At 46.2% G+C, this 72,089-nt stretch overlaps 1 protein-coding gene across 1 annotated transcript; it reads right to left on the reverse strand.

Moving 5' to 3' along the window:
* Positions 1-11,770: 11,770 nt before the first annotated feature.
* LOC121269169 (1-phosphatidylinositol 4,5-bisphosphate phosphodiesterase delta-3-like) lies at positions 11,771-47,884 on the reverse strand. Its single transcript, XM_041173687.1, has 12 exons — positions 47,844-47,884; positions 45,884-46,109; positions 44,820-45,021; positions 41,387-41,531; positions 36,943-37,095; positions 34,332-34,460; positions 31,458-31,602; positions 29,547-29,663; positions 21,788-21,966; positions 16,229-16,364; positions 15,529-15,678; positions 11,771-14,589 (listed from the first exon to the last, which is right to left on the reverse strand). Exons 1-12 carry the CDS (start codon positions 47,865-47,867, stop codon positions 14,501-14,503), a joined length of 1,695 nt encoding a protein of 564 aa, XP_041029621.1. The 5' UTR covers positions 47,868-47,884; the 3' UTR covers positions 11,771-14,500.
* Positions 47,885-72,089: the final 24,205 nt, after the last annotated feature.

The raw sequence follows: 72,089 nt of genomic DNA on the forward strand, positions 1-72,089 counted from the left end.
ATAATATCACCACTTTCAACACCTCTTTGTCCTTTTGTCTATGCATCTTTTGGTTATCTCCACCTGTCACTGGCCTTCTATCCAGCTCTCTTGTCCCAACTACAGCCCCCCCACCCCCAACCTTAAACCAGCTTATATTTCACCCCTTTTCTATTTTTCCTTAGTTCTGTCATGCGGACTCGAAACGTTAACTGTGCTCCCTTCCACAGATGCTGCCAGACCTACTGAGTTTTTCCAGGTATTTTTGTTTTGGTTTTCCATTTCCAGCATCCGCAGTTTTTTGCGTTCAACTTTTATTTTCTCAGTTAAGTCCCAGCTGAACTCAAAAACACAAGTCCAAAACTTAAAGCTCACCCCTGTCATATGATTTCCAGTGACCCACTAGCTTTTTGCCTTTAAACCAGTTTTTTCCCCCAAAATTAAAGTCATTGCAATGCAAACAAGCACACAGCTCATCCTCCCTCAAGTACCATGCTGATCAGGTGATTTCTTGGAAAAGGCATTGTTGCTTCCAGTCCAAAGAAGAACTTATGACATTTAAGTAAAAACAATCCATGTGTCCAAATAATGCAACTTCCTTCCAAATTTTAAAAGAAAATTCCAGTTTGTGAAGATATGATTTTCCCAAAAATAATTATTCACAATTAATAGTTTAGTTATGAGTAGTAATCAAGTAATCAAAGTATATTAATCCAATATGATATTATGTCTAAGTGTGGGGCACTAGTACATCACATGACTTGGCCTTTGTTAGCATCGCACTTACACATGATAAGTAGAAAAAACACACGGCCTCAAGGCACTGATGCCAAGATGTCAAGATTGAACAGTTCTGAACATCTAGCAATTCAAACCTATCAGTTTGTATTCTCTAAATTCAAAAGCCTATTATACAAAGAAAAACAAGTGTTAAAACATTCAGCCTTGTGCCTTAAAATAGTGTAGTTTAACTTGTGATATTTTTAAAAAAGCAGCCACTTCCCTTCACAATATTTAATCATCTTTGATCCTGTAAGTTTATATTTAAGACCTGCAATTATTTTTTGTAGCTATGTAGTTCTCTTGACTTTTATTACTTAGGAATATGTATTAGTTGAATGTGTCAATTGTTATATTTTTAAGTGAATCTTGCTGCCTTAGCTTTAGCGTACCAATCACTTTTAAGCACTGGTTTTATATGTATTTTATATAGACTTATTGCAATTTCTGTAACTGTAATTTTTGTAAGGCTATGCACCACTCTGTATTTTTCATTCACTCCTTATACCAAGCACTGGCCAATACAACAACAAAAATACAATGACAAAGCAGTTCTCTCCACCAAAACACCCTGACATGTGCCTGTCTTAATGAGAGTTCTGCAGGACGTATGATTTTGATACCTACACACCATTAAGACATCTGGAACTATGAGTCTGGTGGTACTAAACATTACCTGCTCTCTTATCTCAATGAGCAGACATCGAAACTATGCTAAAGCCCTCACTATCTTAGATGAAAATTGTAAAATTTAATGAAATTACAGAAAAAGCTATAATAAGGAGGACAGTTTCATGAGTGATTGACACCTTAGAGGGCCAATCAGGAGACAACAGGAAATTATATCAGTAGATGACCATCACCATCAAGCAACCAATCAGAGACTGATCATGCACCCCTTAAACTATTCAGGGCCTGATCATATACCACAAGAGCCAATCAGGAATCAGTAACACCACTGATCATGCACATGACATGTGGTTTAGAAAGAGTTAAAAAGCACCTGCTTTGAGCTACAGGCACTCACTGAATTTGAAACTGAAGAAGGCTTGTCAGCTGAATGCAGAACACCAGAGGACTCTAGAGATAGATAGATAGATAGAGAGAGAGAGAGAGCGAGAGAGAGAGAGAGAGTGAGAGAGAGAGCGAGAACACGAGTGAGTGAGCGAGAGAGAGAGAGTGTGCAGACCCCCTGTTGCCTCACACCTCAGCTAAATCAGGAAGCAAGAACTGCATTGAGCCAGCAAAATTGCTGCCTAGCTTTGTTAAGTATAACTTCTGTTGCTTAATAAATGTTTCCAGAGGCACATAACTAAATTGTCTCCTATTGCCTGAATGGTTAAAGTGTCAAAAGGACAAATTAATATTGAGTAAGTGAATTTGGAGGTTAAATACTCTCAAAAAACGAACAAACTTTTGAGGTAGGGAAGAACTCAGCAGGGTCTATGATGGGAAGATGTTGTCATTGGCTGTTGTGCCAATACTGACTGGGCCATGTTTCTCCCTAATGCAATGGTCTTCCAGCACAGAGATTTGTCAGGTTACACCTATACCGGGGTCCTGAGTGTTTGGTACTCATCAAATAATTGTCCTGGTGAGGCATTCCCTGTGAAGACAATGCCAACAAACCTTGCAGATTTGGGTGTATGTTGTTAAATGTCACTGTGTCCTGATATGTGAAGCAATGGGGTCAGTAGCAAGATGATCCTTCTGCATTATGCATTCACGAGAGCTGGCAATGGGAAAAATGGCATTCTTCGGAATCCTGCTCCGTCTTGAGATGTCCAAGCACAAACCATTGAAGAATGTTATTTGTGTTGGGCTGTTGCACTAAGCTGGTGTCCCACTGACACAAATGCATCCCTGTGTGATTTGATTTTTCAGCTGCTTAGAAGCTGCCATGCACATTGACTTGATGATGCCATGGGTGAAAGGACTGTACTGTGTAGCGTTTCTTAAACATGCATGCACACATGTTACCAAGGCTACTCTCCCTTCCAAGGATGACCCCATCATTAGGACAGAAGATGACGTATGCTATGCCCATGATCATTGTGAGATTTCGGACCTTTAAGCTGAGAATGAATGTGTTGGTGTATCCCATGCGTTGAAGGCTGAAGGAAACTTCCATGGTGACAGTTGTACTCATCTTAATCTTTCTGAAATCTTGTAGCTATGAGGTTGTCACTGTCATGCCTGCTGCGCCATGCCCGTACAATGACATCTTCATTTGGCTCGTTTAAATCCTCACCCTCTTCAGAGCCATCTCCTTCAATGTCCTGTTCATCCAAGGAGATGCCTCACTCCTCAATGTCTTCCTCAAGCAACACAGCCCTCCTTTACAGCACAAGGTTGTGCAGGGTACAGCAAACAACAATGATGTGGGACACTTTTTGTGATGAGCCGGGGCTGACTGGTCCAAACATCGGAAATGCATTTTAGAAAGCCAATCTTTTGCTGCTCTATTAAGGACCTTGTGATGGAACATGCTGCATTGTGTCTCGTTTCAGATGCACTCTGTGGGTGGCGAACAGGCGTCATTAGCCATTAGTTTTCTGGGGGTACCCTTATCAGCGAGGAGCCAAAACTCTAACCGCTGAGGTCCCGCAAAGGTCTGTGGGTCCTGTCAGTGAGTCAAGGTGTAAGAGCCATGTAAGCTCCCTGGGTACCTAGCACAAACATGCAGGATCTGCTTTCTGTAATCACAAATTAGCTGGATGTTCAAAAAGTGAAACCCTTTTCCATATATGAATCTCACAGGCTGCTGCCAGGAAGCTCTCAAGGCCACGTGTGCAGTCAATGGTGCCCCGTACTTTCAGGAAACCAGAGATCACAATGAATCCCACAGCTCTGGCAGCTTGGCTTGCTTCATCCATGCGGAACTGCACAAGGTGGTGAGCTTTATTGAAAAGGGCATCTGTCACCTCCCTTATGCATTTGTGTGTCACCGATTATGAGATTCTGCAAAGGGTCCACCAGTAAAAAAGTTCAGTGTGGCAGACACCTCCAAAGCAACCGGCATGCAACGACCTTCATGTCCTTACGGCATGAAGTACTCACAGAGGAGGTGGCAAATGTGAGCTACCACATCCCTAGACAAGCAAAGGCATCTGGGGCACTGCCTTCCATTTATCTCCATGTATGAGCTGCATCTTCTGTAGGCCTTGATCACACCACACATCTTCATTGATTTCACTCCTCCTCTTGGATTTCCTGGAGCCCGACTGGCTCTTGCTTTTCAGGCCAATGGTCATCCAAAGTTGTATCAATCAGTAACGTGCCCGCATCCTAATCACAGCTATCAACAAGACAACATTGCCTGCAGCCTGTATTTTCTACACCTCTTTGTAACCAGGAACGAATACAATTGAGAAATCATTGCTACTTCCCCTTGAATGGTCTTCCTCTGTCTCCAAGCCAGGAATCTAGTCTCAAGCCTTTTACTTGTCCTCAGTCAAGACATGGCAACCCCAGGCCATCCCTTGCAGGTGAAGCACATCCTGCAGGTCCACAGGTGGCTGAGCATCCCCCTGACATGACTGCACATTTACAACAAGGGTCTTGATTAGGTTGAACACAGCCATGTGCTATAACCTTCAGTTAAGCTCTTGTCAGCTCACCTCCAAAAGCTTTGACACTATCGATACCATAGCCTTGTACTTATGTCATGTATGTATGTAAGCATGCATGGTGTCTTGTATGTCATGAACATTGAGGCTTGTAGGCTCCATTTAGCTTCTGTGGAGCAGCCATGGCCCTTGATTATTTTATCCTTCTTCCCTTTTCACGTGTCTCTGTGAGGATCAGAGGCATTAAGCCCAATTACTCTGCAGCACCAAAACTTAATGGATTCACGCCTGAGTGTGCACCATTAGTTAAGAAGCAAAGCTCGTTCATTGTGCATTTGACCCCTGAGTCTAGCACTCATCTTAGCCATGTCGTCCATGGCTTTGGCAGGAATTTAATAGGGTGCCCCTTCAATCAGCCTAAAATAGTGTGCTGACCTCCTCCCACACACCTTAGCCCCTCTCCATATCGTTTCTCAAGCTTGTTTTTGTGTCATTGCTCAGAGTGCCAACATGGTGCTGATTACATGCATGAGTGTGACCAGCTTCCAACCCCCCCCATCATCCACCAAGTTCCTCCCATCCTCCTCCATCGTCACCGCCTTCTCATTCTCATTCTTCCTGTAACTACCCCAGCTTCCTCCTCTTACTATAGACCCCATCATTGTACGTATGGATATTCCCATTCTCCCCCGATCCCTTCAATGTTGAGGTCCCCACGCTCTTCGTCGATCTGACCTCTCCCCTTCTCGAGGCCACATACACCCTTACTTTTTGAGACCCTCCCATGTGACTATCCAATGCCCACCCAGTGACTTTTCAGCTACTGCCAGAGTCCAGATGCCTCCCCTGAATGGTATCGTGCCCTCTGTCTCCCAATACCATTTGACCACTTGACTTCCCAGGACCAAATGCCTTAGTTGACTGACCGCACCCTGTGCACCATTCTGTGCATGACTGTCACTGCCCAGAGAGGCATCTCCCACCCAAGACCAGGACCAAGACGTGCGCCAAGGAGTACTCTCTAAAATGGCCCAGGACAGTCACTTAAACATGCCCAAACAGCGCGACCTCAGCCCCAGCACACTCTCTGAGCCTTTCCCAGATTGTCTTTTAACTTTTACCATCAGACAGGTTTTCACTCTTCCCCTCTGTTTCTTGCCCACCCCCAGTCCCTGCCTCCATCTCGCACTTCCCCTCTGGCCGTGCCTCCATTGCCCAGCCTTGGCACAGCTTGTGCTATAGGCACCCAATATCTCTCAATAACAGTGTGAAAGGAAGGTGAAAGCAGCATTTACTGACCTCCAAGTCATGGATGAAGTGAAGCTCGCCAGGTGAGCGCCGCATATATACAAGTCATAAAACAGACCATTCTAATTGTCCACTGGTGGTGCACTTAGTTAGGAGAGGGAACGTAGTTCTGGTGAGTTGGCCTTTTAATGAGCATTCATGAGATGCTAATGAACGCAAATGAGGTTCCTGACATTGTTCAGTGGGAAATCCGACCCACCTTGAAAGTTGGGAGAACAAAATTCCAAACCATTCTTTCGCCGGCGGGAAACTGATTTTTGCATTCACGCCAAATTAATTGCCCCCACCCGCTATGATCCCGCCACTGCCGGGAGGGGAGCATTCTGCCCATTGACCCTGTTTCTCTCTCCACAGGTACTGCAAGTCCCGCTGAGCATTTAGCATCTGCAGTATTTTGCTTTTGTTAAGGATTCTGGTTTGTGGCAATCCCTCCCACAAACTCTGCTCCCTCACCCACCACCTCACCCCTCTTCCTGACAATTGTCTGACGTTGAACCAGTCTCTACACAACCTCAGTGTCATATTTGACCCTGATATAAGTTTTTAATCACATACCCATGCCGTCACTAAAGCCACCTTTTTCTACCTCTATGACATCACCCAACTTTGCCCTAGTCCCAGCTCATCTGCTGCTGAAACCCTCAATCGTGCCTTTGTTACCTCCAGAATTGATTATTCCAACACAGGCCTAGCTGGTCTCCCAAATTCGTCACTAAATTTGAGGTCATCAAAAACTCTGCTGTCCCTACTCCCATCAAAAGTCATTCTTCTTTCGTCTCTAGACTCATAGAGCTACATTGGCTCACAGTTAAGTAACACTTCAATTTAAAAGCTCTTATTCTTGTTTTCAAATCCATCCATGGCCTCCCCTCAAATCCCACTCTTCCCCAGAGATACCTGTACTTCTCTAATTCCAGTTTCTACAGCATTCCCAACTTTAATCATTCCCCAGAGATACCTGTACTTCGCTAATTCCAGTTTCTACAGCATTCCCAACTTTAATCTTCCCCAGAGATACCTGTACTTCTCTAATTCCAGTTTCTACAGCATTCCCAACTTTAATCTTCCCCAGAGATACCTGTACTTCTCTAATTCCAGTTTCTACAGCATTCCCAACTTTAATCTTCCCCAGAGATACCTGTACTTCTCTAATTCCAGTTTCTATAGCATTCCCAACTTTAATTTTCCCCAGAGATACCTGTACTTCTCTAATTCCAGTTTCTACAGCATTCCCAACTTTAATCATTCCACCTTTACATTTAAGGCTGGGATAGACAGATTTTCCATCTCTTGGAGAATTAAGGGATATGAGGAGCGGGTGGGAAAGTGGAGTTGAAGCCCAAGATCAACATGATCGTATTGAATGATGGAGCAGGCTCGATGGGCTGAGTGGCCAATTCCTGCTCCTATTTCTTATGTTCTTACCATTGGTGGCCACATCTTCAGCTGCCTAAACCCGAAGATCTGGAATTCCCTCCCTACACCTCTCTGACTCTTTACATCACTCTCCTCTGTTAAGACTCTCTAAAACCTACCTCTTTGACCAAGTGTTTGCCCATCATCCCTAACATCTGCTTTTGTGGCTCAGTGTCATATTTTGATTTATAATGTCCCTATGAAGAGCTTTGGGATATTTTTTTACTTTAAAGGTGCTATATAGACACAACTTCTTGTTGTGGTTGTTGGTACCTTTTGATTAATATCATTTGCAAGGTTTATTAGGAAAAGATTCTAATGTCCTTGAAATATGATGAGGTCTGAGACCAAGACACAGAGAATTCAGTGTAACTCCATGTAATATTCTTAACACTCAAAGTGGAGGAACCCCTTGTTGCAGGAGAGAAATTGGCACCAGTTACTTAAAAATCGAATCAAAGCACTCAAAAGGATTAGTGGAGGTGATGTGGGCCCATATGGATCAAAGGAACTATTGTCTTTGACATGATATTTTTTGCATAAACAGGCATCAAAGAGAATGATTGCACTATATGATGACAGACTTGGGTGACCGCTGAGTTCTCAGAGCATTGTAGGGCTGGATGAAGTTACAGAGACAGGGAAGGGTGGGGCGATGGTGGGATCCAAACACGAGGATGATTATTTTAATGAGCGAATGATTTGTGTAAGTTTGGAAAAAGACAGCAGAATTCTGGATCGGAACACATTTACACAGTGTGGAAGTTGGGATGCTGGCTAGGAGAGTATTGGAATAGGGTAAATTCTCACTTAATGCTGATTTGGCCAAAGTTGTTTCATTATAACATTGCCGATGTAAAATAGGATTTTTTAATTCATTCACGGGATGTGGGCTTCGCTGGCTGGTCCAGCATTTATTGCCTATCCCTAGTTGCCCTTGAAAAGGTGGTGGTGAGCTGCCTTCTTGAACCGCTGCAGTCCATGTGGTATAGGTACACCCACAGTGCTGTCAGGGTGGGAGCTCCAGGATTTTGACCCAGCGACAGTGAAGGAACAGCGATATATTTCCAAGTCAGGATGGTGAGTGACTTGGAGGGAAACTTCCAGGTGGTGGTGTTCCCATCTATCTGCTGCCCTCGTCCTTCTAGATGGTAGTGGTCTTGGGTTTGGAAGATGCTAAGGAGTCTTGGTGAATTCCTGCAGTGCATTTTGTAGATGATACACACTGCTGCTACTGTACGTCAGTGGTGGAGGGAATGAATGTTTGTGGATAAGGTGCCACTCAAAAGGGCTGCTTTGTCCTGGATGGTGTAATGCTTCTTGAGTGTTGTAGGAGCTGCACTCATCCAGGCAACTGGAGAGTATTCCATCACATTCCTGACTTGTGCCTTGTAGATGGTGGACAGGCTTTGGGGAGTCAGGAGGTGCCTCTGACCTGCTCTTGTAGCTACAGTATTTATGTGGCTAGTCCAGTTCAGTTTCTGGTCAATGGTAACCCCAGGATGTTGATAGTGGGGGATTCAGTGATGGTAATGCCGTTGTATGTCAAGGAGCATTGGTTGGATTCTCTCCTGTTGGAGATGGTCATTGCCTGACACTGTGTGGCATGAATGTTACTTGCCACTTGTCAGCCCAAGCCTGGATATTGTCCAATCTTGCAGCATTTGGACATGGACTGCTTCAGTATTTGAGGAGTCATGAATGGTGCTGAACATTGTGCAATCATCAGCAAACATCCCCACTTCTGACCTTATGATGGAAGGAAGGTCATTGATGAAGCAGCTGAAGATGGTTGGGCCCAGGACACTACCCTGAGGAACTCCTGCAGTGATGTCCTGGAGCTGAGATGACTGACCTCCAACAACCACAACCATCTTCCTTTGTGCTAGGTATGACTCCAACCAGCGGAGAATATTCCCCCTGATTTCCATTGACTCCAGTTTTGCTAGGGATCCATGATGCCACACTCAATCAAATACGGCCTTGATGTCAAAGGCAGTCACCCTCACCTCACCTTGGGAGTTCAGCTCTTTTGTCCACATTTGAACCTAGACTGTAATGAGGTCAGGAGCTGAATGGCCCTCGCAGAACCCAAACTGGGCATCAGTGAGCAGGTTATTTCTAAGCAAGTTCCCCTTGTTAGCATTGTTGACTACCCCTTCCATTACTTTACTGATGATCAAGAGTAGATTGATGAGGCAGTAGTTGGCCAGGTTGTATTTGTCCTGCTTTTTGTGGACAGGACATACCTGGGCAATTTTCCACATAGCTGGGTAGACGCCAGTGTTGTAGCTGTACCGGAACGGCTTGGCTAGGGGCACAGCAAGTTCTGGAGCACAAGTCTTCGGTACTATTGCCGGAATATTGTCAGGGCCCATAGCCTTTGCAATATCCAGTGCCTTCAGCTGTTTTTTGATATCACGTGGAGTGAATTGAATTGGCTGAACACAACATAGGGCAGAATCTTGTGCTGTCCCCATAGTGAGTTTGCTGGAGGGGGCATTTAATCAGGCAGAAGGGTAGTGGGTGGGGACACCGCCACCTTCCCACTTCCAGCCTGTTTAAGCCTATGGTGGGAAGGCCCATGGATGGCCTAGCTGTCCAGCCGCCAATTGAGACCATTAAGTGGGCAATTAATGCCCACTTAAGTTCTTCATCCTGCCACTGTTGGTATTAATGCAGTGGCTCAGTGAGTGGTTGATTCCCAACTGTCAGTCAAACAGACTTTTCAGCGTCCTGTAGTAAAAGTGAAGATAGTTGTTAAACGAAGTGAATGTGAGCTATCAGCAGCAGGTGAGAGAGAGAGAGATTGCAACAAAGCCCAGCAGGATAAATGGAAGTTATGTCAAGAAAGAGAACAGAACTTTCTCTTGGAAGGTGTTCCTGAAAGAGAAAAGTCACTAAATAAAGTTCCACAGATTCTAGAAATATGGAAATGAACCCACAGGAAAAGCTACCAGTCAATAGATTAGGTACATTCTGTAAAGGAGGCAAATATTAACGTTTCTTCTGTAGCCCAGAATCAGAAGCTTTCTAATGTGTTTCCAATATATATGTTTAAAACAGAACAAGTGCAGGTTAAGAAACAAATCATCAGTCTGGCAATAGGAACATAAGAGATTGCTAAACTAAAGAAGGTCAATATTCACCTTCTACCATCCTGGTAGTTACATGATATACTATGACTAATTAAGGCAATAAATCTCTTATCGGGTTAGTCTACAACAGAGCCAGACATGAGATAAGGAGAGTGCTATAGGAACAAAGTCACCTGTTCCTCCCAAACATGCTTCACTCACTCACCATATGACATGTCTCAAATAACTCATTTACTGTATCGTAAAATGTTACTTTTGGAAAGAAATCTACCCAATTGGTCTTAGATCCACAACTGCAACTTCACTTTGGAAATTCAAATAAGGCAGTGTCTTTGCTGGCCTCACTTGATGAGCTGCCTCTAATCTGCAGTTCACTTCCTGGGCATTTCATCAAAAACTTAATCTCAAGATAAAGGTAAGGATCTTGAAAATATGAGGAGTTGGGATTCACCAAGATGCAAGAAGCAAAATCATCGAGTGTAAGAACAATTCAGAAGAAAGCAAGACTCAATTAAATCACTGTCAGAAAACAAAAGTTGGTTTTAGCCACACCCAGGTGATTTCTGCGCTCACCTGAGCTTGAGATAATCTGATGTCTTTGCAATATTTTTCATCGGGTCAGACAAACACTTCTCGATAGGAGGTGGGGCACAGAGTTCAACTCGAATGTGCTTAAAACTCATCTTCGACGCTTCCAGGCACACCCCGATCCTGCACTCCACCTCACACCTGCTCAGGTGTGACCCCAACTGTAAGGGGTGCTGGAATAATTTTGTTTTTTAACAAATCTATGTCACTGACTGACATCAAGCAGTTATTGTTCTTGTTAATAATTTATTCTATAAATTACAGTGCTTTACATTCCAGGACTGTCACACAGTCAAGCATATTTATATTAAGCTCAATCTTATTTTAATCAATTTCTTTGTTCTACTCAACTCATTCACTTAATGTTCATCTGTGTTCTCCCTTTTCTTTGTGTTTCTCTTCTGCCTTTCCATTGGATACAATGACACAGCCAGTAACTACCCACTGGTACGTTGACAACTCTTCAAGAATGATCCTCAGTATTTGACCACAGAGGGCATCACAAGCGAACTCTGCCCTGACATCCACACCAATTGCAACACCGTCTGGAACCACCTAATGTAGCCTAGACCAAGACTCCAACCTTCAGGGCCAGATGGCACTTGTACCCATTAGGCCAGTAAGGTAGCTCGGCTCTCTGTAGGATGCTCCAGCTCTCTATCACGACTTTATCTGCACTGTCCTCAGTTGTACATGGGCTCACAACAAATGTACTATAGGGATAGGAGGAGGCCATTCAGCCCTTTTGAGTTTGTTCCACCATTTGGTTAGAGCATGGCTGATCTGTAACCTAATCCCATTTCCTGTGTTGTTTTTGTAACCTCAGATATCCTTGCCTAACTAAAATCTATCAATGTTCTGATGAAAGGTGACTGCCTTAAAACATTAACTCTGTTTCTCCCTCCACAGGTGCTGCCTGACCTGCTGAGTATTTCCAGAATTTTCTGTTTTTATTTCAAAAATCAATAGTTGAATACCGCCCCTCCCGGCCACCTTCCCCCCCTCACCTCCTCCCCACCCTCAACAGCTCTCAGCTCTAAGGAGGAGAGACTCCCAGATTTCTGCTACCCTTTGAGCAAAGCAGTGGTTTCTGACTTCACTCCTAAAAGGCCAAGTTCCAGCTGCTTGTTCTGCAATCCCCAGACAGGGGAATAGTTAGTCTCCAAGATGAATAAATGATTTGATAAGGTACATAAACACATTCTTTAGATAACACTTAATATTCTACATGTAAGTAAACACAAGTCGAGTCTGCGAAACCTGTCCTCATGTTTTCAAAGAATCGTAGAACTCTCTGGTCTAGAAAGGGACTGCACAGCCCATCTTGCCTGATTTAGCTTAAAAAGTACTACCCTAACCTAATCCCAATTTACCTTTTCCACTTTAACCCTTTCCATCCCTGTTTCATTCTGATGAGGTATAATAGTTACTGGTCCCAAGGTACAGACAGGGCAGGCTTTAAGCTGGTATAGTAGGAATCCGCACTCTGCACTATAACCTTATGTATGTGTCAGCTTGGTTTTAGTCTGGGGCCAGTGAGGTGTGGGCTCCATTTGCAGTACAACTCCAAGCTGCTACTGTTGCTGCATTAGGTTTCCTCTCTGGGAACAGGAAGTAAAACACTGCCCTGTGGGAAAAGGAGGCAACTTTGGTGAATCCAAGTATCAGGAGTCTACATCCCAAGGAATGTTCAAAGAAGATAAAATTGTGCTCTCTTTGCAGAATCAGAGACATTGAGGAGATCTAGTTGGAGTTATTTTAGATTCGGAAGTGAACCTGACAAAACTGTTCCCTGAGGCAAACAGTTCAAATCCCATGGGACACCAATTAAAATGAGAAAATTAGGAGCAAAAAGGGGAGTCATAAAAACTTACATATAGAGGGGCAATCTGGTGCATCACAAGGCCGAGTAGGAATTGAGGAGGTGAGAAGGTGGGGTCAAGGGATCTGGTTAGAGGTGGCTGAACAGAGAGAGCCAGCATGGATTTGTAAAGGGTAGATCATGCCTGATGAATCTGATTGAAGAGGCGAATAAAGCAATGGATAGGGAAATGTCTATGGATAGACTTGCAAAAGGCACTTGATAAAGTCCCTGATTAAAGACTGTTTGCTAAAGTTGGAGCACATGAGATTGAAGGCAAAGTATTGAACCTGGTTAGGTAATTGGCTGATTAGCAGGAGACAGAGTAGGGATAATGGGCAGATACTCTAAAGGTAGAGTATGACTAGTGATGTCCTACAAGAATCTGGGTGGGGGCCTCAATTATTCACTATATTTAATAGATGATGGGATACAAAACCACATAACTAAGTTTGCCAATGGCACAAATGGGAGTGGCATTGTGAGCAGTGTAGATGAAAGCATAAAATTCCAAAGAGATATTGATAGATTAAGTGAATGAACAAAACTGTGGCAAATGAATTTTAATACAGGAAAATGTACTTTGGGCCTAAAAAGGATTGAGCAGGGCACTTACTAAATGATGAAAAGCTAGAAACAGTGGAGGTTCAAAGCGACTTGGGCCTTCCATGTACACAGATCATTAAAATACCATGAACAGGTACAGAAAATAATCCAAACAATTAATGGAATGCTAGCCTCGCTAATTCGAGGACTAGAATACAACGGGGTAGAAGATTGGTTCAGCTACACAAATCCCTGGTTAGGCCACACCTGGAGGCACTGGAAGCAGTTGTGGACATCTCATTTTAGGAAGGATATACTGGCTTTTGTAAGAGCGGGGATTAAATTTACCAGAATGATATTTGGATTGCAAAGATTAAACTATGAGCAGGGATTATGCAAAGCAGGGTTAGATTCCTTGGAATTTGGAGGGTTAAGGGGGGAATTTCATTGACGTTTTAAAGATATTAACGGGACTGATAGGGTAGTTACAGAGAAACTATTTCTGCTGGTTGGGGAGCCTAGGACTAGGGGTCAGAGTTTAAAAATGATAGCCAGACCTTTTAGGACTGAAATTTGGAAACACTCCTCAACACACACAGAATGGTAGAAGTTTAGAATTTTGTTCCAAAACTGGCAATTGATGCTAGATCAATCGTTAATTTTAAACCTGAGCTTGGTAGGTTTTTGTTAACCAAAGATATTTAGGGATATGGAGCTCAGGTGGGTATATGGAGTTAGACCACTCTCAGACATGACCACACTGAATGACAGAATAGGCTCGAGGGGCTAAATGGCCTCCTCCTGTTCCTATGTTCCCTCTACATTTCATGCCCTTCCCTCTACTCCACACTCAATGCCATGTCCTCCAACTTCACAGTTCAATGTTTGCTGATTAGCCTATGGTCTTGCCTTCTGCTCTCTCTGTGCTCAACCTTAAAATATACCATCCTAATCCTCCCTAACCCCTTCCTTTGATGTTCAGTGGCATACTAAAGGTGTTATATAACCCTATGTTTCAAGTTCCTGAACAAAGACAAAAATGTTATTGTAGAAAATCAGGGGAGATTTCAAGCTCTGCATCATCAATGTAAAAATAATTCTGTAAAAATACACTACCCAATATTCTAATCTACCAATGTGCACCGAATTTAAAACATGGAGCTCAGTCGTGTTAACCTTTTAAAAAACCGAAACAGTATTACTGGACACAGGGCCCATTGATAGGAAGGCAACAATAACATTTCTATTCCAGTCTCCAGTCTTCAGCTGCACTTCCCCCTGTCTTGCTGTGGTTGGCACTGGTTATAGTTCATGTCACACAGTCAGAACGTGAGTGTGTCCCTGCTCACTCTGCACTATACACTCTTAATCCTGATCTGGACAAAGAGAGTTGCTGGTGAGAGAGGGGCCGCATCCCTGGACAGTAAGTGGATGTGTCGATAGCCTGTGGGTACAAACAGAAACATGAATTAAATGGGCCACACAGTGTGAGGCAGGGGTGTGGGGGTACTGGAGTACAATCTGGGGGTTGGGAAAGGGCTGATGATGTGCCTGTATATCACATTAGCCCACTCTACATGGCCCGTTGTATTGCCACCTCATTAATCTCAGAGGTAACGTCACACAGTATCAGCTGCATGTTAATTATTTGTGACAATGAAGATAAAGCTATTACATTGGGTGCCAAGTGGAATTTGATCAATGTCTAATGGGTAGGGATCCCAAAGTCCCCACAGAAGTCTCTCGGAATGGACAATTGGTCTCCAGGGAGTCACTGGTGACTCAGTGGAAATAGTCTATGTTTGCATGGCTTGCATATATGCAGTACCCCGACTATCATGGTTTGTGTATATACAGTACCCCCGACTGTCGTGGTTTGTGTATATACAGTACCCCAGCTGTCATGGTTTGTGTATATACAGTACCCCAACTGTCGTGGTTTGTGTATATACACTAGAATCTAGGGACAGAGAGAGAGAAAAGTATAAATGGGAGAGAGGGTGAGAGAGGGCGAGCCCTGGGCATGAGAGAGAGAGAAAACACAAACCCGGAGGAGATAGAGAAAAGAGAGAAATGCAAACTATGGATGGAGAGAGAGAGAGAAAAAAAAACAAACTGATGGAGAGAGAAACTCAAACTCTCAAACTAGGGATGGATGGAGAGATCACAACACAAACTGGGGGAGGGAGAGTTCCTGTGCTGTACGCTGTTGTGTTTTGTTCTGGGAGTCAGGCGGCTTCAGTGTTTCTCCCTGAAGTTGCTCTTCACTGGGCAGGAAGGGGATAGTCAAATTGTCGGAGGGGGAGGGGCAGTGTCGGAGGGGGAGGGGCAGTGTCAGGGGGGGAGGGGCAGTGTTGGGCTGCATGGGTAAAATGATGATTACCTTCTTTCACACTAGTGAACGGGAGCGTAAACTGCCCAATGAAGTCATTGCTGCTGGTTGCATCATAATCTTCAACCACAAATCGGATAAGAGCGAGCTCGGGAACACTGATTGTAAACCGGAGCACTTCATTCCACACCGGATTAAATCCTACAATTCAACAAAAATATACAGAAACTGTTAACCTGTCCGATAGAGTTTCAGCAACCAATTGTGCACCAGAATTCTGAAATGTCTGGGAAATTCTTGGAACTCTCTGGAAGATTTACAAGGGAACCCTCCTATTTGTGGTTGAAAATTCAAGTGTGTGCAGCACAGAAATGAGCCCTCCCAGCATATTTTTCCTCCTCTGGATCTAACAATTCATCACAATTCATGGCAAATCCAGGCATGTCATGGCCAACGGCAACAGTCTCTTTCTCCCTCCAGTCATGTTTAATTGAGGCAGTGCTGACCATGGGTTGGACTGGGGTGCAGATGGTCTGCACGGCTCATGCAGATACAATCCTGGAGATAATATTACCGAAACGCATCGTAAACTCCTTGAAGATTTTTCCATAAATCACTGAGTATGGCCCATCAGCTACCCAGGGCTTCAGTATGGAATAGGTAATAGCCACAACAGTATAGAGATCCCCAGACACACCACTGACAGTATAACTGCCATCGGACAGGCATTGCAGACATATCAGTACCTTACCGTTATTCTCAACATGGCTGGTCTTTTGTGTGGCATTATCATCAGGAACACCGTAAACCTCCACACGCACCAGGGGGTCCACAATGGAATTCTTTTTATCCTTATTCACTTTAGGGAGCTGCTGTGCTGTAATAATCTGAAAAAGAGACACCAGTCTGAGAACCACAAGGAGTATTTCACCAGAGATAGGAACTGAGAGAGAGCGAGAGAGCAAAAGACAGACACTCCACTGGAGACAATGAGAGGAGAAACAGATAACGGGCTGAAATTTTCACTCGGTGGGCAAGTGCACGTCTGACCCGCTCGAGCATGAAATGACACGTGTTGATGTCAGCCGAGCATGTCGATGTACGCACGCAGTCGCACAATAGTTCAGTTGGCAGGCCCGCACTGGAGTTGGCAACGCGCCCACCAACAGTTAAAAGGCCTTTTGAGGCCATTAAATAATCAATTAAGGTAAATTTTTTACTGGCCTTCGCATTTTTTGGAAACCTCATCCACGGACGGGATGAGGTTTCCAAAAGCAAATAAAAATTAAATTAAAATATTGCAATTGAATTAATAACATGTCCCTGCTCATATGACAAAGTCACACACATGAGAGGACATGTTTTATTACATTTTTATTTTCTTTATTATTTTTTGTTACAGCTCTTCATCTCCCTGAGGCCTCAGGGAGATTATGCAGCACTCACTCGCACAAAGTTTGTGCTAGACCCGCTGGTCCTCCTCCACCCCAACACAGACAGTACTCAGCACTGCTGCTTGTCTTTCATGCTGAACAGGCCTTAACTGGCTCACCAGCATGAAATCGCAGCACGGTGCCGATTGCGGGTGGCAGCTGACTTCCCAACCGCCCTGCCTGCCCCCACCATGCCCAGCAAAATTGTGCCCAGTGTGTGCCCTGTGGAAAGTGGGGTGGTGGTGGGGGGAGAAGACAGCGTACAACTTCTCCTGCAACAAAAGAAAGCAGAGAAGTGAACTCGTAATGGCTTCTGTGCACAGGAGGAAAAGATGCCATTTGTGGAGGGTGACTGAGACTTGAGAGGGAGTGGGCAATAGGCTAGGGGTGGCTGAGAATGGTTGGTTGTCCAGATGGCGATGAGGAGGTGGCTGGAGAGAGAGGAATGAGTAGAGAATGCTGGGAAAGTCAGAGGACAGAATCTTGTGGAGGTGACAGGGATCTCACATGCTCGCTGCAGTGCTGGCAAGAGACCTGTGTTGCCTCATTTGGGGAATGCCTGCTGAACCATGAGCCAATCAGGCAATGCAGAGGCTAGTGGTGGGCCTTTCCCTGGGATCAGGGCCAAACAGATCTTTTGCCCAACAGCACCATAGGGGAGGTGGTGGCAGCAGCTGCAGGACACCCACTGGAGGCCCAGGATCGAGGAATGACCCAGGCCACAGATAAGTAATATTGGGAGGTGTTTCATGGGGTGGGGATCAGCAACAAGGGTAGGGATGTGTTGTGATATGGCGATACATATACTTTTAAGGATACATATCTTAAACTGCTGTCAATCACTACCACCTCAACAGAGTATGTGATGTAGCAGTCCCGTGACTTGCATTCCTTCTGCAGCAGCAGATGGTAGGAGGAGTCAGACATGTATATTTAGCCTCCCTGTTAATATTTTTTGTTTATACTCTTTTCTTCAAACAAAGAGTCCACATTATTGTTTCATCAAGCCTTGTTGTGTGATTGGTACATTTTGTCAAATAGAAGAATGTAACATGGTGGCAGCATGGTTTTTGAAGATTTGACTGCACCGTATACAAGCATCAACCTTTCCACGTCCAGCAGAAGAACTGGTGTGGAAGTGAAGCAACAATAAGAAACTCCCCCTGTGTAAGTGAGTTTACAGCTCTTTACATCCTCAACATTGACAAAAAGTTCGAGAACAACACCCAACTGGTGGAACCTGGAATCCATCAGAAATTGTCAGCGTATGCCCAGAACCAAGATCGTATGACGTAAAGATATCAAATTGTATGACAGTTTGATGAAACAAATGCCAAATCAGAACATTACCACAACCAGAAACACTGAATCCTATTGCGAATAGGACACAGGCTAAGACCCAACACAAACAAAGCACCCTAACTAGCATTCTGAAACCATACCACAACCTCCAGCGAAGATCATCATAATGAAGTCTGGATGGATAAGCAAACCACCAATACGTTTCAGAGACTTGTAAATTTGTTCTTTATTTATTCATGGGATGTGGGTGTTGCTGGCTAGGCCAGCATTTGTGTTGCCTGTCCCTAATTTCCCGTGGTGAGCTGCCTTCTTGAATCGCTGCAGTCCATGTGGTGTAGGTACACCCACAGTGCTGTTAGGAAGGGAGTTCCAGGGTTTTGACCCAGCGACCGTGAAGGAGCGGTGATATATTTCCAAATCAGGATGGTGGGTGGCTTGGAGGGAACTTCCAGCTTGTGATCTCCCTATGTGTCTGCTGCCCTTGTCCTTCTAGATGGTAGAGGTCGCAGGTTTGGAAGGTGCTACCTAAGGAGCTTTGATGAGTTTCTGCAGTGCATCTTGTAGATGGTACACACTGCTGCTACTGTGCATCAGTGGTGGAGAAAGTGGATGTTGAAGTTAGTGAATGGGATGCAAATCAAGTGGGCTGCTTTGTCTTGGATGGTGTTGAGCTTATTTAGTGTTGTTGGAGCTGCACTCATCCAGGCAAGTTTACAGTATTCCATCAGATTTCTGACTTGTGCCTTGTAGATGGTGGACAGGCTTTGGGGAGTCAGGAGGTGAGTTATTTTCTGCAGAATTTCCAACCTCTGACCTGCTCTTGTAGCCACAGCATTTATATGGCTAGTCCAGTTCAGTTTCTGGTCAACGGTAACCCCCAGGATGTTGATAGTGGGGGATTCAGTGATGGTAATGCCATTGAATGTCAAGGGTCAATGGTTAGATTCTCTCTTGTTGGAGATGGTCACTGACTGGCACTTATGTGGTGTAAATGTTACTTGCCACTTATCAGCCCAAGGCAGAACGCTGTTCAGGTCTTGCAGCATATTGACATGGACTTCTTCTATATCTAAGGAGTCACGAATGGTGCTAACCTCTGACCTGTTCTTGTATTCACAGTATTTATATGGCTAGTCTAATTATGTTTCTGGTCAATGATAATCCGCAGGATGTTTATAGTCGTGGATTCAGCAATGGTAATGCCATTGAATGCCAAGAGGAGATGGGGTTAGGATCTTTGTTGAAGATGATCATTGCCTGATATTTATGCGTAACAAATGTTAATTGATACTTATCAGCCCAAACCTTAATATTGACCAGGCCTGGTTGCAAGTGGGAAGGCCTACTTCATTATCGTAAGAGTTACAAATGGAACTAACCATTGTGCAGTCATCAGCAAACATCCCGACTTCTGACCTTATGATGGAGGGAAGGTCATTGATGAAGTAGCTGATGATGGTTGGCTTTAGGACACTACCCTGAGGGACTCCTGCAGTGATGCCCTGGAACTGAGATGACTGACCTCCAACAACTACAACCATCTTCCTTTGCGCTAGGTGTGACTCCAACCAATTCCACCCTCCTCCTCATTCCCCAATGACTTCAGTTTTGCTAGGATTCCTTGATGCCACACTTGGTCAAATACTGCCTTTATGTCAAGGGCAGTCACTTCACCTCTGGAATTCAGCTCTTTTGTCAACGCTTGGGCTAAAGCTGTAATGAAATCATGAGCGGATTGGCTCTGGAGATCCCAAACTGAGCATCAGTGAGCAGGTTATTTCTGAGTAAGTGCTGTTTGATAGCACTGCTGATGATTGAGAAGAATGATGGGGCAACAATTGGTGGGGTTGGATTTGTCCTGCATTTCATGGGCAGGACATATCTGGGCAATTTTTCACATTGCCGGGTAGATACCAGCATTGTAGCTGTACTGGAACAGCTTGGCTAGAGATGTGGCTAGTTCAATAGCACAAATCTTCAGTGCTACAATTGGGATGTTGTCAGGGCCTTTGCAGTGCCGAGTGTCTTCAACCATTTCTTGATTTCATGGGGAGAGACTCAAATTGGTTGAATTGGCATCTGTGATGCTGGGGACCTCCAGGGGAGGCTGAGATGGATCATCCACTCGGCACTTCTGGCTAAAGATTGTTGTGAATGCTTCAGCCTTGTCTTTTACACTGATGTGCTGGGCTCCCTCATCGCTGAGGACGAGGATATCTTTGGAGCCTCCTCCAGCTGGTGAGAGAGGACATGCGTAGGGTTGGCGATGGAGGAGCCTGGAACATTGGCTATTATGATTCAATGAAAATGATAATGTCAGGTTGTTGTTTGACTAACCTGTGGAATAGCTCTCCCAATTTTAACAGAAGGGCCCAGATATTAATAAGGAGTGCTTTGCAGAGTTGACTTGGCTAGGCATTTCCACTGTTTATGTTGGTGGTGTATCATCCGGCTTTATTCCCATTAGACTTTTTCGTAGCGGTTTGGCCCAACTGAATGGCTTGCAAGGCCATTTTAGAGGGCTTTTAACAGTCAACCACCTGCTGTGCATCTCGAGTCATATGTAGGCCAGGCTGAGTAATGATGGCAAATTTCCTTCCCTAAAGGGTATTAGTGAACCAGATGAGTTTTTACAACAATCTGGTAGTTTCATGGTCACCATTACTGACAGTAGCTTTTTTTTGTTTCAGGTTTATTTAATTAACTGAATTTATATTCCCCAAAAGCCGTGATGGAATTTCAACTTGTGTCTCCAGATTATTTAGGCTTCTGGATGACCAGTTCAGTAACATAACCACTTTGCTCCAGTGCCCAGAGTATGTTACTGTTCCAGGTACCTGATTGAGGGCCAGTATGTCAGCTACAGGCTGACTAGTATCCAAATCCTTGAGTAAGTGTATGGGCCTTTTTAAGAAACTTCCCCTTTAAAGATTAGGGTATGGCCCCTTTAAAAGAGGATTGCAAATGGGATGGGGCGGGGTGGGGGGGTGGGGGTTGGGGGGGGGGGTGGTGGGGACACTTTCTCCAGCCAGACAAGCAGGTTTCAACAAAATGCTGAAAGAGGTTGGGAATTGTAATGTTTTCTAGGAGCATTACTTGTAGGAAAAATACTGTGAGAGGGTAGGGCAGTGTAACGTGCTATACTGGAGTGAAGGGTCCATTGTTCTTACACTAGAACAAAGGGTTCCATTGTTCTGTTATACTAGAATGAAATACTTGAATGAAAGTAGGTTAGTTGTTATGCTGGAGTAAAGAGTATTATTATCCTGGAGTGAAGAGCCATTTGTTGTGTTACACTGGAATGATGGCCCAATTATCGTGTTGTACTGGAGTGAAGCGATCTAATCTCATTATGTGCGGCAGTGAAATGTCCCTTATTTGATGATGGAGTCAAGGGGCAATTAGATCCTTCACTCTGAATAGAAATCAATACTTATTCTTTCTACATAATCCGTCAAGAAGAAATCTCATGTATTCAGTCTGAACTGATTGGAGTTGGATTTTATCCCTGATTTTCACTTGTCCCAAACACACACAGCTCAGGGTTTAAGGAAACTTGTTTGAAATAAGCTTACATTGATGGTCAGCTGCTTCCTGCTGAGACCTGATCCTGGGACAGGCCGTGAAGGGTCAAACTGAAGGGACCTGTCCCTCATGAAACCGGGTTTCAGGATGTATCCTGAGCGGCCATTCTGTCGAAACTTCCCTTTGTTTAGATCCATCTCCATTCCGGGCTTCTGGAAATTCAAGGCCACTGCAAGAAATAAACATATAGTCACTTGGTAGAACAGAATTTAAACATTGCTGAAAAAAAAAAGACATCTTGGTGAAGCTTTTCATCTTGCACTCATCCGGACAGATGCAAGAATGCCAAATTTCAAAGGGAACAGCCATTTCTAGTGCATAAGAAAAGAGTGCTGATTGGCTGGCAAGTCAGCTCTGATTGGTTGAGATGTTGCCATGGAGAACTCACCAGCGACCTATGCTTTTGTTTAATTCAAAAGAGGCGAAATGCCTGGACATATTCCTTTTGCCTGCAAAGGACAGGTCTCTGGATATGAATATATGTAGTTTCTAGCAAGCGTAAGTAAGCTACATTGTGCGCCTGACTGATAATGTTAATTTGGGTGTTTTAGTATAATTGTTAGCACACTTGGGATCATTCAGTAAGTGCTGTCCAATCATGGAATTGCATCTAACATTAGACATTCTGTTTTGAGTTTGGCCAGCACAGGTTGGTTGAGGACGGTTAGTACTCTGCTAATGTGAACAGCTGAAGGAACGTGCTGTTTAATACGATCTGCGAGTCATTGGCATGTATGACCTACCACACAAATGAGTGACATTGTATATGAACTTCGGTGCAGATGTGATACCAGGCATATAGACCTGAAGAATTCCTTCACACTGTACTAGAATTAGTAAAGCTCCTATTTCACTGCAGCAGAACTGATCACCACAAATACAGGTTTTCTTTGAATGAAGCACTGAGAGTAATACCCCAATTACAGCTCCCGTGGTGCAACCAGTTATCATGTAGTAATTAAACAGAAGTATGGGCTCGGGAAATGCTGGGGTCATGAGTTCAGCCTCACCAAATGCAGCTAATGCTAGGGAAAAATGAGAGGCATGACTGTGGATAAAATAAGGCCTAGGAGTGAACCTGCAGGAGGTCAAGGGGGTGAGAGGGATCGAGCCACAGGGGTGTGGAGCCGTGGGAGAGCAGGAGGAGCCACAGGGAAAGCAGGGGAAGTGGGGGTGGGGGTGTTGGGGAGGAGCGGGGATGGGCAGGGGCCACAGGAGAGCATAATCTAGAGCTGTAGTTCAAATTCAACAAAAAAAAATCTGAGGGACATCAGAGGTCAGCGTGTAAGTAATTCGCTGGCGAGTAGTGCCGTTTCATTTTTACTCTTTAAGCTAGGAAGTTGTGTAAAATTCATAGCTAAGGATTTGTAACTGACTATTACTCCTGAAATGAATAAAATAGATAAACTAATAAATCTATAAAAAAATATTAATTGAGCAATAATTTTTAATAATTAAGAGAATAATCAAGGGTGAATAACAAGAGACGAAATCAATCACAAATGACATCACAGCACAAGGAGAGATGGTGAGGTAAAATTTACAGGTAAACATTTAAGTCAACTGACCTATAAATTCAACTAGATTGAGAATTTAGCTTAAACTAAAAATAAGTTGAACTGAATCAGAGAATCTGGGGGTAAAGGAGCAGGAGCATTGGGGCAATACAAAACAACAGCCCCAGGGAGAAAACTGATTGGTGAGTAACTGGCGAGCTTTTTTTTTAAGTTTTAAGGTTATTTATTTGACTTAGTTAATAATCTAATAAATAGAATCACAGAGCAGAAGAGGCCCTTCGGCCCATCAAGTCTGCACCGACACGTGAGAAACACCTGACCTACCTACCTAATCCCATTTACCAGCACTCGGTCCATAGCCTTGAATGTTATGATGTGCCAAGTGCTCATCCAGGTACTTTTTAAAGGATGTGAGGCAACCCTCCACCACCCGCCCAGGCAGCGCATTCCAGACCATCACCACCCTCTGGGTAAAAAAGTTTTTCCTCACATCCCCCCCTAAACCTCCTGGTCCTCACCTTGAACTTATGCCCCCTTGTGACTGACCCTTCAACTAAGGGGAACAGCTGCTCCCTATTCACCCAGGCCATGCCCCTCATAATCTTGTACACCTCGATCAGGTCGCCCCTCAGTCTTCTCTGCTCCAACAAAAGCAACCCAAGTCTATCCAACCTCTCTTCATAACTTAAATGTTTCATCCCAGGCAACATCCTGGTGAATCTCCTCTGCACCCCCTCCAGTGCAATCACATCCTTCCTATAATGTGGTGACCAGAACTGCACTCAGTACTCCAGCTGTGGCCTCACCAAGGTTCTATACAACTCCAACATGACCTCCCTATTTTTGTAATCTATGCCTCGATTGATAAAGGTAAGTGTCCCATATGCCTTTTTCACCACCCCACTAAAATGCCCCTCTGCCTTCAGAGATCTATGGACACACATGCCAAGGTCCTTTTGTTTCTCAGAACTTCCTAGTGTCATGCCGTTCATTGAAAACTTCCTTGTCAAATTACTCCTTCCGAAGTGTATCAGCTCACGCTTTTCAGGGTTAAATTCCATCTGCCACTTATCTGCCCATTCGACCATCCCATCTATATCTTCCTGTAGCCCAAGACACTTAGTCCTGTGGGATGCACATCCTGCTCCATGCAGGAACTCCAGGATGTTTCTCTTGTATTGGACAACCACATATGCAGGTGGTGGAATCAGCTGAAGGAGCTCTAGCCCCAGCTTTCAAAGCTTGAGCAGCAGCTGGTTTCACTGTAGTGCATCTGTGAGGCTGAGTGCTATGTAGATAGCACAGTTTTAGAGGTGATCATCCCATAGCTTTAGCCTGTATAGGCAGAGAGAGACTGGGTGACTTCCATGGGGTCAAGGAAGACCAGGTAGACAATGCAGGAGTCCCTGGCATGCATCTCACTCTCCAGCCAGTATTTCATTCTCAAGACTGATGAAAGTGCTGATTCCTCTGCCGAGTGCAGTCAGAGCCAACTCCATGGCACCACAACTGGCTCAACTGTACAGGTGGCAGGAGGAAGATTGGAAATTGATAGTGATAGGGAATTCTATAGGTTAGGGAAATAGTCAGGAGTTTCTGTGGCCGCAGATGTGATTCCAAGGTGGCATGTTACCTCCCTGGTACCAGGGTCAAGGATATCACTGAGCGGCTACAGAATACTCTGAGGCGGGGAGGGTGATCAGCCAGAGATCGCGGCCCACATCAGTATCAATGACATAGGGAGAAAGGGGGATGAAGTCCTGCAGGTACGTACATTCATACAAATTTGGAGCAGGAGTAGGCCACTCAGCCCCTCGAGCCTGCTCCGCCATTCAATAATATCATGGCTAATCTGAATATAACCTTAACCCCACATTCTTGCCTCACCCCTGTGTTAATCAAGGATCTATCTAGCTCTGCCTTAAAAATATTCAAAGACTCTGCTTCCGCCACCTTTTCAGGAAATGAGCTCCAAAGACTCTCAACCCTCTGAGAGAAAAGAAATTCTCCTCATCTCTCTCTTAAATGAGCAACCCCTTATTTTTAAACAAGACCCCTAGTTCTAGATTCTCCCACAAGAGGAAACATCCTCCCCACATCCCCCCTGTCAACTCCCCTCAGAATCTTAAAGGCTTCAATTAAGTCGCCTCTTACACCTCTAAATTCCAGTAGATACAAGCCCAACCTGTTCAGCCTTCCCTCATAAGACAACCTGCCCATTCCTGGTATTAGTCTAGTAAACCTTCTCTGAACTGCTTCTTACACATTTAGATCTTTCTTTAAATAAGAAGATCAGTATGTTACAAAATACTCCAGATGTGGTGTCACCCATGCCTTGTATAACTGAAGCATAATCTTCCTGCTTTTGTATTCAATTCACCTCACAATAAATGATAACATTCAATTAGCTTTCCTAATTACTTGCTGTACCTGCGTACTAGCCTTTTATGATTCATGCACTAGGACACCCAGAACCCTCTGAATCTCAGAGCAATAAATGTTAGGGAGTTAGGAAGGAGATGAGAAGGCAAGACCCTAAAGGTAGTAATCTCCAGATTATCCCTGGTGCCATGTGCTGGTGAGTATAGAATAGGAGGATAAAGCAGATGAATGTGTGGCTGGAGAGATGGTGCAGGGGAAGGGTTTGGATTCCTGGGATATTGGGACCAGTTGTGCGAGAGGTGAGAACCTATACAGGCTGTACAGATTGCACCTCAACAAAACCGGGACCAATGTCCTTGCGAGGAGGTTTAAAACAAGCTTGACAGGTGGATGGGAACCAGGGTGTAACATCAGAAAGGAGAAACAAGGTGCGCAAGGGATTGGGAAAAGCAGATAGTATCAGAACAAGAAATAATAAGGTATTAGGTGGGGTCAAATTGAGAAGGAATGTAACAGGAGGCTGCTCAGTAAGATAAGAGCCCATGGTGTTAGAGGCAAGGTACTAGCATGGATAGAAGATTGGCTGTCTGGCAGGAGGCAGAGAGTGGGGATAAGGGGGTCCTTCTCAGGATGGTGGCCGGTAACTAGTGGAGTTCCGCAGGGGTCAGTGTTGGGACCACAACTTTTCACTTTATACATTAATGATCTAGATGAAGGAACTGAGGACATCCTGGCTAAGTTTGCAGATGATACAAAGATAGGTGGAGGGACAGGTAGTATTGAGGAGGCTGCAGAAGGATTTAGACAGGTTAGGAGAATGGGCAAAGTGGCAGATGGAATACAACGTGGGGAAATGTGAGGTCATGCACTTTGGTAGGAAGAATAGAGGTATAGACTATTTTCTAAATGGGGAGAGAATTCAGAAATTTGGAGTGCAAAGGGACTTGGGAGTCCTAGTCCAGGATTCTCTTAAGGTTAACTTGCAGGTTGAGTCGGTAGTTAGGAAGGCAAACGCAATGTTGGCATTTATTTCGAGCGGACTAGAATATAAAAAGAGATGTGCTGCTGAGGCTTTATAAGGCTCTGGTCAGACCACATTTAGAATATTGTGAGCAATTTTGGGCCCTGTATCTCAGGAAGGATGTTCTGACCCTGGAGAGGGTCCAGAGGAGGTTCACAAGAATGATCCCAGGAATGAAAGGCTTAACATATGAGGAACGTTTGAGGACTCTGGGTCTATACTCGATGGAGTTTAGAAGGACGAGGGGGGATCTGATTGAACCTTACAGAATACTGAAACGCCTGGATAGAGTGGACGTGGGGAAGATGTTTCCATTAGTAGGAGAGACTAGGACCCGAGGGCACAGCCTCAGAGTAACGGGAAGACCTTTTAGAACAGGGATGAGGAGAAACTTCTTTAGCCAGAGAGTGGTGAATCTATGGAATCCATTGCCCCAGAAGGCTGTGGAGGCTAGTGGAGAGTAGGATGAAGCAGAAAATGTGGGTGTATGACAGATGTCAGGTTGATAATACAAGTTTGAATGTTATATATTCAGCCTGGTTCTAAGGGAAAGTGAATAAGGAAATGAAAGAAGCAAAGAGAGAGAGAGTATGAGAAGAGACTGGTAGCTAACAAAGGGTCTTCTATAGGCATATAAATAGTAAAAGGGTAGTAAGGGGAGGGGTGGAGCCAGTTAGAGGCCAAAATGGGGGCATAGTTGAGTTATTAAATGAACACACTGTATCTGTCTTATCAGGGAAGAAGATGCTACCAAACCCATATTGAAAGAGGAAGTGGTTGAGACACTTGATGGGATAAAACATTGGTAAAGATAGTTTTTGAAATAATAACCTGGGGAAAAATTGAGAGTCACTTGGGGAAGTGTGGATTAATTAAATGTGGATTAATTAAGGAATGCCAGCATGGATTTGTTAAAGGCAAACCAGGTCCAACTAATTTGATAAGAGCAAAATACTGCAGATGCTGGAAATCTGAAACAAAAACAGAACATGCTAGAAAAGTTCAGCAGGTCCAGCAACACCTGTGGAGAGAGAAACAGAGTTAACGTTTCGAGTCCATATGACTCTTCTTCATGTGTTTCTCTTTAGCTCTGAAGAAGGGTCATTTGGACTCGAAACGTTAACTCTGTTTCTCTCTCCACATGTGCTGCTGGACCTGCCGAGCTTTTCCAGCATTTTCTGTTTTTGTTTCAACTAATTTGAGTTTTTTTTGATGCGATAACAGAGAGAGTTGACGAGAGTAAAGCAGTTGATGGGGTGTACATGGACTTACTAACTTCCAAAAAGGGTTTGATAAAGCGTCACAGAAAAGGCTTCAACTTTTCTGAAAAGCCTATAGAATAAAAGGGACAGTGGCATCATGGATATGAAGCTGACTGATTCACAGGAAGCAGAGGACTGGTGAATGGTTGTTTTTCAGGTTGGAGGAAGGTGGCATTTGCCACTGTTTGCCAATCGAACCAGTGCCTTTCTTGATATATATTAATGGCCTAGATTTGGGTGCAGAGGCTACAAGTTCAAAATTTGTGGATGACAAAATAAGGAATGTGAACTGTGAGGATGATAATGATAGACACCACCTTAAACATTCACTCCCCCCACCACATACGGCACAGTAGCAGCAGTGTGTACCATCTACAAGATGCACTGTAGCAACTCACCAAGGCTCTTTAGACAGCATCTTCCAAACCCACGACCACTACCACCAAGAAGGACAAGGACAGCAGATAGATGGGGGAACACCAGCACCTGGAAGTTCCTCTCCAAGTCACTCACCATCCTGACTTGGAAATATATCACTGTTCCTTCACCGTCACTGGGTCAAAATCCTGGAAATCCCTCCCTAACAGCACTGTGGGTGTACCTACACCACATGGACTGCAGCAGTTCAAGAAGGCAGCTCACCAACACCTTCTCATGGGGAATTAGGAATGGCTTAGCCAGTGACACCCACATCTCATGAGTGAATGAATTAAAAAAAATCTTCAAAAGAACCTAGACAGGCTGGTGGATTGGGAGAACAGGTTGACAGTTTAAATTTAACACAGAGAAATGTGAAGTGATGCATTTTGGTAGGAAGAATGGGGATGGGCAATATAAAATAAAAGATGTAATTCTAAAGGGATTGCAGGAACAGTGGGTATATGTGTAATCGTTGAAAGTGGCAGGGCAGGTTGAGAAGGTAGTTAAAAAGGCATACAGGATCCTGGGTTTTATAAACAGTATGATAGACTACAAAGTAAGGATGTTAAGATGAACCTTTATGAAACATTGATTCAGCCTCAGCTGGATTATTGTACCTAGTTCTGGGTACCACACTGTAGGAAGGATGTGAAGGCATTAAAGAAGTTGCAGAAAAGATTTAAGTGAATGGCTCCAGGGATGGGGGACTTCAATTACTTGGATAGATTGAAAAGCTGGGACTGTTTTCCCTGGAGAAGAGAAGAGATATTCAAAGTAATGAGGGGTCTGGGCAATTAAGTAGATGAAGAGAAACTGTCACCGTCGGTGGAAGGATCGAGAACCAGAGAACACCAGTTAAGTTGATTGGCGCAAGAACCAAAGGCAACATGAGGAAAATCTTTTTCCTCTGAGTGGTTAGGATCTGGAATGCACCAGCTGAGAGTGTGGTGGGAGCAGGTTCAGTTGAGGCTTTCAAAAGTGGATTGGGAAGCACCTGAAGAGAAGATGGGGGAATGAGACTGGCTGACTTGTTCTAGAGACTAGCAATGTTACAATGGGCTGAATGGCCTCCTTCTGTGCTGTAACCATTCTATAATTCAGGTATAGACACATGAGAATAACACGTGCAGGTGTGAAAGAGTCTGACCTAGTTGACAACCACCATTCCACATCTCTTGAGGGTTGAAGTTGGAAGAATCGACCCGGGACCCCAATGGATAGACCTTGGAGAGCTGCAAAGTGTTGTGAATGATGAAAGTGGACCCTACAAAAAAGTGAAAAAAATCCTTAGACAAGGATAAAGGGACAAGATAAATTTAATATTTGAAATTATCATGAGCAAGGAACAGCCTCAGCTGTTGCAAACTGGAACTGTTTCATCAAATACAATGCATCCTGGGAAAGTGTAATCACTGTGGCTGACTCAGGCTATGTAGCTACAGTTATTAAAATACATTTTCTAACATAACAGTCACAGATCAGATGTTTGCACAAACTGAGATGCACATCTGGAATTTGGGTGCTGAGGTCAGCATGCTTGATTCTTGCCTGCCCACCATGTTTAAAGCAGGGCTCCTGACTCATCGAAAAGCCAGCCCACAGCCACTGGTGGGGGGGGTCAGGGCAGCTAAATATGATCACCACCCCACTAATCACTCTGTGGCTGCACAAAACATTAGCTCTCTGACTGCTGACTGGTCGCTATGTCTTTCAAAATTTCCTCATTGACCTTCCCCCTCATGAATGCTAACTCGTAGAATGCACTTCAAACATCACTGACAAATTCTCTTGTCTTTCCGCAGCCTCCCCTACACATCCCACCACCCCCCAACTGCCCTGCTCCCCCATCCCCACCAGCCTTTTTTCTTCAGTCACTGGGGTACAGGTACAGACAATTTGTTATTTACAGACCAGTTGCCCCTCAGTGTAGAGAATATATTTCATGGATATTATATCGCAGGCCGGGAATGTGCATTTTTGGGCCAGGTACTCCTGGCGATCACAGGAATTTTTAACTCATCTGAAAAGATTCAAAAATGCACAAGTGAACTGGGATTCAGGGTGAGCAGACTTGGAAATAAATCGGAGAAATCTCACCGAGAGACAGACTGCTGGAGGGATAGGGGAGGTCCAGAAATGGACAGGTTGGGAGATGGATCCATGGATCAGTGGAGAAGAGTAACCCCATTTACATCTTTGTTCTTTTGTTCCACTGATCTGTCAAACCAAAGTCTGTAAGACACTCTCTAGGAAGTACATATTCTGAGCAACCAATTCCTGAACAGACACTTGATGTGTTTTTTTGAAAAACAGATTTCATCCTCAGGGGGTCACAAAGGAATGAATCAGCCAAACCAGGGGAACTTAGTACAAAGCATGAGGTGTTTGGATTGGGACAGCACTGGTCAGAAACATACTCGTATGTTTCAGAGAACTTTGTGTCAATTACAATCATGGGACAGAGACTGCTGTCACCTACTTGGATATTGGAAAACCCATGTCTCCTGCTATAACCTCAACTGAAGCTGGCAGAAGCCCTGTGGGACACCCACTCTCCCCTGACAGGTATGTATATATCCACCTAAACATCACAGGTGAGGGGATCAGGGGCAGGTTAATATGATCACCAACCCCCAATCACTCTGAAGTTGGTCAGTTTTACACAAAGCATTAGCTCTCTTACTGGTTGCTATGTCTTTCAGAAGAGTCCATTGGGACAGGTGTCAGAGGGTGTCAGATGCTCAAAGATGCCCTTCAATGGGGCTACATCATGCTTCACTCCTTCTGGACCTCTTCCCCTGGCTCTACTGGGGGTCTCTGGTGGCCTGCAGATGCCATGTCTAAATTCCTGGCCTCTGGGGACTGACATGTGAATTTTGACCCCCGTCCCACAATTCTTTGACCATTGCTCCTCTCGAGTCAGCTCATTTTGCTTCTCATGCATTGCTAAATCCCAAGGGATCCCAAGGGATCCCACTGAAAAATGTGACAAGGATAATTGGTTCGGACATGACATCTCCAGTGGAACAGGGCCTTTCAGTTCAACATTCATGCTTACCGTTCTCTGCAATCAGTTTCTTGGCCTTGGTTTCGGCAAATGAGGATGTCTCATGGGCAACTTGCCTGCTCCAAGTTTGTTCAAAGCTGTGGAAGTGAGTACTCTGACAGTAAATCACCAGGTCGGACAACTCGCTCGTCAGTTTCTGCAATACCAAGAAAGCTTCATTGGAATATAAACCAAGCTCAAAAAATGAGGGCCATCAATATAAGAAAGTCACTAATAAATCCAACAGAGAATTCAGGAGAAACTTGTGAGGATGTGGAATTTGCTCCCACAGGGGGTGGTTGTGGTGAATAGTATGGATACATTTCAGGGGAAGCGAGATAAACACACGAGGGAGAAAGGATTATAAGGTTATGTTGACGGGGTGAGATGAAGAATTTTGACAGGGGCCCATGTAGAGCATAAGCACCGCTGCAGACCAGCTGATCCATATGGCCTGTTCCTTTCACTGTTGGAACTACTTTGTAACCTAATGTTGAAGGATTGGTTTACAAGCTGTGGCCCAGACGAAGACCCTCATCATTCAGGAATGAATGTTAGGGATTTGGACATGTTTTCAGGAACGTGAACTTGTACCGACTACCCCTTCCCCCAGCTCCCATTCCCCAGTCCAGGATCGACATGTTTTCCAGCCTTTCAGTCTTATTCTGAGCGGTCAAACTCTGTCAACTGGGAGAGAAAAAGCTGCATTTATTTCCTCTGCTGTTTAATCCAGAGTCAGTATTTCCACACAAGACTGGTCAAATCCAGGGAGGCCGACTGTACCTGTGGCTTATGGCCTAAATCCAGAGTTGGGAGCCTTACTGCCCCATTAACCCCAGCAATCATCCCAGTGGACAGCCGACGTTTCAGGTAGAAGGTTCTTTTTTAATATGCAATCATGGTCCTATGACATATAGGGCTATGATGGTCATTTCAGGACAGAGTGTGTTAAAGTGAGCATCATGCACTCTCTGCAGTCCCACCAGCAATGGAACTAAAGAGGCTCCGGAAAGGTCACTTTCAAATATTTTAGTGGGGCCAAGAGAAGTAACAACGAATCTGCCAGTTTGGTCTTGTACCCGCCTGTACCCTTCAGATAGTGCCATCAGCTGAAGCAGGGTTAGAGAGTCTGGCAGGTGTGAATCCGGCAGGGTGGGCTCAGTTCCCTGAAAGGATTCTTTGGGATTCTCATGGAGAATCCGATAACGTGACACTGCGGAATCATGCAGACTCCATATTCTCAGATAGACAGCCTGCTCCTGGGGTTCTCAGATACAAGATTATAGAGAGCTATGTGATACTGCTTTTATAGAATGGGACTACTCGCCTTTGGCTGGAGTGGGGAATGGTCCGGGAATAGCAAAGACACATGTCCCGGAGCGACACAATCAGCACAGCCGGAGAGAAACCCTGAGGGCAGGTTAGGACCAATAGGCATCCAGGGTGGAGAGGGGGAGGGGAGACCAGCAAGGCAGCATTGGGGCCTGGGCTACGTCAGCAATGGTTGGGAGGGTGTTGGGTGAGTATTGGGCTGCCCTGAATCCAATACAGCCAGTTGAGTATGATTATCTATCTGCAGCTGACATTATGTATTTTATTAACAGTACAAATAAATAATAACGTTAAAAACAATTCACAAACAGAAGTTTTGAGATATCAGGAGTGGATGAACAGGAGCTAGGAGCTGATTTAGTTTAAATCTTTCAAGGGAAGCAGGAAGCTAAAAGGCAGCAAAAAGCCAAGAAAAAAATTAAAGCTGAAGGAAACATTAATCCAAACTATTGTCTACCCAGAGAGAAAGAAAAATGGCGGATGGAGGTGTTGAGGAGTTTCAGAAACAAGGGGCACTGGGGTTGTTAAGGCTCCATCATGTGGCAGAAGCATATTATGGCAGCTGCTCATTGAAGTAAGAGGAAATCCCATTGAGATTCGACATGGAGGCACAACGGAACTGGCAATGGACAAGTAAGTGGATTGTTACATTGGCTCCAGTCCTGCAACACCTCAACTTTAAAATTCTCATCCTGGTGCTCAAATCCCTCCATGGACTCATCCATCCCTGTCTCTGTAATCTCCTCCATACCTACAACCCTCCGAGATATCTACATTCCTCTAATTATGGCCTCTTGTAAATCCATCACTATCATTAGTGGCTGTATTGTCAGTTGCCTAGGCCCCAGGCTGCAGGATTTACTCCCTTTATTTCTCTGCCTCTTTCCTCACTTTCCTCCTTTCAACCTCATGCTTTGACCAAGCTAATGGCCATCCATCCTAACATCCCTTTATGTTGCTTGATGTCAGATAGTTGTATTCACCCATAGGATGTGAATGTTGTTGGCTAGGTCAGCATTTATTGTCCATCCCTAGTTGCCCTTGAGAAGGTGGTGGTGAGCTGCCTTCTTGAACCGCTGCGGTCCATGTGGTGTAGGTATACCCACAGTGCTGTTAGGGAGGGAGTTCCAGGATTTTGACCCAGTGACAGTGAAGGAACGGCGATATATTTCCAAGCCAGGATGATGAGTGGCTTGGAGGAGAACTTCCAGGAGGTGGTGTTCCCATCTATCTGCTGCCCTTGTCCTTCCAGGTGGTAGCGGTCAAGAGTTTGGAAGATGCTGTTGAAGGAGTCTTGTGAGTTGCTGCAGTGCCAATCAAGCAGCTGCTTTGTCCTGGATGGTTTGTGGGATTTTCGTACATTAGGGGCACCACATAAGCATAAATTGTTGTTGTGAAACAAATCTACCAAATTTAATAGAAGGTCTAAAAATTCTTCCTCAGCTCCTGCAAGCTCTTGCAATGGGTCTCACTCGAGGGAACACAGAAACAAGTTGTTCGCTCTCCTCTACCCTTCCACTGCCTGCCACAGCCTTTACCCAACTACCCCTTTACCTTTTTGCTCTTCTTTTCATTTTTCATGTTCTCTTCTTCATATTCATCTGCCGTTTCCTCCTGCTGGTCTGATGTGGGCCCGGAGTTCTGTAATTTCTTCCCCTTTATTAAAATCTTCCTCTTGAGTTTCTGCCAAAGAAATGATGTTAGAGGATTGCATCAGCCCTTGGGACAACATGCTTCATTGTTTAGGAAGAGTTCAGATATAAGGAAACATGCATTTGTTTTTAAATAGTTCATCAAAGTTGGCTTAGCTTGTGATTCATTGCATTGTGAAAATAGACTTTCGACTTTTAAAATCCCCTTAGGATGCAAAAGATGGAAAATAAATCATATGGTGTACCCCCCTCATTTGCCTGTTGTTCGAATCGCCAGGTTTGAATTGTATGTGGCACTCTCACCTCTGAATTAGACGCTCATGGACAAAATGTTCCCCCCGCTGGGGGGGAAGTGCAGGGACAGGTGTGGGCAGGCGGCCCTCCGATCAGTGCCCCTGAATGGGCACGCCGCCATTTTTAGTAGGCGGGCTAATTAAGGTGTTTCCTGTGTGCCCGACGTTGGTGGGGGAGGGGGGGGATTCCTAAAATTGGAAGTGCACTCCTGTGTGCGAAGCAGCACTCCGATCCCTCTGAGACTAAGTGCTGCCTCAGGGAGATCGGTTCCCAAAGCAAAACAGTTCCTGTAGTGAAAATTTCATTGACCACCCAAGTCTCCTCATGTGACAACGTCACACGAGTTGGGACACGGACATAACATTAATTAAAAGTGGCTCTTAATTTTTTGACTCAGTAATGAAACCTCATCCCGTCCATGGATGAGGTTTCCTGCTTTTTCAGGTGGCCGCCAATGCTCCTGACCTGCCCTTAAGGTTGGATGGGCAGGTCCACTAATGAGCTTAATTATTTTTGGCCTAAATAGGCCATTGACAGGTCGGCGGTGACACAGCTGACTCAGATGCGCGCCCGCCAAACTGACAATGTGGGGTGAGGTCAGGATGCACGCCCAACGTCACCTCGCGTCATTTTACACATCAGCGAGCGAGCAGGAAGATGCTGGCCCATGAGTTCAAGTCTCCCTCCAGAGACCTGAATACACTCTCCACTGCAGTATTGAGGGAGAGCTGCATGGTTGAAGATTTCATTTCTTATTCATTCATGGGATGTGGGTGTTGCTGGCAAGGCCAGCATTTGTCGCCCATTTCTAGTTGCCCTTGAATTGACTGGCTTACTAGGCCATTTCAGAGGGCAGTTAAGAGTCAACCATGTGGCTGTGGGTCTGGAGTCACATGTAGGCCAGACCAGGTAAGGACAGCAGATTTCCTTCCCTAAAGGACATTAGTGAACTTGATTGGTTTTTATGACAAAAATTGACATTTGTTCTCTGTTGTGGGGTGGCCGAGTTCTACTATTAACGATAGAGTTGATCTGCAGACACTTCTTGGGTAGAAGCATTAAGTTTATTTACAATATATTCAGCAGCAACTACACATGTGCTTTCAACTCCAATTCTATCTCTACCCTGCCTACTGAGGTAGCCTGCGCTACTCTCCTATTGGTTACCACAGATCATGTGATTTTCCTTAACAAGTATTATTCTTAAAAGGTACATTACTCAATAAATAAAACCATAATTATTACACTCTCGTGGTCACCATTACTAAGACTAGCTTTATATTCCAGATTTATTAATTGTGTCTAAATTTCACAAGCTGCCGTGGTGGGATTTGAACCCATGCCCCCAGAGCATTAGCCTGGGCTGCTGGATTCCTAGTCCAGTGACATCACTACTCCACCACCATCTCCCCTAAGGTGCTGTCTTTTGGGAGGGGGGGTTAGGCCGAGGTTCCTTCCGGGCCCGCAGGTGGATGTAAACAATCCCATGGCAATATTTTGAAAAAAATCATGGGCATTCTCCCTGGTGTCCTGGCCAATACTAATCCCTCTATCAACTAAAAGCAGTTGGTGAGCATTTATCTTGTTTTTGTGGAATATTGTGCAAAATGATCTGCCCACTTCACAGAAGTGACTAAAGATCAGAAGGTGTTTCATTGGGTGTGATTTGTTTGAGCTACCCTGATGATGTGACAGGGGCTATGCAGATGCAAGCTCTGTGGTACATTGAAGATGGGGGGAAATAGTCTCAGGACAAGGGGCCTATCATTTAGTCCTGGGATGAAGAAACAGTCCTTCACTCAGAGGGTTGCGATTCCTGTGAATTCTCTACCTCACAGGATTGAGGATACTCCATCGCTGAATATGTTTAAGGCTGGGAGAAACAGATTTTTGGTCCCTCAAGGAATCAAGGAATATGGAGTGTGGGCAGGAAGTGAAATTGAGGCAGGAGATCAGCCACAATCATATTGAATGGCACAGCAGGGAACAAATGGCCTATTCCTGCTCCTACTCCTTACATTCAACGGCTCCTGGGAGTGACCATCTTGAACCATGACTGAGAAATATTCCAATGAACAGTCATATTGGACTCGAAACGTTAACTCTGTTTCTCTCTCCATAGATGCTGCCAGACCTGCTGAGTTTTTCCAGCACTTTCTGTTTTTATTATTGAGACATCACACAGAGAGATACGACACAGTCACTGGCCGCAAGGTTACCTCGGGCGATGGAAGCTCATTCGGGACTTTGTCGCCAATCGGTGCAGTTACCAGCATGTCACCAAGGATCTCCTTTAAGTGCCGGGCCATGACTATTTGCTGTTCCACACCACAGTGATTCTCCAGGGATAGAATAACAGGATACAGAGAAACCTGGGGAGAGAATTCAAGAGAATTCCAGACATCAGCCAACCATAAGCAATCCCAGCAAAGTTAGCATTTAATAAGTACTGTGTGCAGTCTGTGATTACATGGAGTGTCTGAATATACAGCAGCATTTGTATAGCCTGTGATTATACACTGCAATCTGTCATTATACACTAGTGAGCAATATGTATTAGTATGTGATTATGCAGCAGTATGTATCCCAGTAAGAGTCAGCATTTTCAAGAGAGGAGGGAAATTACTGACTCTTAAAGGGATTGGTGTGTTTGCTGAACTAGTTTGGAATGGATCCACTAAATCTAAATGTGAATCACAAGAATGGTAAAAAATGTGTCCAAAGCAGTGGTTTGTGTGGTTTAAAACGTGAAACCTGGGCCTGGATTGTCACTCCCAATGTAGGTATGCAGAGTCAGAGAATCTCTCAGCTCACCACACTCACCTTGGGAAAAAGTATCCCCTTGGGCAGACCTTTTTGTTCTGGGGAGGTGGGTGTGGGATGAAGGCGGGCCTGAACTCCCAGAAATCGATCCGGGGCAATCACAGGAGCTGTCGAGTACCAAGGCGGACTGGTTAACAGGCTTGCCTCGGTTCTCAGGGACCTTATCTCAACTGTGCTGTTAAATATTAGGCCCTCCAACCTCACCACTCACACGCCCTCACCACCCCACCCATTCCCCATGCCCCATCCATGCCCTCCCATACAAACCCATGACCCCTCCCACCCACCCTCATGGCCATTTATAGCCCCTATGCCAGCTTAGTGCTAATTCATTCCAAACCATAACGATAGTGGAGAGAAGACAAACTGGCAGTGGGAAATAGAGAAGTATTAAATGATAAGGAGGATATAAGTAGTATCAAAGTAAATAGAATACTTGGAGAGCTTGCTTGAATTAGAGCAAGCAATTGTAAGTCATTAGATGGGGTCAGAGTAAGGGGGAAAGTAAAAAAGCCTAAATTAGGATTAATGTGCATGTATGTGAATGCACGGAGTGTAGTTAATAAGACTGGTGAACTACAGGCACAGGTTGACAAATGGAATTATGATATTATTGTTATAACAGAGACCTGGCTCAAAGAAGGGCAGCACTGGGGTTTAAATATTCCTGGGTACAAGGTGTTTAAGAGAGATAGGAAAGGAAGAAAGATGAGGGAGTGGCAGCACTGATTAAAGGTGACATTACAGTACTGGAGAGGGAGGATATTCCAGAGGGCTCAAGGACAGAATCTCTCTGGCTAGAGGTAAGGAATAAAATAGGATAATATAGACCACTAATTAGTGGAAGTGATGTAGAGAAACAAGTTTGCAAAGAAATTACAGAGGTGTGAGAATTATAGAGCAATTATAATGGGAAAATTACATTATCCAAATATCGACTGGGATAGGGATAGTTCAAAGGGACAAGAGGGGCGAGAGTTCCTGCAATGTGTTCAAGGTAATTTTCTGCAGCAGTATGTTTCCAGTCCAACAAGAGGGAAGGCACTGTGGACCTGGTTCTGGGGAATAAATAGCCCAAGTGGATCAAAAATCAGTGGGAAAGTATTTAGGGGACAGTGACCAATGTATCATAAAGATTAGGTTAGCCATGGAGAAGGACAAGGAACAATCCAGAGCAGGGATAATTAATTGGAAGAAAGCCAAATTTGATGGGATGAGAATGCATCTGAGTCAAGTGAGTTGGAATCAAATGTTGGCAGAAAAGACAGTGGCTGAACAATGGGCCCCCTTCAAAAAAAAAATTGCAGGAAATGTCAAGGTATATTCCCTTAAAGGCAAAATGTAGGACAAATAAATCCAGAGCACCCTGGATGAGGGGGATAGAAGTGAAGATGAAAAGGAAGAAGTGTGTGTACAGCGGATATCAGGTAGAAAATACAATGGAGAATCAGGCTGAATATAGAAGAACCAGAGGGGAAGTGAAAAAACGAATAAGAAAAGCAAGGAGAGAGGATGAAAAGAGACTGGCAGCGAACATAAAAGAGAATCCAAAGGTCTTCTATAAGCGTGTAAATAATAAAAGGGTGGTAAAAGAAAGAGTAAGACCAATTAGGGACAAAATGGGCACTTGTATGTGGAGACAGGAGTAATAGCGGAGGTATTAAATGAGTACTTTGCATCTGTCTTTACAAAGGAGGAAGATGCTACCCACGATGCTGAGGCAAGAGAGGTAACTGGCACACTAGAAGAATTTACAACTGAGAAGGAAGTGTTAGAAAGGCTATTTTTACTTACAATTAATAGGGTACCAGAATCGGATGAGATGCATCCAAGGGTACTGTGGGAAATGAGAGTGGAAATTACAGAGGCACTGATGATAATCTTCCAGTCTTCCTTAGACACAGGGGAGGTGCCAGAGGACTGGAGAACTGTGAATGTTACACCCTTGTTCAAAAAGGGGTGCAAGGATAAAGCCGGCAACTACAGACCAGTCAGTTTGACTTCTGTGGAGAGAAACTTCTGGAAACAATGGTTCGGGACAAAATCAATAGTCATTTAGACAAGTGCAGGATAATTAAGGAAAGCTAGCATGGGTTCTTTAAGGGAAAATCATGTTTAGCTAACTTGCTGGAATTATTTGAGGAGGTAACAGAGAAGGTTGATAAGGGAAATGCTGTTGATGTGGTGTATATGGATTTTCAATACAGTGCCACACAACAGACTTGTGAGCAAAATTCTAGCTCATGGAATAAAAGGGAAAGTAGGCACTTGAATAAGGAATTGGCTGAGTGACAGGAAACAGAATAGTGATAAATGGTTGTTTTTAAGATTGGAGGAAGGTTTGTAGTAGAGTTGCCCAGGGGTCAGTGTTGGGTCCCAAGGGTCCCATCATTGATATATATATAATGGTCTGTGGTGTTCAGGGCATGATTTCAAAATTTGCAGATGATTGGAGATGATACGAAGATTGGAAACTTGTCAACTATGATGAGGATAGTCTTGAACTTCAAAAGGACATAGACATGTTGGTGGATTGGGCAGGCAAGTGGCAGATGAAATTCAATGCAGAGAAGTGTGAAGTTATTCAGTTTTGAAGGAAGAATATGGAGGGACAGTATAAAATAAAGGGAGAAACTCTAAAGGAAGTGCAGGAACAGAGGGACCTCGGTGTATATGTAAATAGGTTATTGAAAATGGTAGGGCATGTTGAGAGAGCAGCTAATATAGCATATAGTATCTTAGGCTTCATTAATAGGGGCATTGAGTACAAGAGTAAGGAGGTCATGTTGAACTTGTGTAAGACACTAGTTCGGCCTCATCTGGAGTACTGCATCCAGTTCTGGGTGCCATACGTGAGGAAGGATGTGAAGGCATTGGAGAGAACGCAGAAGACATTCACAAGAATGATTCCAGGGATAAAGAACTGTAGCTATGAGGATAGATTGCAGAAGTTGGGACTGTTTTCCTTAGGGAAAAGAAGTCTGAGAGGTGACTTTACAGAGGTATTTACTATTCTGATGGACAGGGTAAATAGTGAGAAACTGTTCCCACTCATGTGAGCATCAACTAGAGGGCAGAGATTCAAAATAATTAGCAAAAGGAGTAAAAGTGATGTGAGGAAAGATTTTTTTCACCCAGAGGGTGTTTGGAGTCTGGAATGAACTTCCTGGGAGAGCGGAGGAGGCAGGTTTGATTGAGGTATTCAAAAGGGAAATGGATTGCAAAAGAAAGAATTGAAGAAAGAATGTGCAAGGCAGGGGAGTGGTACTCGGTGGAATGCTCTTTCAGAGAGCCAGTGCAGACTCAATGGGCCGACTGGCCTCTTTCTGCACTGTAAGGATTCTGTGATTTGATGATAGCACCTAGGTTTATCTCAGTAATCATCCATTGAAACTACAAGCACAGATTTCTTTTTCAGTGCACAGATACAGGGAGGCTGTGTTTTTCAAAATTTACAGGGCTGGCCATTTAAATAACTTCACTATTACAAAGACCTAATCCACCTTTTGCAAGCATTTACATCTACTCTAAAGATTCAAATAGCCCTGCAGAGTTTGGGATTTCTCCATGTGCGTCACATCTTGCTCCCATTCACCTACCAACAAAAATAGGATCCATTGGAAAGGGTTTCCTAGCACCATTTTGGATAAGCCATGGAGTCTCCCTGACTCTGCAGAAATCTAGGCCTTCGTGCCCCTCAGAAGCTAAAATGGGAATGCAGATTTGGAGAATATGATTTTCCAGAGTATCAGATACTGGAAATAATCCCTATCGCCAGACACTGGGAATGATTCACATTGACAGATGCTGAGACACAGGAAATGATTCCTGTTGACTTACCATGAAAGCATAATCCCGGATGGTTGTGATGACATCTTTGAAGAGGATTTTTGAGGTGAAGGTGTATCCGTGATAGATCATTGGCTCCCCATTTGGCCCCTCCCAGCAGTCCAACTCCACACAGCGACAGCCCCTCAGGAGAGCTCTGAAAAACCAGAGTCACCCAGAGTCACACACTAAACATCAGAATATTAAAAAATTACTAAATTAACAACACCATTCCTCTCATTAGGTGAAATGTGTGGGCAAGGTAAGAACATTATCATCTATGAGAGAACTGTACCAAGCAACTTATCTTTACAAAAAGCAAAATACTGCAGATGCTGGAAATCTGAAATAAAAACAGAAATTGCTGGAAACACTTAACAGGTCTGGCAGCATCTGTGGAGAAAGAAACAGAGCTAAAGTTTCAGGTTGATGAGCTTTCATCAGAACTGAAGAAAGTTAACTTCTTATCTTTGGTGATTTCCATCTCTATATCATGTTCTCTCCCCTCGAGCTCACTCTTCTCCAGTCCAATCTCTCCCTGAATAAACTAATTTTCACAACTACCTCTTTGACCTCATTATCTCATGTGGCCTCTCTATTCCCGAATCTCAATCATCGGTAAATCCATCTCCAATCACATTCCTGTATGTTCCTTCCAAGCCCACTTTTGCTTCAGCTGCACCTGAATAAAACTCTTGCTCAACTCAATTACCTCTGGCTTATCCATTCTTGTAGCTATGACATTTCTGTCGCCACTGATCTGCCCTTCACCTCGACTTTTGGGTTCTTGTCCCCATCAAATCCCCTGGCACGATCCTCATCTCCACTCCTTTAAGTCCAAAGGACACAAGCTTAAACAGATGTGGCAGAAAACTGGTTTAGCCATTCACCACCAGATCTGGCTGGACCACTTAAAACAGACTCTGCTTACCAGACTCTGCTTTGCTCACTCAAAACTGTTCATGACTCTAAAATCATCCTTGCATTCAAAGATAATCCCCAACTTCTCTTCTCTGCTGCAAGCCTTCAACCCTTCTTAAATCCTTTTCCCCCTCCACCTTCAAATCATATTACAAGTGCAAAGAGCCCATGAACATCTTTTTCACTAAGATTGAGACCATTTGCTGCTTCTCTCTCTTCTGCTAGCCCACTGAACGCAGGGTCTTCTAAAATCCAAGCCTCACCCCCACCACCGCCCTGACAGTTGTATATCAATTGTGTTTAATTATATGCTGGAGGACGGCATTGACTGGGTTTCACTTGAGGTACACACTGAGACTGTGTGGTTGAGTTAGGAGGTACATTTTGTTTTATTAACTCATGGGATCTGGGCATCACTGGCTAGGCCATCATTTATTGCCCTTCCCTAATTGCCCTTGAGAAGGTGGTGGTGAGATGCTGTCTTGAATCGTTGCAGTCCATGTGGTGTAGGTACATACACAGTGCTGTTAGGGAGGGAAATATATGCTTGCAATGCTCTCTCCATAAACAAATGTTAAACTGAGTAAACGTTGGCTCCAGCATCAGCCTACACCCACTGGCTTTCTGGAATATAACCCATTCTCTCCTATTCCCCTCATGCCCTCACAATACAGTACTCCCTCTGGGATCTCACAAAATCTCTGTACGGCTGAAGCATAATTGCCTCTGTTCCTTGGAAGCACCTTTCCCCACCAGGAGGACTTCAGTGAATCAGCCTCATAAAGTAACATAAGCAGATGCAACACTTTACAACTATCAACAAATAAAGAATGACTGAAAAAGCAAGAGCAGTGCTAAATCATACAGGAATTGTGTAGTTTATTCAAGATTTTAAATAATTTATAAATGTATAATTTATAAATGCTATTTATAAATAGCAATGAGACGTGAATAACTTGAGGTAATATGAAGCCTTTGCCCAAATAACAGAATCATTGAATGGTTACAGCAGTTACAGGAGGAGGCCATTTAGCCCATTGGGTTGACACCAGCTCTTTGCAAGAGAAACCCTTTCTCCTGCCATTTCTGCATAGTCCCACAATTATTTTCAGGTATTTAAAGAATTCCTTTTTTAAAGCCACTAACCTAGCAAAGCCATAGAGAAGCTAATGACAACTGATGTTCCACAAGGATTGGTGTTGGGATTGTTGTCTTTCACTATTTACTTGGGAATCGGGAGTACATTCAGGGGGTGTGGTTAAAACTGTGGAGGACCGAGACATCAGTAAACTTGTACAATGGGAACATAATTTGCAAATGAGCTTCTCATGTAGACAAAAATTGTGAGGTGGTAAGTTTTGATAACAAGGACAAGGAGATCACATACTCCTTGGAAATTGTCTAAATGGGGTAGAGGGATTGGGGGTAAAGATATACAAATCATTAAAAGTAGTGACACAGATAAATAAGGCAATACCAAAACAAGCAAAGCACTGGGGATTGTTTCTAGAATGCCAGAACTAAAAAGCAGAGATGTTCTGCGAAACTTGTATTGAACCTTTGTTAGATTACATTTGGAGCACTGTGAACAGTTCTGCTCTATTATACAAAAGGATATAGATGCACTGGGAATAGTGCAAAAAAGATTTGTGAGGATGATACCAGAATAGGAGGTTTTACCTATCAGGGAAGATTAAACAGGCTGGGGCCCTATTCTCTAGGGAAGAGGTGATGCGGGGGTGACCTGATAGATATCAGGGGGATGTAAAGAAGATGTTTGCACTTGTGGGTGAGGCCAGCAGACCAAAGGCCATAAATACAACTTAGTCACAAATTGAACCAACTGGGAAATCAGCAGAAAATTCTTCTGAAAGAAAGACAGAAAGACTTAGATTTTATAGCACTTTTCATGACCTCAAGATGTCCCAAAACACTTTCCAGCCAATTTGAAGTGTATAGCCACTGTTGTGATGTAGGAAAGGCCATGGCCAATTTACACACAGTACACTCCTACAGACAGCAGCATGATCAGATAATCTGTTCTTGTTTTGTCAACTGAAGGACAAATATTGGTCAGGACTCCAGGGGATAATACCCTTGTTCTTCATCAAAATAGTGCAATGTGATCTTGTATGATCAACCTGAGACTGCAAACCAGGTCTGGTTTAATGTCTCATCTGAAAGGTGGCACCTCTGACAGTGAAGCACTCTCTCAGTACAGCACTGGTGTGTCAGCCTAGATTTTTGTACTCAAGTTGCTGGTGTGGGTCTTGAACCCACAACCTACCCAGAGTGTGGTTAGAATGTGGATCTTGCTACCACAGTGAGTAGTTGAGGTGAATAGCATAGTTTGTCTGTATCCGGATTCCCTTGAAACAAGCAGGAGAAAGTAACAGAAGGTTATATTGACAGAGTTAGATGAAGAAAGGTGGGAGGAGATTCACATGGAAAATAAACACAATCATGGACCTACTGGGCTGAAAAATTGCCTGTTTCTGTGCACTATGTAATACTATGCAATTACCTAATGTAGGCCTCAGTACTACTTGGTCCTCCCAGCTGGTCCTCCATCAGATAGGTGTTATGGGAAGTAGAAATGAAGTAGTGGCTGAGTGGCTGGGTCATGTCTTGGAAAACCTGGTCATGGCTGGAGTTAAACACGTCCCCATCAGGAGACAGCAGGTACATCAAGAAGCCTTCTTGGGTTAAGAGCTGGTTCTGCTTGGCTGAAAGAAAACAAATTCAAGATTACTATTACTCAGAAAGTGCTGCAGGGCTAAATCCTAGTACTGCCAGTCCTAGGCATCATTCAACATGCCAAACCCAGCTTCTCAAGGACCAGAGAATTGGCCATAACTTGGGAGGATTCTAGAGTTTGGCGGGGCAGGATAAAAGGGTCATAGAATGCAGCCGCACTAAGTCAGTCCTGGGTCTGGACATTCAAGGGCCAGGGGCCTGCAGTTCTGCAGCAATTGGAAGGTGAGTCTAACATCTGAAAGCACAAGGAACCTATAAATTAGAAGCCCCACACCAACCCTCCAACCCCACCCTCATCACAAACACACTGCAAGAACTATGTTGGTTGTAAAATGGACAACTCCCCCAGTTTCCAGACTGAAAGGTCAATTCTGTAACCCATAACCTCAACAATAAGCTATTCGCAGTAAACACCCACTAATTTCTGCCCCACATTCACAACTCTCAGATCCTGAGTACACCTCCCAATCCTGCTATCTTATGCCCAAACGTCCCATTAGCCCAAAAGCACCTTCTCCATTTCTCCCACATAATTATGAGGAAATATATTCTTAAAGGAACCGACCAAGTTAGCAGCTAAGCCTCACAACTGTACTTTGGATCCCATACCTTCCTAACAGCACCGTGGTTACCTCCACACTGACTGCAGCGGTTCAAGGTAGCAGCTCACTACTACCTTCTGAAGGGCATTAGGGATGGACAATAAGTGCTGGCCTAGCCAGTGATACCCACATCCCATGGATGAACAATTTGAAAAATCACTGCCACAAAACATCGGCCTACTGTTCAAAATGAGTTGAACACATGGGGGGCCTTCAATATTTGCCTTACCATTATCATTAAGTCCGTATTTCTGCATGATGCTCAAACACATTTCCTTTGTAACCATCTCCTTCTGTTCCTTTAAGAAATTTTCCATCTCACCAACAGTCAGCCACTGTTCCCTTCCCAAGAAACGTTGAAAGATTTCCTCCAACTCTGGTCTTTGCATCAGGAGATTGCAGAACTCCTCGATCTCCTGCTCTTCCAATTTATTTGTTTTGGATTTGTCACATCGCTAAACAAAGAGAGGTAAGGTTTTCTTAGGTTTAAAGGTGCTGAGGAGATGGATTTACCTGAAAGAATTATTAATACAAGAAACATTAAAAGCACTTCATTCAAAGCTGCATGCCTGTAGTCATTCCCGGTTAGAGATCCAGAATGAGTTTCGGCCAACCTGCCATAGTTCAGTGCTATAAGGGATCTGTTTTTGTTTAGGGTACAAGCCACGACAAAGCAATAGTCATGTTGTGCAGCCTCACTAAAGAGGACAAGGTGATTTAATGGGCTTGTGTGTTATGTATTAATTAAAAATAACCAGAACCATATTAACATGTTAACAGCTAAACATTATGAGCGTTACAAATGGTACAACATGCAAAAGTTCAATGAGACATCAACTTCTCACTTCAACCAGTATGAGTTTCGAGCTCTGCACTTACAACTCTTCCCTCTGTGACCGTGTGTCTGTACCTGTAATCTCACAGACACTCTATGTAGCAGGTAGTACTATATGATTTTACAAACTTTGAACTAACATCTCATCGTTTCCTAGCTTGAGCTCATTTAAAGGGGTTTGGATTTGGAATATCCTGTGAAAACACAATGTTTATTTAACCTATTAGGGAGCAAAAGACAAACATAACCTTGGCTACTCAATTTATTTAGTGACTCTGGCCATTAACTGCTAGGTAACCTTTTTTTATTCATTCATGGGATATGGGCATCGCTGGCTAGACCAGCATTTATTGCCCATCCCTAACTGCCCTTGCATTTAAGAGTCAACTACATTGCTGTGGGTCTGGAGTCACATGTAGGCCAGACCAGGTAAGGACAGATTTCCTTCCCTAAAGGACATTAGTGAACCAGATGGGTTTTTACAACAATCGGCAATGGTTTCATGATCATCAATAGACTTTTAATTCGAGATTTTTTTAAATTGAATTCAAATTTCACCGTTTGCTATGATGGGATTCAAACCGGGTCCCCAGAGCATGACCCTTGGGTCTCTGTGACAACAGGACTAGGCCACCACCTCCCCACTCTAACTACATTTATTCAAATCTATTAAATGTTCTTGTATCCAACTTTAGCCTTCAGTTGTGATGTTGCAACCAATAAATGGTTATTAGTGCATGACCAGTTGTCTGACTCTGTCCTTGATTGTGTAACAGGAAGGATTGAGTTAATTCATCTACTTTGTAGCTTATTTATATTCTAATCAAAAGGTCAAATTCTAAAATTTTAATTCAGTGTAAACCAGATAGTGTGTAAAGGCAATTCTGTGAGCTGGCTGAGGTATTACTCATTCCCAGGCCTAAACAGAGGGTTCCTTACTAAAGGAGAAATTAAGTGAGTTAAAATTCATCTAGTTCATTGACATAGATTTGTTGGAATGCCAAAACCCAATGTTCTTATATTCAGACAGATATTGTCATTCCTTCATCATCACTGGGTCAATAATCTGGAATTCCCGAGCTAAAACCATTATTGGAATAATCTTCACCAGGATAGCAAGGAACATGTCCACCTCCAGCTTCTTGCAGCAGTAGGACTACATAATAAATGCAACCCTGTCAACATTGCTCAGATCCCAAAAACACATTTTAAAAAACTAATTAAACTGAGATAAATATACTGCGAGGTAACAGGACTCATAATCAGAGCCACATGTCTGAACTTGTAAATATTTATAATGAGTCAAAACATAATGGTTTTGGGACAAAACTTGGTCTAACTTGTTATAACATACCATTAAGGGATTGCAGCATGACATTACTAGGAATGAAGTGCATCATGCGACCCAGTTATAGTTTCGCTTTTGCTTTCAGCAGAGCACACACACACAGCTCTGCAGCTCTGACGTTTTCAAGCTTTTTCGTTATATATAACTGTTCATAAGTGCCTAGAATTACTAAATGACCACATAACATGTTTAGCCAATCCCTTATGAGTGAATGGTGCCTTTATATCATTATAAAAACACAACATAACTCTACAAATTTTTCGCCCTTCAGGAACACTATCTTACTACCTCCCACCCTCCCCCTTCAGGAAAAAAAATCTCCTACAAACATACAAAATAGGAACAGAAGTAGGCCAGTGGTAGCATTTCTCTCTGAGTCAGATGGTTGTGTGTTCTAGCCCCTACTCCAATTACCAGAGCACATAATCAAGGCTGACATACCAATGCCAGTACTGAGGGAGTGTTACACTGTCAGAGATGCCATCTTTCAGAAGAAATATTAACCCATGTCTTTCCCTTCTTCCCCCTCGGGTGAACACAAAAGATTCCATGACATTATTATGATAAGAGTAGGAAGCTCTCCCTGGGCAATAGTCATCCTTCAACCAATAGTGCTAAAAACACAGATTACTTGGTCACTAACCCACTGATGTTTGTGATACTGAGCTATATGCAAAATGGCCACCATATTTCCAATACTGCAACAGTGACCACACTTCAGGAATATCTCATTGGCTGCCAAGTGCTTTGGGAACTCCTGAGCGTGTGAAAGGAACAAACATTTTCAATACTGATGAAACACAACAGATTGTATCATAAATATTGCAGTATTGTTGCACTGACTTCCCCTCAGTGGCTGGTTGGTAAGACACCTGGGTTTATGCAGAGTGAGGATACCCATGTGGATTCAGAGTGAGGATACCAATATATTCAGAGTAGGATCAGCTGTTATTCCGAGTGAGGATATTCAGTGTGGATTCAGAGTGAGGATAACCCTCTCTCCATTCCTGGGATACCCGTGTGGATTCAGAGTGAGGATACCCGTGTGGATTCAGAGTGAGGATACCTGTGTGGATTCAGAGTGAGGATCCCTGTCTGGATTCAGAGTGAGGATACCCGTGTGGATTCAGTGTGAGGATACCCGTGTGGATTCAGAGTGAGGATACCCGTGTGGATTCAGAGTGAGGATACCCGTGTGGATTCAGTGTGAGGATACCCGTGTGGATTCAGAGTGAGGATACCTGTGTGATTCAGAGTGAGGATACCTGTGTGGATTCAGAGTGAGGATACCCGTGTGGATTCAGAGTGAGGATACCCTGTGTGGATTCAGAGTGAGGATACCGTGTGGATTCAGAGTGAGGATACCCGTGTGGATTCAGAGTGAGGATACCCGTGTGGATTCAGAGTGAGGATACCGTGTGGATTCAGAGTGAGGATACCCGTGTGGATTCAGAGTGAGGATACCCGTGTGGATTCAGAGTGAGGATACCCGTGTGGATTCAGAGTGAGGATACCCGTGTGGATTCAGAGTGAGGATACCCGTGTGGATTCAGAGTGAGGATACCCGTGTGGATTCAGAGTGAGGATACCCGTGTGGATTCAGAGTGAGGATACCCGTGTGGATTCAGAGTGAGGATACCCGTGTGGATTCAGAGTGAGGATACCCGTGTGGATTCAGAGTGAGGATACCCGTGTGGATTCAGTGTGAGGATACCCGTGTGGATTCAGAGTGAGGATACCCGTGTGGATTCAGAGTGAGGATACCTGTGTGGATTCAGAGTGAGGATACCTGTGTGGATTCAGAGTGAGGATACCCGTGTGGATTCAGAGTGAGGATACCGTTTGGATTCAGAGTGAGGATATCCGTGTGGATTCAGAGTGAGGATACCCGTGTGGATTCAGAGTGAGGATACCCGTGTTGATTCAGAGTGAGGATACCTGTGTGGATTCAGAGTGAGGATACCCGTGTGGATTCAGAGTGAGGATACCTGTGTGGATTCAGAGTGAGGATACCCGTGTGGATTCAGAGTGAGGATACCCGTGTGGATTCAGAGTGAGGATACCCGTGTGGATTCAGAGTGAGGATACCCGTGTGGATTCAGAGTGAGGATACCCGTGTGGATTCAGAGTGAGGATACCCGTGTGGATTCAGAGTGAGGATACCTGTGTGGATTCAGAGTGAGGATACCTGTGTGGATTCAGAGTGAGGATACCTGTGTGGATTCAGAGTGAGGATACCTGTGTGGATTCAGAGTGAGGATACCCGTGTGGATTCAGAGTGAGGATACCGTGTGGATTCAGAGTGAGGATACCCGTGTGGATTCAGAGTGAGGATACCCGTGTGGATTCAGAGTGAGGACACCCGTGTGGATTCAAAGTGAGGATACCCGTGTGGATTCAGAGTGAGCATACCCGTTTGGATTCAGAGTGAGGATACCCGTGTGGATTCAGAGTGAGGATACCCGTGTGGATTCAGAGTGAGGATACCCGTGTGGATTCAGAGTGAGGATACCCTGTGTGGATTCAGAGTGAGGATACCCGTGTGGATTCAGAGTGAGGATACCCGTGTGGATTCAGAGTGAGGATACCCGTGTGGATTCAGAGTGAGGATACCTGTGTGGATTCAGAGTAAGGATACCTGTGTGGATTCAGAGTGAGGATACCTGTGTGGATTCAGTGCCAGGATAACCGTGTGGATTCAGAGTGAGGATACCTGTGTGGATTCAGAGTGAGGACAGCCGTATGGATTCAGAGTGAGGATACCCGTGTGGATTCAGAGTGAGGATACCCGTGTGGATTCAGAGTGAGGATACCCGTGTGGATTCAGAGTGAGGATACCCGTGTGGATTCAGAGTGAGGATACCCGTGTGGATTCAGAGTGAGGATACCCGTGTGGATTCAGAGTGAGGATACCCGTGTGGATTCAGAGTGAGGATACCTGTGTGGATTCAGAGTGAGGATACCCGTGTGGATTCAGAGTGAGGATACCCGTGTGGATTCAGAGTGAGGATACCCGTGTGGATTCAGAGTGAGGATACCTGTGTGGATTCAGAGTGAGGATACCTGTGTGGATTCAGAGTGAGGATACCCGTGTGGATTCAGAGTGAGGATACCCGTGTGGATTCAGAGTGAGGATACCCGTGTGGATTCAGAGTGAGGATACCCGTGTGGATTCAGAGTGAGGATACCCGTGTGGATTCAGAGTGAGGATACCCGTGTGGATTCAGAGTGAGGATACCTGTGTGGATTCAGAGTGAGGATACCTGTGCGGATTCAGTGCGAGGATACCTGAGTGGATTCAGAGTGAGGATATCCATGTGGATTCAGAGTGAGGATACCCGTTTTGATTCAGTGTGAGGATACCTGTGTGGATTCAGAGTGATGATACCCGTGTGGATTCAGAGTGAGGATTCCCTTTGTGGATTTAGAGTGAGGATACCCATGTGGATTCAGAGTGAGGATACCCGTGTGGATTCAGAGTGAGGATACCTGTCTGGATTCAGAGTGAGGATACCCGTGTGGATTCAGAGTGAGGATACCCGTGTGGATTCAGAGTGAGGATACCCGTGTGGATTCAGAGTGAGGATACCCGTGTGGATTCAGAGTGAGGATACCCGTGTGGATTCAGAGTGAGGATACCCGTGTGGATTCAGAGTGAGGATACCCGTGTGGATTCAGAGTGAGGATACCTGTGTGGATTCAGAGTGAGGATACCCGTGTGGATTCAGTGTGAGGATACCCGTGTGGATTCAGAGTGAGGATACCTGTGTGGATTCAGAGTGAGGATACCTGTGTGGATTCAGAGTGAGGATACCTGTGTGGATTCAGAGTGAGGATACCGTGTGGATTCAGAGTGAGGATACCTGTGTGGATTCAGAGTGAGGATACCCTGTGTGGATTCAGAGTGAGGATACCCGTGTGGATTCAGAGTGAGGATACCCGTGTGGATTCAGAGTGAGGATACCCGTGTGGATTCAGAGTGAGGATACCCGTGTGGATTCAGAGTGAGGATACCCGTGTGGATTCAGAGTGAGGATACCCGTGTGGATTCAGAGTGAGGATACCTGTGTGGATTCAGAGTGAGGATACCTGTGTGGATTCAGAGTGAGGATACCCGTGTGGATTCAGAGTGAGGATACCCGTGTGGATTCAGAGTGAGGATACCCGTGTGGATTCAGAGTGAGGATACCCGTGTGGATTCAGAGTGAGGATACCTGTGTGGATTCAGAGTGAGGATACCTGTGTGGATTCAGAGTGAGGATACCCTGTGTGGATTCAGAGTGAGGATACCCGTGTGGATTCAGAGTGAGGATACCCTGTGTGGATTCAGAGTGAGGATACCCTGTGTGGATTCAGAGTGAGGATACCCGTGTGGATTCAGAGTGAGGATACCCGTGTGGATTCAGAGTGAGGATACCCGTGTGGATTCAGAGTGAGGATACCTGTGTGGATTCAGAGTGAGGATACCTGTGTGGATTCAGAGTGAGGATACCCGTGTGGATTCAGAGTGAGGATACCTGTGTGGATTCAGAGTGAGGATACCTGTGTGGATTCAGAGTGAGGATACCTGTGTGGATTCAGAGTGAGGATACCCGTGTGGATTCAGAGTGAGGATACCCGTGTGGATTCAGAGTGAGGATACCCGTGTGGATTCAGAGTGAGGATACCCGTGTGGATTCAGAGTGAGGATACCCGTGTGGATTCAGAGTGAGGATACCTGTGTGGATTCAGAGTGAGGATACCCGTGTGGATTCAGTGTGAGGATACCCGTGTGGATTCAGAGTGAGGATACCTGTGTGGATTCAGAGTGAGGATAACCGTGTGGATTCAGAGTGAGGATACCCGTGTGGATTCAGAGTGAGGATACCCGTGTGGATTCAGAGTGAGGATACCCGTGTGGATTCAGAGTGAGGATACCCGTGTGGATTCAGAGTGAGGATACCCGTGTGGATTCAGAGTGAGGATACCCGTGTGGATTCAGAGTGAGGATACCCGTGTGGATTCAGAGTGAGGATACCCGTGTGGATTCAGAGTGAGGATACCCGTGTGGATTCAGAGTGAGGATACCCGTGTGGATTCAGAGTGAGGATACCCGTGTGGATTCAGAGTGAGGATACCCTGTGTGGATTCAGAGTGAGGATACCCGTGTGGATTCAGAGTGAGGATACCCGTGTGGATTCAGAGTGAGGATACCCGTGTGGATTCAGAGTGAGGATACCTGTCTGGATTCAGAGTGAGGATACTTGTGTGGATTCAGAGTGAGGATACCCATTTGGATTCAGAGTGAGGATTCCCTTTGTGGATTTAGAGTGAGGATACCCATGTGGATTCAGAGTGAGGATACCCGTGTGGATTCAGAGTGAGGATACCTGTCTGGATTCAGAGTGAGGATACCTGTGTGGATTCAGAGTGAGGATACCCGTGTGGATTCAGAGTGAGGATACCCGTGTGGATTCAGAGTGAGGATACCCGTGTGGATTCAGAGTGAGGATACCCGTGTGGATTCAGAGTGAGGATACCTGTGTGGATTCAGAGTGAGGATACCCGTGTGGATTCAGAGTGAGGATACTTGTGTGGATTCAGAGTGAGGATACCCATTTGGATTCAGAGTGAGGATTCCCTTTGTGGATTTAGAGTGAGGATACCCATGTGGATTCAGAGTGAGGATACCCGTGTGGATTCAGAGTGAGGATACCTGTGTGGATTCAGAGTGAGGATACCCGTGTGGATTCAGTGTGAGGATACCCGTGTGGATTCAGAGTGAGGATACCCGTGTGGATTCAGAGTGAGGATACCCGTGTGGATTCAGAGTGAGGATACCATGTGGATTCAGTGTGGGGATACCTGTGTGGAATCAGAGTGAGGATACCTGTGCGGATTCAGAGTGAGGATACCTGTGTGGATTCAGAGTGAGGATACCCGTGTGGATTCAGAGTGAGGATACCCGTGTGGATTCAGAGTGAGGATACCTGTGTGGATTCAGAGTGAGGATACCCGTGTGGATTCAGAGTGAGGATACCCGTGTGGATTCAGAGTGAGGATACCCGTGTGGATTCAGAGTGAGGATACCCGTGTGGATTCAGAGTGAGGATACCCGTGTGGATTCAGAGTGAGGATACCTGTGTGGATTCAGAGTGAGGATACCTGTGTGGATTCAGAGTGAGGATACCCGTGTGGATTCAGAGTGAGGATACCCGTGTGGATTCAGAGTGAGGATACCCGTGTGGATTCAGAGTGAGGATACCCGTGTGGATTCAGAGTGAGGATACCGTGTGGATTCAGAGTGAGGATACCCGTGTGGATTCAGAGTGAGGATACCCGTGTGGATTCAGAGTGAGGATACCCGTGTGGATTCAGAGTGAGGATACCCTGTGTGGATTCAGAGTGAGGATACCCGTGTGGATTCAGAGTGAGGATACCCGTGTGGATTCAGAGTGAGGATACCCGTGTGGATTCAGAGTGAGGATACCCGTGTGGATTCAGAGTGAGGATACCCGTGTGGATTCAGAGTGAGGATACCCTGTGTGGATTCAGAGTGAGGATACCCGTGTGGATTCAGAGTGAGGATACCCGTGTGGATTCAGAGTGAGGATACCCGTGTGGATTCAGAGTGAGGATACCGTGTGGATTCAGAGTGAGGATACCCGTGTGGATTCAGAGTGAGGATACCCGTGTGGATTCAGAGTGAGGATACCCGTGTGGATTCAGAGTGAGGATACCCGTTTGGATTCAGAGTGAGGATACCCGTGTGGATTCAGAGTGAGGATACCCGTGTGGATTCAGAGTGAGGATACCTGTGTGGATTCAGAGTGAGGATACCTGTGTGGATTCAGAGTGAGGATACCCGTGTGGATTCAGAGTGAGGATACCCGTGTGGATTCAGAGTGAGGATACCCGTGTGGATTCAGAGTGAGGATACCCGTGTGGATTCAGAGTGAGGATACCCGTGTGGATTCAGAGTGAGGATACCCGTGTGGATTCAGTGTGAGGATACCCGTGTGGATTCAGAGTGAGGATACCCGTGTGGATTCAGAGTGAGGATACCCGTGTGGATTCAGAGTGAGGATACCCGTGTGGATTCAGAGTGAGGATACCTGTGTGGATTCAGAGTGAGGATACCCGTGTGGATTCAGAGTGAGGATACCCGTGTGGATTCAGAGTGAGGATACCCGTGTGGATTCAGAGTGAGGATACCCGTGTGGATTCAGAGTGAGGATACCTGTGTGGATTCAGAGTGAGGATACCTGTGTGGATTCAGAGTGAGGATACCCTGTGTGGATTCAGAGTGAGGATACCGTGTGGATTCAGAGTGAGGATACCCGTGTGGATTCAGTGTGAGGATACCCGTGTGGATTCAGAGTGAGGATACCTGTGTGGATTCAGAGTGAGGATACCCGTGTGGATTCAGAGTGAGGATACCCGTGTGGATTCAGAGTGAGGATACCCGTGTGGATTCAGAGTGAGGACACCCGTATGGATTCAGAGTGAGGATACCGTGTGGATTCAGTGTGAGGATACCCGTGTGGATTCAGAGTGAGGATACCCGTGTGGATTCAGAGTGAGGATACCCGTGTGGATTCAGAGTGAGGATACCCGTGTGGATTCAGAGTGAGGATACCCGTGTGGATTCAGAGTGAGGATACCTGTGTGGATTCAGAGTGAGGATACCTGTGTGGATTCAGAGTGAGGATACCTGTGTGGATTCAGAGTGAGGATACCCGTGTGGATTCAGAGTGAGGATACCCGTGTGGATTCAGAGTGAGGATACCTGTGTGGATTCAGAGTGATGATACCCGTGTGGATTCAGAGTGAGGATACCCGTGTGGATTCAGAGTGAGGATACCCGTGTGGATTCAGAGTGAGGATACCCGTGTGGATTCAGAGTGAGGATACCCGTGTGGATTCAGTGTGAGGATACCCGTGTGCATTCAGAGGGAGGATACCTGTGTGGATTCAGAGAGAGGATACCTTTGTGGATTCAGTGTGAGGATACCTGTGTGCTTTCAGAGTGATGATACCCGTGTGGATTCAGAGTGAGGATACCCGTGTGGTTTCAGAGTGAGGATACCCGTTTGGATTCAGAGTGAGAATACCCGCGTGGATTCAGAGTGAGGATACTTGTGTGGATACAGAGTGAGGATGCCCGTGTGGATTCTGAGTGAGGACACCCGTGTGGATTCAGAGTGAGGACACCCGTGTGGATTCAGAGTGAGGATACCCGTGTGGATTCAGAGTGAGGATACCTGTGTGGATTCAGAGTGAGGATACCCGTGTGGATTCAGAGTGAGGATACCCGTGTGGATTCAGAGTGAGGATACCTGTGTGGATTCAGAGTGAGGATACCCGTGTGGATTCAGTGTGAGGATACCCGTGTGGATTCAGAGTGAGGATACCCGTGTGGATTCAGAGTGAGGATACCCGTGTGGATTCAGAGTGAGGATACCCGTGTGGATTCAGAGTGAGGATACCCGTGTGGATTCAGAGTGAGGATACCCGTGTGGATTCAGAGTGAGGATACCCGTGTGGATTCAGTGTGAGGATACCTGTGTGGATTCAGAGTGAGGATACCCGTGTGGATTCAGAGTGAGGATACCCGTGTGGATTCAGAGTGAGGATACCCGTGTGGATTCAGAGTGAGGATACCCGTGTGGATTCAGAGTGAGGATACCCGTGTGGATTCAGAGTGAGGATACCCGTGTGGATTCAGAGTGAGGATACCCGTGTGGATTCAGAGTGAGGATACCCGTGTGGATTCAGAGTGAGGATACCCGTGTGGATTCAGAGTGAGGATACCCGTGTGGATTCAGAGTGAGGATACCCGTGTGGATTCAGAGTGAGGATACCCGTGTGGATTCAGAGTGAGGATACCTGTGTGGATTCAGAGTGAGGATACCCGTGTGGATTCAGAGTGAGGATACCCGTGTGGATTCAGAGTGAGGATACCCGTGTGGATTCAGAGTGAGGATACCCGTGTGGATTCAGAGTGAGGACACCCATGTGGATTCAGAGTGAGGACACCCGTATGGATTCAGAGTGAGGACAGCCGTGTGGATTCAGAGTGAGGATACCCGTGTGGATTCAGAGTGAGGATACATGTGTGGATTCAGTGTGTGGACACCCGTGTGGATTTAGTGTGAGGATACCTGAATGGATTCAGAGTGAGGATACCCGTGTGGATTCAGAGTGAGGATACACATGTGGATTCAGAGTGAGGATACCTGTGTGGATTCAGTGTGAGGACACCCGTGTGGATTCAGAGTGAGGATACCCGTGTGGATTCAGAGTGAGGATACCGTGTGGATTCAGAGTGAGGATACCCGTGTGGATTCAGAGTGAGGATACCCGTGTGGATTCAGTGTGAGGATACCCGTGTGGATTCCGAGTGAGGATACCCGTGTGGATTAAGAGTGAGGACACCCGTATGGATTCAGAGTGAGGATACCGTGTGGATTCAGAGTGAGGATACCCGTGTGGATTCAGAGTGAGGATACCCGTGTGGATTCAGAGTGAGGATACCTGTGTGGATTCAGAGTGAGGATACCTGTGTGGATTCAGAGTGAGGATACCTGTGTGGATTCAGAGTGAGGATACCTATGTGGATTCAGAGTGAGGATACCCGTGTGGATTCAGAGTGAGGATATCTGTGTGGATTCAGTGTGAGGATACCCGTGTGGATTCAGAGTGAGGACACTCGTGTGGATTCAGTGTGAGGATACCCGTGTGGATTCAGAGTTAGGATACTGTGTGGATTCAGAGTGAGGACACCCGTGTGGATTCAGTGTGAGGATACCTGTGTGGATTCAGAGTGAGGATACCCGTGTGGATTCAGAGTGAGGACACCCGTGTGGATTCAGAGTGAGGATACCCGTGTGGATTCAGAGTGAGGATACCCGTTTGGATTCAGAGTGAGGATACCCGTGTGGATTCAGAGTGAGGATACCCGTGTGGATTCAGAGTGAGGATACCTGTGTGGATTCAGAGTCAGGATACCTGTCTGGATTCAGAGTGAGGATACCCGTGTGGATTCAGTGTGAGGATACCCGTGTGGATTCAGAGTGAGGACACCCATGTGGATTCAGAGTGAGGATACCCGTGTGGATTCAGAGTGAGGATACCCGTGTGGATTCAGAGTGAGGATACCCGTGTGGATTCAGAGTGAGGATACCCGTGTGGATTCAGAGTGAGGATACCTGTGTGGATTCAGAGTGAGGATACCTGTGTGGATTCAGAGTGAGGACACCCGTGTGGATTCAGAGTGAGGATACCCGTGTGGATTCAGAGTGAGGATACCCGTGTGGATTCAGAGTGAGGATACCCGTGTGGATTCAGAGTGAGGATACCCGTGTGGATTCAGTGTGAGGATACCCGTGTGGATTCAGAGTGAGGATACTGTGTGGATTCAGAGTGAGGATACCTGTGTGGATTCAGAGTGAGGATACCTGTGTGGATTCAGAGTGAGGATACCCGTGTGGATTCAGAGTGAGGATACCTGTGTGGATTCAGAGTGAGGATACCCGTGTGGATTCAGAGTGAGGATACCGTGTGGATTTCGAGTGAGGATACACATGTGGATTCAGAGTGAGGATACCCGTGTGGATTCAGAGTGAGGATACCTGTCTGGATTCAGAATGATGATACCCGTGTAGATTCAGTGTGAGGATACCCGTGTGGATTCAGAGTGAGGATACCTGTGTGGATTCAGTGTGAGGATACCTGTGTGGATTCAGAGTGAGGATACCTGTGTGGATTCAGAGTGAGGATACCCGTGTGGATTCAGAGTGAGGATACCCGTGTGGATTCAGAGTGAGGATACCTGTGTGGATTCAGTGTGAGGATACCGTGTGGATTCAGAGTGAGGATACCCGTGTGGATTCAGTGTGAGGATACCCGTGTGGATTCAGAGTGATGATACCCGTGTGGATTCAGAGTGAGGATACCCGTGTGGATTCAGAGTGAGGATACCCGTGTGGATTCAGAGTGAGGATACCCGTGTGGATTCAGAGTGAGGATACCCGTGTGGATTCAGAGTGAGGATACCCGTGTGGATTCAGTGTGAGGATACCTGTGTGGATTCAGAGTGAGGATACCCGTGTGGATTCAGAGTGAGGATACCCGTGTGGATTCAGAGTGAGGATACCCGTGTGGATTCAGAGTGAGGATACCCGTGTGGATTCAGAGTGAGGATACCCGTGTGGATTCAGAGTGAGGATACCCGTGTGGATTCAGAGTGAGGATACCTGTGTGGATTCAGAGTGAGGATACCCGTGTGGATTCAGAGTGAGGATACCCGTGTGGATTCAGAGTGAGGATACCCGTGTGGATTCAGAGTGAGGATACCCGTGTGGATTCAGAGTGAGGATACCCGTGTGGATTCAGAGTGAGGATACCCGTGTGGATTCAGAGTGAGGATACCCGTGTGGATTCAGAGTGAGGATACCCGTGTGGATTCAGAGTGAGGATACCCGTGTGGATTCAGAGTGAGGATACCTGTGTGGATTCAGAGTGAGGATACCCGTGTGGATTCAGAGTGAGGATACCCTGTGTGGATTCAGAGTGAGGATACCCTGTGTGGATTCAGAGTGAGGATACCTGTGTGGATTCAGAGTGAGGATACCCGTGTGGATTCAGAGTGAGGATACCCGAGTGGATTCAGAGTGAGGATACCCGTGTGGATTCAGAGTGAGGATACCCGTGTGGATTCAGAGTGAGGATACCCGTGTGGATTCAGAGTGAGGATACCCGTGTGGATTCAGAGTGAGGATACCCGTGTGGATTCAGAGTGAGGATACCTGTGTGGATTCAGAGTGAGGATACCCGTGTGGATTCAGAGTGAGGATACCCGTGTGGATTCAGAGTGAGGATACCTGTGTGGATTCAGAGTGAGGATACCTGTGTGGATTCAGAGTGAGGATACCTGTGTGGATTCAGAGTGAGGATACCCGTGTGGATTCAGAGTGAGGATACCTGTGTGGATTCAGAGTGAGGATACCCGTGTGGATTCAGAGTGAGGATACCGTGTGGATTCAGAGTGAGGATACCCTGTGTGGATTCAGTGTGAGGATACCCGTGTGGATTCAGAGTGAGGATACCCGTGTGGATTCAGAGTGAGGATACCCGTGTGGATTCAGAGTGAGGATACCCGTGTGGATTCAGAGTGAGGATACCTGTGTGGATTCAGAGTGAGGATACCTGTGTGGATTCAGAGTGAGGATACCTGTGTGGATTCAGAGTGAGGATACCCGTGTGGATTCAGTGTGAGGATACCTGTGTGGATTCAGAGTGAGGATACCCGTGTGGATTCAGAGTGAGGATACCTGTGTGGATTCAGAGTGAGGATACCCGTGTGGATTCAGAGTGAGGATACCTGTGTGGATTCAGAGTGAGGATACCCTGTGTGGATTCAGAGTGAGGATACCCGTGTGGATTCAGAGTGAGGATACCCTGTGTGGATTCAGAGTGAGGATACCTGTGTGGATTCAGAGTGAGGATACCCGTGTGGATTCAGAGTGAGGATACCCGTGTGGATTCAGAGTGAGGATACCCTGTGTGGATTCAGAGTGAGGATACCCTGTGTGGATTCAGAGTGAGGATACCCGTGTGGATTCAGAGTGAGGATACCCGTGTGGATTCAGAGTGAGGATACCCGTGTGGATTCAGAGTGAGGATACCCGTGTGGATTCAGAGTGAGGACACCTGTGTGGATTCAGAGTGAGGACACCCGTGTGGATTCAGAGTGAGGATACCCGTGTGGATTCAGAGTGAGGACACCCGTGTGGATTCAGTGTGAGGATAACCGTGTGGATTCAGAGTGAGGATACCCGTGTGGATTCAGAGTGAGGATACCCGTGTGGATTCAGAGTGAGGATACCTGTGTGGATTCAGAGTGAGGATACCCGTGTGGATTCAGAGTGAGGATACCCGTGTGGATTCAGAGTGAGGATACCCGTGTGGATTCAGAGTGAGGATACCCGTGTGGATTCAGAGTGAGGATACCCGTGTGGATTCAGAGTGAGGATACCCGTGTGGATTCAGAGTGAGGATACCCGTGTGGATTCAGAGTGAGGATACCCGTGTGGATTCAGAGTGAGGATACCCGTGTGGATTCAGAGTGAGGATACCTGTGTGGATTCAGAGTGAGGATACCTGTGTGGATTCAGAGTGAGGATACCCGTGTGGATTCAGAGTGAGGATACCCGTGTGGATTCAGAGTGAGGATACCTGTGTGGATTCAGAGTGAGGATACCTGTGTGGATTCAGAGTGAGGATACCCGTGTGGATTCAGTGTGAGGATACCCGTGTGGATTCAGAGTGAGGATACCCGTGTGGATTCAGAGTGAGGATACCCGTGTGGATTCAGAGTGAGGATACCTGTGTGGATTCAGAGTGAGGATACCTGTGTGGATTCAGAGTGAGGATACCCGTGTGGATTCAGAGTGAGGATACCCGTGTGGATTCAGAGTGAGGATACCCGTGTGGATTCAGAGTGAGGATACCCGTGTGGATTCAGAGTGAGGATACCCGTGTGGATTCAGAGTGAGGATACCCGTGTGGATTCAGAGTGAGCATACCCGTTTGGATTCAGAGTGAGGATACCCGTGTGGATTCAGAGTGAGGATACCCGTGTGGATTCAGAGTGAGGATACCCGTGTGGATTCAGAGTGAGGATACCCTGTGTGGATTCAGAGTGAGGATACCCGTGTGGATTCAGAGTGAGGATACCCGTGTGGATTTAGTGTGAGGATACCCGTGTGGATTCAGAGTGAGGATACCCGTGTGGATTCAGAGTGAGGATACCAGTGTGGATTCAGAGTGAGGATACCTGTGTGGATTCAGTGCGAGGATACCCGTGTGGATTCAGAGTGAGGATACCTGTGTGGATTCAGAGTGAGGATACCCGTGTGGATTCAGAGTGAGGATACCCGTTTGGATTCAGAGTGAGGATACCCGTGTGGATTTAGAGTGAGGATACCCGTGTGGATTCAGAGTGAGGATACCCGTGTGGATTCAGAGTGAGGATACCCGTGTGGATTCAGAGTGAGGATACCCGTTTGGATTCAGAGTGAGGATACCCGTGTGGATTTAGAGTGAGGATACCTGTGTGGATTCAGAGTGAGGATACCCGTCTGGATTCAGAGTGAGGATACCTGTGTGGATTCAGAGTGAGGATACCCGTGTGGATTCAGAGTGAGGATACCCGTGTGGATTCAGAGTGAGGATACCCGTGTGGATTCAGAGTGAGGATACCTGTGTGGATTCAGAGTGATGATACCCGTCTGGATTCAGAGTGAGGATACTTGTTTGGATTCAGAGTGAGGATACCCGTGTGGATTCAGAGTGAGGATACCCGTTTGGATTCAGAGTGAGGATACCCGTGTGGATTCAGAGTGAGGATACCCGTGTGGATTCAGAGTGAGGATACCCGTGTGGATTCAGAGTGAGGATACCCTTGTGGATTCAGAGTGAGGATACCTGTGTGGATTCAGAGTGAGGATACCCGTGTGGATTCAGAGTGAGGATACCCGTGTGGATTCAGAGTGAGGATACCCGTGTGGATTTAGAGTGAGGATACCCGTGTGGATTCAGAGTGAGGATACCCGTGTGGATTCAGAGTGAGGATACCTGTCTGGATTCAGAGTGAGGATACCCGTGTGGATTCAGTGTGAGGATACCCGTGTGGATTCAGAGTGAGGATACCCGTGTGGATTCAGAGTGAGGATACCCGTGTGGATTCAGAGTGAGGATACCCGTGTGGATTCAGAGTGAGGATACCTGTGTGGATTCAGAGTGAGGATACCCGTGTGGATTCAGAGTGAGGATACCCGTGTGGATTCAGAGTGAGGATACCCGTGTGGATTCAGAGTGAGGATACCCGTGTGGATTCAGAGTGAGGATACCCGTGTGGATTCAGTGTGTGGATACCTGTGTGGATTCAGAGTGAGGATACCGTGTGGATTCAGAGTGAGGATACCCGTGTGGATTCAGAGTGAGGATACCTGTGTGGATTCAGAGTGAGGATACCCGTGTGGATTCAGAGTGAGGATACCTGTGTGGATTCAGAGTGAGGATACCCGTGTGGATTCAGAGTGAGGATACCTGTGTGGATTCAGAGTGAGGATACCCGTGTGGATTCAGAGTGAGGATACCCGTGTGGATTCAGTGTGAGGATACCCGTGTGGATTCAGAGTGAGGATACCCGTGTGGATTCAGAGTGAGGATACCCGTGTGGATTCAGAGTGAGGATACCCGTGTGGATTCAGAGTGAGGATACCCGTGTGGATTCAGAGTGAGGATACCCGTGTGGATTCAGAGTGAGGATACCCGTGTGGATTCAGAGTGAGGATACCTGTGTGGATTCAGAGTGAGGATACCCGTGTGGATTCAGAGTGAGGATACCTGTGTGGATTCAGAGTGAGGATACCTGTGTGGATTCAGAGTGAGGATACCCGTGTGGATTCAGTGTGAGGATACCCGTGTGGATTCAGAGTGAGGATACCCGTGTGGATTCAGAGTGAGGATACCCGTGTGGATTCAGAGTGAGGATACCCGTGTGGATTCAGAGTGAGGATACCCGTGTGGATTCAGAGTGAGGATACCCGTGTGGATTCAGAGTGAGGATACCCGTGTGGATTCAGAGTGAGGATACCCGTGTGGATTCAGAGTGAGGATACCCGTGTGGATTCAGAGTGAGGATACCCGTGTGGATTCAGAGTGAGGATACCCGTGTGGATTCAGAGTGAGGATACCCGTGTGGATTCAGAGTGAGGATACCTGTGTGGATTCAGAGTGAGGATACCCTGTGTGGATTCAGAGTGAGGATACCCGTGTGGATTCAGAGTGAGGATACCCTGTGTGGATTCAGAGTGAGGATACCTGTGTGGATTCAGAGTGAGGATACCCGTGTGGATTCAGAGTGAGGATACCCGTGTGGATTCAGAGTGAGGATACCCGTGTGGATTCAGAGTGAGGATACCCGTGTTGATTCAGTGTTTGGATACCTGTGTGGATTCAGAGTGATGATACCCGTCTGGATTCAGAGTGAGGCTACCCGTTTGGATTCCGAGTGAGGATACCTGTGTGGATTTAAGGTGAGGATACCCGTGTGGATTCAGAGTGAGGATACCCGTGTGGATTCAGAGTGAGGATATCTGTCTGGATTCAGAGTGAGGATACCCGTGTGGATTCAGTGTGAGGATACCCGTGTGGATTCAGAGTGAGGATACCCGTGTGGATTCAGAGTGAGGATACCCGTGTGGATTCAGAGTGAGGATACCCGTGTGGATTCAGAGTGAGGATACCCGTGTGGATTCAGAGTGAGGATACCCGTGTGGATTCAGAGTGAGGATACCCGTGTGGATTCAGAGTGAGGATACCCGTGTGGATTCAGAGTGAGGATACCCGTGTGGATTCAGAGTGAGGATACCCGTGTGGATTCAGAGTGAGGATACCCGTGTGGATTCAGAGTGAGGATACCCGTGTGGATTCAGAGTGAGGATACCCGTGTGGATTCAGAGTGAGGATACCTGTGTGGATTTAGTGTGAGGACACACGTGTGGATTCAGAGTGAGGATACCGTGTGGATTCAGTGTGAGGATACCCGTGTGGATTCAGAGTTAGGATACTGTGTGGATTCAGAGTGAGGACACCCGTGTGGATTCAGAGTGAGGATACCCGTGTGGATTCAGAGTGAGGATACCCGTGTGGATTCAGAGTGAGGATACCCGTGTGGATTCAGAGTGAGGATACCCGTGTGGATTCAGAGTGAGGATACCCGTGTGGATTCAGAGTGAGGATACCCGTGTGGATTCAGAGTGAGGATACCCGTGTGGATTCAGAGTGAGGATACCCGTGTGGATTCAGAGTGAGGATACCCGTGTGGATTCAGAGTGAGGATACCCGTGTGGATTCAGTGTGAGGATACCCGTGTGGATTCAGAGTGAGGATACCCGTGTGGATTCAGAGTGAGGATACCCGTGTGGATTCAGTGTGAGGATACCCGTGTGGATTCAGAGTGAGGATACCTGTGTGGATTCAGAGTGAGGATACCTGTGTGGATTCAGAGTGAGGATACCTGTGTGGATTCAGAGTGAGGATACCCGTGTGGATTCAGAGTGAGGATACCCGTGTGGATTCAGAGTGAGGATACCCGTGTGGATTCAGAGTGAGGATACCCGTGTGGATTCAGAGTGAGGATACCCGTGTGGATTCAGTGTGAGGATACCCGTGTGGATTCAGAGTGAGGATCCCTGTCTGGATTCAGAGTGAGGATACCCGTGTGGATTCAGAGTGAGGATACCCGTGTGGATTCAGAGTGAGGATACCCGTGTGGATTCAGAGTGAGGATACCTGTGTGGATTCAGAGTGAGGATACCCGTGTGGATTCAGAGTGAGGATACCCGTGTGGATTCAGAGTGAGGATACCCGTGTGGATTCAGAGTGAGGATACCCGTGTGGATTCAGAGTGAGGATACCCGTGTGGATTCAGAGTGAGGATACCCGTGTGGATTCAGAGTGAGGATACCCGTGTGGATTCAGAGTGAGGATACCTGTGTGGATTCAGAGTGAGGATACCCTGTGTGGATTCAGAGTGAGGATACCGTGTGGATTCAGAGTGAGGATACCCGTGTGGATTCAGAGTGAGGATACCCGTGTGGATTCAGAGTGAGGATACCCGTGTGGATTCAGAGTGAGGATACCCGTGTGGATTCAGAGTGAGGATACCCGTGTGGATTCAGAGTGAGGATACATGTGTGGATTCAGAGTGAGGATACCTGTGTGGATTCAGAGTGAGGATACCCGTGTGGATTCAGAGTGAGGATACCTCTGTGGATTCAGAGTGAGGATACCCGTGTGGATTCACAGTGAGGATACCTGTGTGGATTCAGAGTGAGGACACCCGTGTGGATTCAGAGTGAGGACACCCGTGTGGATTCAGAGTGAGGACACCCGTGTGGATTCAGAGTCAGGATACCGTGTGGATTCAGAGTGAGGATACCCGTGTGGATTCTGAGTGAGGATACCGTTTGGATTCAGAGTGAGGATACCGTGTGGATTCAGAGTGAGGATACCCGTGTGGATTCAGAGTGAGGATACCCGTGTGGATTCAGAGTGAGGATACCCGTGTGGATTCAGAGTGAGGATACCCGTGTGGATTCAGAGTGAGGATACCCGTGTGGATTCAGAGTGAGGATACCCGTGTGGATTCAGAGTGAGGATACCCGTGTGGATTCAGAGTGAGGATACCCGTGTGGATTCAGAGTGAGGATACCCGTGTGGATTCAGAGTGAGGATACCCGTGTGGATTCAGAGTGAGGATACCCGTGTGGATTCAGAGTGAGGATACCCGTGTGGATTCAGAGTGAGGATACCCGTGTGGATTCAGAGTGAGGATACCCGTGTGGATTCAGAGTGAGGATACCTGTGTGGATTCAGAGTGAGGATACCCGTGTGGATTCAGAGTGAGGATACCCTGTGTGGATTCAGAGTGAGGATACCCTGTGTGGATTCAGAGTGAGGATACCCGTGTGGATTCAGAGTGATGATACCCGTGTGGATTCAGAGTGAGGATACCTGTGTGGATTCAGAGTGAGGATACCCGTGTGGATTCAGAGTGAGGATACCCGTGTGGATTCAGAGTGAGGATACCCGTGTGGATTCAGAGTGAGGATACCCGTGTGGATTCAGAGTGAGGATACCCGTGTGGATTCAGAGTGAGGATACCCGTGTGGATTCAGAGTGAGGATACCCGTGTGGATTCAGAGTGAGGATACCTGTGTGGATTCAGAGTGAGGATACCCGTGTGGATTCAGAGTGAGGATACCCGTGTGGATTCAGAGTGAGGATACCCGTGTGGATTCAGAGTGAGGATACCTGTGTGGATTCAGAGTGAGGATACCCGTGTGGATTCAGTGTGAGGATACCCGTGTGGATTCAGAGTGAGGATACCCGTGTGGATTCAGAGTGAGGATACCCGTGTGGATTCAGAGTGAGGACACCCGTGTGGATTCAGAGTGAGGATACCCGTGTGGATTCAGAGTGAGGATACCTGTGTGGATTCAGAGTGAGGATACCCGTGTGGATTCAGAGTGAGGATACCCGTGTGGATTCAGAGTGAGGATACCCGTGTGGATTCAGAGTGAGGATACCCGTGTGGATTCAGAGTGAGGATACCGTGTGGATTCAGTGTGAGGACACCCGTGTGGATTCAGAGTGAGGACACCCGTGTGGATTCAGAGTGAGGATACCCGTGTGGATTCAGAGTGTGGATACCCGTATGGATTCACAGTGAGGATACTTGTGTGGATTCAGAGTGAGGATACCCGTGTGGATTCAGAGTGAGGACACCCGTGTGGATTCAGAGTGAGGATACCCGTGTGGATTCAGAGTGAGGATACCCGTGTGGATTCAGAGTGAGGATACCCGTGTGGATTCAGAGTGAGGATACCCGTGTGGATTCAGAGTGAGGATACCCGTGTGGATTCAGAGTGAGGATACCCTGTGTGGATTCAGAGTGAGGATACCCGTGTGGATTCAGAGTGAGGATACCCGTGTGGATTCAGAGTGAGGATACCCTGTGTGGATTCAGAGTGAGGATACCCGTGTGGATTCAGAGTGAGGATACCCGTGTGGATTCAGAGTGAGGATACCCGTGTGGATTCAGAGTGAGGATACCCGTGTGGATTCAGAGTGAGGATACCCGTGTGGATTCAGAGTGAGGATACCCGTGTGGATTCAGAGTGAGGATACCCTGTGTGGATTCAGAGTGAGGATACCCGTGTGGATTCAGAGTGAGGATACCCGTGTGGATTCAGAGTGAGGATACCCGTGTGGATTCAGAGTGAGGATACCCGTGTGGATTCAGAGTGAGGATACCCGTGTGGATTCAGAGTGAGGATACCTGTGTGGATTCAGAGTGAGGATACCCTGTGTGGATTCAGAGTGAGGATACCCGTGTGGATTCAGAGTGAGGATACCCGTGTGGATTCAGAGTGAGGATACCCGTGTGGATTCAGAGTGAGGATACCCGTGTGGATTCAGAGTGAGGATACCCGTGTGGATTCAGAGTGAGGATACCTGTGTGGATTCAGAGTGAGGATACCGTGTGGATTCAGAGTGAGGATACCCGTGTGGATTCAGAGTGAGGATACCCGTGTGGATTCAGAGTGAGGATACCCGTGTGGATTCAGAGTGAGGATACCTGTGTGGATTCAGAGTGAGGATACCCGTGTGGATTCAGAGTGAGGATACCCGTGTGGATTCAGAGTGAGGATACCTGTGTGGATTCAGAGTGAGGATACCCGTGTGGATTCAGAGTGAGGATACCCGTGTGGATTCAGAGTGAGGATACCCGTGTGGATTCAGAGTGAGGATACCCGTGTGGATTCAGTGTGAGGATACCCGTGTGGATTCAGAGTGAGGATACCCGTGTGGATTCAGAGTGAGGATACCCGTGTGGATTCAGAGTGAGGATACCCGTGTGGATTCAGAGTGAGGATACCCGTGTGGATTCAGAGTGAGGATACCCGTGTGGATTCAGAGTGAGGATACCCGTGTGGATTCAGAGTGAGGATACCCGTGTGGATTCAGAGTGAGGATACCCGTGTGGATTCAGAGTGAGGATACCCGTGTGGATTCAGAGTGAGGATACCCGTGTGGATTCAGAGTGAGGATACCCGTGTGGATTCAGAGTGAGGATACCTGTGTGGATTCAGAGTGAGGACACCTTTGTGGATTCAGTGTGAGGATACCCGTGTGCATTCAGAGTGATGATACCCGTGTGGATTCAGAGTGAGGATACCCGTGTGGATTCAGAGTGAGGATACCCGTGTGGATTCAGAGTGAGGATACCCGTGTGGATTCAGAGTGAGGATACCCGTGTGGATTCAGAGTGAGGATACCGTGTGGATTCAGAGTGAGGATACCCGTGTGGATTCAGAGTGAGGATACCCGTGTGGATTCAGAGTGAGGATACCCGTGTGGATTCAGAGTGAGGATACCTGTGTGGATTCAGAGTGAGGATACCCGTGTGGATTCAGAGTGAGGATACCCGTGTGGATTCAGAGTGAGGATACCCGTGTGGATTCAGAGTGAGGATACCCGTGTGGATTCAGAGTGAGGATACCCGTGTGGATTCAGAGTGAGGATACCCGTGTGGATTCAGAGTGAGGATACCCGTGTGGATTCAGAGTGAGGATACCCGTGTGGATTCAGAGTGAGGATACCCGTGTGGATTCAGAGTGAGGATACCCGTGTGGATTCAGAGTGAGGATACCCGTGTGGATTCAGAGTGAGGATACCCGTGTGGATTCAGAGTGAGGATACCCGTGTGGATTCAGAGTGAGGATACCCGTGTGGATTCAGAGTGAGGATACCCGTGTGGATTCAGAGTGAGGATACCCGTGTGGATTCAGAGTGAGGATACCCGTGTGGATTCAGAGTGAGGATACCTGTGTGGATTCAGAGTGAGGATACCTGTGTGGATTCAGAGTGAGGATACCTGTGTGGATTCAGAGTGAGGATACCCGTGTGGATTCAGAGTGAGGATACCCGTGTGGATTCAGTGTGTGGATACCTGTGTGGATTCAGAGTGATGATACCCGTGTGGATTCAGAGTGAGGATACCCGTGTGGATTCAGAGTGAGGATACCCGTGTGGATTCAGAGTGAGGATACCCGTGTGGATTCAGAGTGAGGATACCCGTGTGGATTCAGAGTGAGGATACCTGTGTGGATTCAGAGTGAGGATACCGTGTGGATTCAGAGTGAGGATACCCGTGTGGATTCAGAGTGAGGATACCCGTGTGGATTCAGAGTGAGGATACCCGTGTGGATTCAGAGTGAGGATACCCGTGTGGATTCAGAGTGAGGATACCCGTGTGGATTCAGAGTGAGGATACCCGTGTGGATTCAGTGTGAGGATACCCGTGTGGATTCAGAGTGAGGATACCCGTGTGGATTCAGAGTGAGGATACCGTGTGGATTCAGAGTGAGGATACCCGTGTGGATTCAGAGTGAGGATACCCGTGTGGATTCAGAGTGAGGATACCCGTGTGGATTCAGAGTGAGGATACCCGTGTGGATTCAGAGTGAGGATACCCGTGTGGATTCAGAGTGAGGATACCCGTGTGGATTCAGAGTGAGGATACCCGTGTGGATTCAGAGTGAGGATACCCGTGTGGATTCAGAGTGAGGATACCCGTGTGGATTCAGAGTGAGGATACCCGTGTGGATTCAGAGTGAGGATACCCGTGTGGATTCAGAGTGAGGATACCCGTGTGGATTCAGAGTGAGGATACCCGTGTGGATTCAGAGTGAGGATACCCGTGTGGATTCAGAGTGAGGATACCCGTGTGGATTCAGAGTGAGGATACCCGTGTGGATTCAGAGTGAGGATACCTGTGTGGATTCAGAGTGAGGATACCTGTGTGGATTCAGAGTGAGGATACCCGTGTGGATTCAGAGTGAGGATACCTGTGTGGATTCAGAGTGAGGATACCTGTGTGGATTCAGAGTGAGGATACCCGTGTGGATTCAGAGTGAGGATACCGGTGTGGATTCAGAGTGAGGATACCTTTGTGGATTCAGTGTGAGGATACCCGTGTGGATTCAGAGTGAGGATACCCGTGTGGATTCAGTGTGAGGATACCCGTGTGGATTCCGAGTGAGGATACCCGTGTGGATTCAGAGTGAGGACACCCGTATGGATTCAGAGTGAGGATACCGTGTGGATTCAGTGTGAGGATACCCGTGTGGATTCAGTGTGAGGAAACCTGTGTGGATTCAGAGTGAGGATACCCGTGTGGATTCAGAGTGAGGAGACCTGTGTGGATTCAGAGTGAGGATACCTGTGTGGATTCAGAGTGAGGATACCTGTGTGGAATCAGAGTGAGGACACCCATGTGGATTCAGAGTGAGGATACCCGTGTGGATTCAGAGTGAGGATACCCGTGTCGATTCAGAGTGAGGATACCCGTGTGGATTCAGAGTGAGGACACCCGTGTGGATTCAGAGTGAGGATACCCGTGTGGATTCAGAGTGAGGATACCCGTGTGGATTCAGAGTGAGGATACCCGTGTGGATTCAGAGTGAGGATACCTGTGTGGATTCAGAGTGAGGATACCCGTGTGGATTCAGAGTGAGGATACCTGTGTGGATTCAGAGTGAGGATACCTGTGTGGATTCAGTGTGTGGACACCGTATGGATTCAGAGTGAGGATAACTGTGTCGATTCAATGTGAGGATACCTGTGTGAATTCAGAGTGAGGATACCTGTATGGATTCAGAGTGAGGATACCCGTGTGGATTCAGTGTGAGGATAGATGTGTGGATTCAGAGTGAAGATACATGTGTGGATTCACAGTGAGGATACTTGTGTGGATTCAGAGTGAGGATACCCGTGTGGATTCAGAGTGAGGATACCCGTGTGGATTCAGAGTGAGGATACCCGTGTGGATTCAGAGTGAGGATACCTGTGTGGATTCAGAGTGAGGATACCCGTGTGGATTCAGAGTGAGGATACCCGTGTGGATTCAGAGTGAGGATACCCGTGTGGATTCAGAGTGAGGATACCTGTGTGGATTCAGAGTGAGGATACCCGTGTGGATTCAGAGTGAGGATACCCGTGTGGATTCAGAGTGAGGATACCCGTGTGGATTCAGAGTGAGGATACCCGTGTGGATTCAGTGTGAGGATACCCGTGTGGATTCAGAGTGATGATACCCGTGTGGATTCAGAGTGAGCATACCCGTTTGGATTCAGAGTGAGGATACCCGTGTGGATTCAGAGTGAGGATACCGTGTGGATTCAGTGTGGGGATACCTGTGTGGATTCAGAGTGAGGATACCCGTGTGGATTCAGAGTGAGGACTCCCGTGTGGATTCAGAGTGAGGATACCCGTGTGGATTCAGAGTGAGGATACCCGTGTGGATTCAGAGTGAGGATACCCGTGTGGATTCAGAGTGAGGATACCCGTGTGGATTCAGAGTGAGGATACCTGTGTGGATTCAGAGTGAGGATACCTGTGTGGATTCAGAGTGAGGATACCCGTGTGGATTCAGAGTGAGGATACCCGTGTGGATTCAGAGTGAGGATACCTGTGTGGATTCAGAGTGAGGATACCCGTGTGGATTCAGAGTGAGGATACCTGTGTGGATTCAGAGTGAGGATACCCGTGTGGATTCAGAGTGAGGATACCCGTGTGGATTCAGAGTGAGGATACCCGTGTGGATTCAGAGTGAGGACACCCGTGTGGATTCAG

Source organism: Carcharodon carcharias, chromosome 23 (genome assembly GCF_017639515.1).
Source record: "Carcharodon carcharias isolate sCarCar2 chromosome 23, sCarCar2.pri, whole genome shotgun sequence".
Classification (NCBI taxonomy): domain Eukaryota; kingdom Metazoa; phylum Chordata; class Chondrichthyes; order Lamniformes; family Lamnidae; genus Carcharodon; species Carcharodon carcharias.

Bases quoted from the DNA above. Each gene is read 5' to 3' on its own strand.
- LOC121269169 (XM_041173687.1), bottom strand. From the start codon at position 47,867: ATGTCATGCTGCAATCCCTTAATG. The intron at 41,532-44,819 runs GTAATTGCATAG...CTGGTTTTTCAG, and splicing joins AGTACTGAGGCCTACATTAG to AGCTCTCCTGAGGGGCTGTC. The intron at 31,603-34,331 runs GTAAAGGGGTAG...TTGGTATTGCAG, and splicing joins ATGAAAAGAAGAGCAAAAAG to AAACTGACGAGCGAGTTGTC.